Source organism: Haemaphysalis longicornis, unplaced genomic scaffold (genome assembly GCF_048455015.1).
Source record: "Haemaphysalis longicornis isolate Haplotype H1 unplaced genomic scaffold, Haemaphysalis longicornis Haplotype H1 scaffold_2, whole genome shotgun sequence".
In the NCBI taxonomy this organism is placed as follows: Eukaryota; Metazoa; Arthropoda; class Arachnida; order Ixodida; family Ixodidae; genus Haemaphysalis; species Haemaphysalis longicornis.
The window spans coordinates 91,933,891-92,005,979 of NW_027526295.1; the positions used below are offsets into that span (position 1 = coordinate 91,933,891).

At 47.5% G+C, this 72,089-nt stretch overlaps 1 protein-coding gene and 1 non-coding gene across 2 annotated transcripts; one reads left to right on the top strand and one right to left on the bottom strand.

The window, feature by feature from the left end:
* The first annotated feature begins 19,987 nt into the window (after positions 1–19,987).
* Trnat-ggu (transfer RNA threonine (anticodon GGU)) lies at positions 19,988–20,060 on the top strand. Its single transcript has one exon. It is a non-coding gene; the product is annotated as a tRNA-Thr (tRNA).
* A 19,129-nt stretch (positions 20,061–39,189) lies between these two features.
* LOC144168158 (uncharacterized) lies at positions 39,190–40,074 on the bottom strand. Its single transcript, XM_077697200.1, has one exon. The coding sequence runs from the start codon at positions 40,072–40,074 to the stop codon at positions 39,190–39,192; it is 885 nt and encodes a 294-aa protein (XP_077553326.1).
* Between the last annotated feature and the right edge of the window lie 32,015 nt (positions 40,075–72,089).

Genomic DNA, 72,089 nt, shown 5'->3' on the forward strand with positions numbered 1-72,089 from the left:
CACCCCCTCATCCTTCCTCTCCAAAAATTCCCGGAATATCAACCCCCGGCTGACTTCCCTGTTACCTACTTCGCGGCTCAAAATATACAATCTTCTTTCCCCCTAATTACCTGCCCCGACATACTCCCTGTTGGAAAAATCAGAAAGAAAGAAGAGGTGGCCATTAGCAGCTGCCTGCTGATAGTGCTATCATCATTAATACAGATCGAGTTCCATCCGCCATTAAAGATTCACCCACGTCCCGCGGTCCTCGCCTCGGTTCTTCAACAAAATGGTGCCGTGACCAGGATGAGAAGATATACACAGTTGAAGAACGGAGTGTGCGGACCGCCATCAACGATGACGTGAGTGACACGGCTGCGAGGGAACTACGGCTCCTGACCATCGACCGCAAGCGTCTGCGAAGAAAACCCAAGGAATTGAGGACGCACCAAACGTGTACCGGATACCACGCCCTCAACAACTTTTACCGATTCTTCGCGGACGCCTCGCGAACACTGAAAGTCAACGACAGCGGCTTCGACCTTCCACCGACCGTGATCCTTCCTGACGACCACGCAGACATAAACGACGTCGAGAATGGACCTGGAAGCCCTTTGCCAAAGACGGAGCCTCGTCCGAAAGAAGGTAACCACACTGATTGACGACATCAAAACTGAGATGAGCGCCGAGTCACCATCAATCTCTAAGCTCATTTTCTTAAAGAAACGCCTACTCGAAACACATGATATTCTAAAGAAGTTTGACAGCAGTATTGAAGAACTTGTTGATTTGGATCATTAACCCGAGGAATATGAAATCGCATTAGAATTCGAAGATTCCATCCTGTTAACCAAACTTAGAATGAACAGATTGTTTCCCGAGTTGGAAAACCATTCCGATGACGACATTGTAGCAACAGCACCGGAAAAACATCCAGGTATCTCCAACGACTCCATAGTGCAGAGTAATGACTCCCTCAACAGGAAGAGTGATTTGGGGATACTTTTTAATGAACGTGAAGAGCCACAGGTCACTCAGCCAGCTGCTTCCTTTAAACGAAGACTGGATGCAATAAAAGAAAAAGAGGAGACAACTGCTACCACTCTGTGCTCAGACGAAGAATTGGAAACGGCTTCCCCCATAGTGCACTCTCTGAACGATAAAATGGCTTTGGTCTCTCCAGTAAAGATGAGTTGTGGTCAGAGCTACGGCAACGCGGTGGAGACACCTAAACAGTCATCGGATTCGCGTGGGTTTCATGGCACAAAAACACTTTCTGTGCTCAACGAACAACTTCATAGAGTCCAACAAGCACGACCACAGGTGAACAAACGATTCCTCCAGAACAATCGACAGCTTGGCCGAACCTCACACTCATGGACGGAGCCGCTAGACACATGCTGCCATCGCGAAACGTCGGGTTTGGAGATGATTGGGTTGGTTAATGCAAAATGTGACGATTTCAAGTTCCCGAAGTCGAAACGAAGAGGGAGAAAACAGAAAATTCAGTCAGCCCTACGATCAGCACCTACAATCACCCTAAACAAGTCTCCACCGAAACGCATCATCAAGTGCGGACTCATCGAAAAAACAAGGAGAAAAAAGGTATCTCTAAGAAAGAAGATCGTTACACACACAAAACGACGCAGCCGGATTGTTACTTCTTCCACTATACAATCGATCCGCCGCACATGCCGCAAGAAGCTTGCACGAGCACTACTATGTCTTTATCTAGTGCCGAAGATGGTCCAGATTCCCCGTTTAAACTGGCCTGAATGCTCAGGGCGAATGGGGCACAGACGCTTTAAGCATCGATGGAAGCAGAAGACCGGACTATCACGGTGGGGCCAAACACGACGGACATGACATGGATTATGACCACAATGAACTGATTACGTGACCTTGGACAAAAGTGTCAAAAGACGAATGCTTGATGACCGCTGGAAACTGCAATCCTTCACGTCATGCCCATTCTCCTCCGCCATTTATCGCGTTGCCGGGAGGATGTTGGAAAAATCAGAAAGAAAGAAGAGGTGGCCATTAGCAGCTGCCTGCTGATAGTGCTATCATCATTAATACAGATCGATTTCCATCCGCCATTAAAGATTCACCCACGTCCCGCGGTCCTCGCCTCGGTTCTTCACCACTCCCAAACCACTCCGCTTTCTCAGTTTCACTGCCTTCTTTCCTTCTCTCCTCTCACCTGGGGACCTACCCCTATATAAAGCGTGCCAGCCAGGCGAGAGGTTGTCCTGACGAAAGCTAGTCTCTTTGCTGATTGGCAACAATCGTGCTTTTAACTTGTTTCGTTTCTGATATATGTATTTATATAAATAAATATACACAGATATATATATATATATATATATATATATATATATATATATATATATATATATATATATATATATATATATATATATATATATATATATATATATATATATATATATATATATACATATACGGGACGAGGGACTCAGTGAGGACACATATCAAGGTTGCAGTCGTCAGTGCCAGTGCTATTCTGCTGTTTCCGAGATATTTATAGTGCCGAATGACATGTATTTGTCATGCTTCTTTAATACAGTGCTAAATAGGCGAAAATATAAGTCGAGAAAAAATCCGCTGTTTCTCCGGGAGCGGGAGTCGAACCCACATCTCCGCATAACGCGTTCGGTGCGTTAACCAATTACGTTACCCCGCAGCGGCTCCCCTCTCGACTTTTACCGGGGGGTTTATATTTGCAAGTGCTCTGAGGCCGGTCAACTAGCGCCACCCCTCGACTACCGCGGGAGACGTGGAACATCTTTTTTCCCAGCGGCCGCCACGTAAGACGTGGTCGGAGGTCGGGGTTAGCAATTGGCATATCCGAACTGCTGGAGCCAGAGTCCTCGTAATGCATGTAGCAGAACAGAAAGATACGGGACGAAGGACTCAGTGAGGACACATATCAAGGTTGCAGTCGTCATTGCCAGTGCTATTCTGCTGTTTCAGAGATATTTATAGTGCCGAATGACGTGTGTTTCTCATGCTTCTTTAATACAGTGCTAAATAGGCGATAATATAAGTCGAGAAAAAAAATCCGCCGTTTCTCCGGGAGTGGGAGTCGAACCCACATCTCCGCATAACGCGTGCGGTGCGTTAACCAATTACGCTACCCCGCAGCGGCTCCCCTCTCGACTTTTACCGGGGGGGGTTTATATTTACAAGTGCTCTGAGGCCGGTCAACTAGCGCCACCCCTCGACTACCGCGGGAGACGTGGAACGTCTTTTTTCCCAGCGGCCGCCACGTAAGATGTTCGGAGGTCGGGGTTAGCAATTGGCATATCCAAACTGCTGGAGCCAGAGTCCTCGTAATGCATGTAGCAGAACAGAAAGATACGGGACGAGGGACTCAGTGAGGACATATATCAAGGTTGCAGTCGTCATTGCCAGTGCTATGCTTCTGTTTTCGAGATATTTAATAGTGCCGAATGACGTGTGTTTGTCATGCTTCTTTAATACAGTGCTAAATAGGCGAAAATATAAGTCGAGAAAAAATCCGCCGTTTCTCCGGGAGCGGGAGTCGAACCCACATCTCCGCATAACGCGTGCGGTGCGTTAACCAATTACGCTACCCCGCAGCGGCTCCCCTGTCGACGTTTACCGGGGGGCTTTATATTTACAAGTGCTCTGAGGCCGGTCAACTAGCGCCACCCCTCGACTACCGCGGGAGACGTGGAACGTCGTTTTTCCTAGCGGCCGCCACGTAAGACGTGGTCGGAGGTCGGGGTTAGCAATTGGCATATCCGAACTGCTGGAGCCAGAGTCCTCGTAATGCATGTAGCAGAACAGAAGGATACGGGACGAGGGACTCGGTGAGGACACATATCAAGGTTGCAGTCGTCATTGCCAGTGCTATTCTGCTGTTTCCGAGATATTTATAGTGCCGAATGACGTGTGTTTGTCATGCTTCTTTAATACAGTGCTAAATAGGCGAAAATATAAGTCCAGAAAAAATCCGCCGTTTCTCCGGGAGCGGGAGTCGAACCCACATCTCCGCATAACGCGTTCGGTGCGTTAACCAATTACGCTACCCCGCAGCGGCTCCCCTCTCGACGTTTACCGGGGGGGTTTATATTTACAAGTGCTCTGAGGCCAGTCAACTAGCGCCACCCCTCGACTACCGCGGGAGACGTGGAACGTCTTTTTTCCCAGCGGCCGCCACGTAAGACGTGGTCGGAGGTCGGGGTTAGCAATTGGCATATCCGAACTGCTGGAGCCAGAGTCCTCGTAATGCATGTAGCAGAACAGAAAGATACGGGACGAGGGACTCAGTGAGGACACATATCAAGGTTGCAGTCGTCATTGCCAGTGCTATTCTGCTGTTTCCGAGATATTTAATAGTGCCGAATGACGTGTGTTTGTCATGCTTCTTTAATACAGTGTTAAATAGGCGAAAATAAAGTCGAGAACAAATCCGCCGTTTCTCCGGGAGCGGGAGTCGAACCCACATCTCCGCATAACGCGTGCGGTGCGTTAACCAATTACGCTACCCCGCAGCGGCTCCCCTCTCGACTTTTACCGGGGGGGTTTATATTTACAAGTGCTCTGAGGCCGGTCAACTAGCGCCACCCCTCGACTACCGCGGGAGACGTGGAACGTCTTTTTTCCCAGCGGCCGCCACGTAAGACGTGGTCGGAGGTCGGGGTTAGCAATTGGCATATCCGAACTGCTGGAGCCAGAGTCCTCGTAATGCATGTAGCCGAACAGAAAGATACGGGACGAGGACTCAGTGAGGACACATATCAAGGTTGCAGTCGTCATTGCCAGTGCTATTCTGCTGTTTCCGAGATATTTATAGTGCCGAATGACGTGTGTTTGTCATGCTTCTTTAATACAGTGCTAAATAGGCGAAAATATAAGTCGAGAAAAAATCCGCCGTTTCTCCGGGAGCGGGAGTCGAACCCACATCTCCGCATAACGCGTGTGGTGCGTTAACCAATTACGTTACCCCGCAGCGGCTACCATCTCGACTTTTACCAGGGGGGTTTATATTTTCAAGTGCTCTGAGGCCGGTCAACTAGCGCCACCCCGCGACTACCGCGGGAGACGTGGAACGTCTTTTTTCCCAGCGGCTGCCACGTAAGACGTGGTCGGAGGTCGGGGTTAGCAATTGGCATATCCGAACTGCTGGAGCCAGAGTCCTCGTAATGCATGTAGCAGAACAGAAAGATACGGGACGAGGGACTCAGTGAGGACACATATCAAGGTTGCAGTCGTCAATGCCAGTGTTATTCTGCTGTTTCCCAGATATTTAATAGTGCCGAATGACGTGTGTTTGTCATGCTTCTTTAATACAGTGCTAAATAGGCAAAAATATAAGTCGAGAAAAAATCCGCCGTTTCTCTGGGAGCGGGAGTCGAACCCACATCTCCGCATAACGCGTGCGGTGTGTTAACCAATTACGCTACCCCGCAGCGGCTCCCCTCTCGACTTTTACCGGGGGGGTTTATATTTACAAGTGCTCTGAGGCCGGTCAACTAGCGCCACCCCTCGACTACCGCGGGAGACGTCGAACGTCTTTTTTTCCAGCGGCCGCCACGTAAGACGTGGTCGGAGGTCGGGGTTAGCAATTGGCATATCCGAACTGCTGGAGCCAGAGTCCTCGTAATGCATGTAGCAGAACAGAAAGATACGGGACGAGGGACTCAGTGAGGACACATATCAAGGTTGCAGTCGTCATTGCCAGTGCTATTCTGCTGTTTCCGAGATATTTAATAGTGCCGAATGACGTGTGTTTGTCATGCTTCTTTAATACAGTGCTAAATAGGCGAAAATAAAGTCGAGAAAAAATCCGCCGTTTCTCCTGAGCGGGAGTCGAACCCACATCTCCGCATACCGCGTGCGGTGCGTTAACCAATTACGCTACCCCGCAGCGGCTCCCCTCTCGACTTTTACCGGGGGTGTTTATATTTACAAGTGCTCTGAGGCCGGTCAACTAGCGCCACCCCTTGACTACCGCGGGAGACGCGTCTTTTTTCCCAGCGGCCGCCACGTAAAACGTGCTCGGAGGTCGGGGTTAGCAATTGGCATATCCGAAGTGCTGGAGCCAGAGTCCTCGTAATGCATGTAGCAGAACAGAAAGATACGGGACGAGGGACTCAGTGAGGACACATATCAAGGTTGCAGTCGTCATTGCCAGTGCTTTTCTGCTGTTTCCGAGATATTTAATAGTGCCGAATGACGTGTGTTTGTCATGCTTCTTTAATACAATGCTAAATAGGCGAAAATAAAGTCGAGAAAAAATCCGCCGTTTCTCCGGGAGCGGGAGTCGAACCCACATCTCCGCATAACGCGTGCGGTGCGTTAACCAATTACGCTACCCCGCAGCGGCTCCCCTCTCGACTTTTACCGGGGGGGTTTATATTTACAAGTGCTCTGAGGCCGGTCAACTAGCGCCACCCCTCGACTACCGCGGGAGACGTGGAACGTCTTTTTTCCCAGCGGCCGCCACGTAAGACGTGGTCGGAGGTCGGGGTTAGCAATTGGCATATCCGAACTGCTGGAGCCAGAGTCCTCGTAATGCATGTAGCAGAACAGAAAGATACGGGACGAGGACTCAGTGAGGACACATATCAAGGTTGCAGTCGTCATTGCCAGTGCTATTCTGCTGTTTCTGAGATATTTTATAGTGCCGAAAGTCGTGTGTTTGTCATGCTTCTTTAATACAGTGCTAAATAGGCGAAAATATAAGTCGAGAAAAAATCCGCCGTTTCTCCGGGAGCGGGAGTCGAACCCACATCTCCGCATAACGCGTGCGGTGCGTTAACCAATTACGCTACCCCGCAGCGGCTCCCCTCTCCACTTTACCGGGGGGGTTTAAATTTACAAGTGCTCTGAGGCCGGTCAACTAGCGGCACCCCTCGACTACCGCGGGAGACGTGGAACGTCTTTTTTCCCAGCGGCCGCCACGTAAGACGTGGTCGGAGGTCGGGGTTAGCAATTGGCATATCCGAACTGCTTGAGCCAGAGTCCTCGTAATGCATGTAGCAGAACAGAAAGATACGGGACGAGGGACTCACTGAGGACACATATCAAGGTTGCAGTCGTCATTGCCAGTGCTATTCTGCTGTTTCCGAGATATTTAATAGTGCCGAATGTCGTGTGTTTGTCATGCTTCTTTAATACAGTGCTAAATAGGCGAAAATATAAGTCGAGAAAAAATCCGCCGTTTCTCTGGGAGCGGGAGTCGAACCCACATCTCCGCATAACGCGTGCGGTGTGTTAACAAATTACGCTACCCCGCAGCGGCTCCCCTCTCGACTTTTACCGGGGGGGTTTATATTTACAAGTGCTCTGAGGCCGGTCAACTAGCGCCACACCTCGACTACCGCGGGAGACGTGGAACGTCTTTTTTCCCAGCGGCCGCCACGTAAGACGTGGTCGGAGGTCGGGGTTAGCAATTGGCATATCCGAACTGCTGGAGCCAGAGTCCTCGTAATGCATGTAGCAGAACAGAAAGATACGGGAGGAGGGACTCAGTGAGGACACATATCAAGGTTGCAGTCGTCATTGCCAGTGCTATTCTGCTGTTTCCGAGATATTTTATAGTGCCGAATGTCGTGTGTTTGTCATGCTTCTTTAATACAGTGCTAAATAGGCGAAAATATAAGTCGAGAAAAAATCCGCCGTTTCTCTGGGAGCGGGAGTCGAACCCACATCTCCACATAACGCGTGCGGTGTGTTAACCAATTACGCTACCCCGCAGCGGCTCCCCTCTCGACTTTTACCGGGGGGGTTTATATTTACAAGTGCTCTGAGGCCGGTCAACTAGCGCCACCCCTCGACTACCACGGGAGACGTGGAACGTCTTTTTTCCCAGCGGCCGCCACGTAAGACGTGGTCGGAGGTCGGGGTTAGCAATTGGCATATCCGAACTGCTGGAGCCAGAGTCCTCGTAATGCATGTAGCAGAACAGAAAGATACGGGACGAGGGACTCAGTGAGGACACATATCAAGGTTGCAGTCGTCATTGCCAGTGCTATTCTGCTGTTTCCGAGATATTTAATAGTGCCGAATGACGTGTGTTTGTCATGCTTCTTTAATACAGTGCTAAATAGGCGAAAATAAAGTCGAGAAAAAATCCGCCGTTTCTCCGGGAGCGGGAGTCGAACCCACATCTCCGCATAACACTTGCGGTGCGTTAACCAATTACGCTACCCCGCAGCGGCTCCCCTCTCGACTTTTACCGGGGGGGTTTATATTTACAAGTGCTCTGAGGCCGGTCAACTAGCGATCTTCTTATTTTGTAGTGTCTCTAAGTGGCCAGGTTGGCTCTTTTCGCCGCGGGGGGTGATTATAACGAGGAAGACTAGCCACCATCGACGTAACGCTACCAGCGCAGCTACACAGCGGTGAAGTTCGAAGAACAGCCAGCGGAGCGCATTACCTCATGCGACCTGCATCATCATCATTGCAAGACTCAAGATCATCATCACCACTGTGTTGGCACGAGAGCTGAGCGCGCACGGCAGAACCCCTTCAAACTCAGCTGAGTCTCTCCGCGTTTCAACGCTCTGCTGCTGTCCTGCCAATAAACCTCGCCATAATTTATGTATATATATATATATATATATATATATATATATATATATATATATATATATATATTGTGAGAAGCTGTAAAGGTTATATTTTAGCACGTGGACAATCGCCCTTTCCGGGCTGTGCACCCTATTATCATCGCATCATCTTCATCTCGGCGGCGACAGTGTCATCGACATCGCCTTTCTTGCTGAGCCTTCCTAGCGCTGTGACCGCACGAATAAAGTCTCTCTCCTGGCGACTCCCAGAGCCTCTCAAGTGGTTGAAGGTGCTTTGATCTCGCAGTCTACCTCTCACTTCCGCACCACTGGAGCTACGATCAGGTGGTTGATTACAAACTGCCCACCACCACCATGCAGCAGGAGAGCAGCCACTCGGGCAGCAACGCTGCAGCCCCGATCCAGCCTACCTTTACTATCACCAGCCTCCAGTGCGATCCCCCATCTTTCGCTGGCCTCCGCGGTGGCGACGTCGAAGAGTGGCTCGACTCCTACAACCGCGTGAGTTCCTTCAATCAATAGGATGACTCTTACAAGCTAGCGTAGGTGCCCTCCCGTCTGACCAAGGTGGCTGAAACTTGGTTTTTTAATCATCAAGAAGATTTCACCGATTGGGACAAATTTACCACTGACTTGCGTCGAATTTTCGGCGCATCCTCTACGCGGGCTGAAGCTGCCAAGAAAAAACGCAATGAGCGCGTGCAACATCCTATGGAGACGTTTATGTTCTACATCGAGGATGTCTCGTCCCTGTGTCGACAAGTGGACGGCAGCATGTCGGAAGAAGACCGGGTTCGGCATATTCTGAAGGGAATTGCCCCGTTTGGTTTTCAGGCACATGCCTTGCAGAAACATTCACGCGTGCAAGACGTTATAGCCGCATGCAAACGACTCGAAGACGTGCAATTTATGAGGGTGGAGCCAGCCATGTTGGGCGAAGGCTTCTCGAAGGACTTCGACTTGTGCTCCATGATTCGGCTGATCATTCGCGAGGAGCTTGAAGAACACGTCTCGCACAATCTCTCAGACAACCGCCACCAGCCTCCGAGTACTACAGTGTTCGCACCTCCACAAGAAATCTTGGTTCCCGGCCTGCATGATCTCATCAAGGATGAGCTGGCCGCTAATAAATCCGATCCTCCATACAAGGCTGAGCACTTCTGCACATGTCCTGCGGCTTCTGCTTCCACACTGCCACCGGTCATGCAAACGTTAATGGTGCTAACGCACGTGGGGCAATCCTACGCGCACGTGGCTCCCATTTCTACTGTCTCTTCTACTCCGCAGTCTTATTCCGTCTGGCACCCTTCACGGCCAGTTTGTTACTACTGTGGCATCCGCGGCCATTTCAGGTAGCACAGGACTGTTCGGCCTTACTCAAGCCGGGGTACTTCGGCCGGTGATTTTCTGTGCGGCCGTTTTCCAGCAGCCGGGTTTGGCCCGTGTCCAAATGTGGGCCTTTTGGCCGTACACGGTAGTACTCCCATGGCTGAGCAACGGCCAGTGTCTGTCGGCCAGTCGACCGGCTTACGTTCATACGACCAGATTCCAGCCGCAGGGCACCGGCCATTTCAAAGCCACCCGTGAGTGGCCAAAGCACTTCAACCGGAGGACAACCGAGCTGCGGTCGTCGGACTCCAGGCGGAGTAAAGCTGCCGGAAGATCGGCCATGCTACGGGCATTGGAGTTCCGCCACAGTACGTTAATTTTACTGAGGCCGGTGGATGACCACTGCATGCAGCGGAAGCAGATGATTCCGTCGCGCTTGGCAACAGCACAAACCCACCATTTTGAGTCCACTGCACCGACATCAAAGTGAGCCTCCAGCCGTCCATCCTTCAACGCGGCCTTGCTTAATTATCAGCATTAGTTTACAGCAAAATTCATTTATTTTCAACATTCAAAATTTAATAAACAGTGCTGACAAATTGTCGTTCCTTTAATTAGCATGCAAAAATATTCATTTCTTTGCGGAGCTGGAAGCGATATATTGTCCAGGTCCTGATATCTTCTCTGGGGTGGCTTACCCGTAATAAATGGGGAAGGAAGTGGCCGGGGGGCGGGGGGGCAGGCGGAAGGCGCATACTTTAATAGGTTGAATTTCACAAAGATGAAAGTGCCTCTTTAAGCCAATTTCTTTTAAGACAATCTTCCTGAACGCTTTGATGCTCTGACTAAATGAACTATTCTTACAACAGTTGCGTGACCACTATTGTTGTATATAAAACCGGCGCGAATGCCTTTAAGTTTGGTACTCCACAAAACACTCAGCAACATTCAGTATAATTTCCTTCACAGAAGAAGTATGTTCAGTTTTGCCTCAATTTTCTTGCAAAAAAAATTCTTTACGATCAACATTTTTGATGATCTTTCGGATGGGTTATCCTGGGAGATATCGAACAAGTACTTTCATTTTCAATCTATTTTTTATGTTGTTTTCATGAGTTATGTGCAAACCCCTTAATAGACCAAAAGAACTTAGTTTTCGTCTAATGTCGTACTACTTCAAAAAAAATTCTAAACGCGTTGCGAATGACGCCCTGCTTCATGTGGCTGCGGTGGTATCAATCAATGTTCGCGCAAGGAAAGGCCTAAGAAGAGTTTCATAATTTGTTTCAAACCAATAACATAGCAGTGGTAGTATTGGTACAGCAAACCTTGCATACTGCAATGAATAAGACCATAAATATTTCATTAGTGCAGTTTGGTTTGAATGTATAAGGTTCTGAACCCGTCGGAGGCGAACTTGCTGCTTCGGAAGATTATTTATTTATTTATTTATTTATTTATTATTCATTTGTTTATTTGATACCTGCTTCGCCTTTCCTTGTATTACAGCAGGGAAATACCTAAACTGAACCATCAAATTTGAGGTCAAGTAAGAGAATAATTGTACAAAGCGCGGTAAAAATCGTCATTTTTACGTGGGAAATAATTACGTGGAAGATAATTACACTCTCGTATTGACCTAAGATAAAATGATGCGCGCAAGGCGTCACCTTTAAAGGAAATTTTATAACTTGCTTTAAGCTAGCGGTACCACTTCGGGATATGTAGAATGGCGCTTGGATATCCTTCTCGCCTTGTTTTCCAATTTCCGAATGATAGATATTACGAAAAAATTTCAACCCAAGATTTCGTCTGTGCTCTTTCACGTCTTAGCATTAAAGTTTGCATTTATTTTCCGTCATGGTAAGTTGACAGTGCCAATTACCTAATACGAATCGCAATGCCCTATTCTGTATGTTTTCGAGCGTATCAAACAGCTCTTTGGTGTAGGGATTCCAGAAAACACAAGCGTACTCCAACATCGAGCACACATGAGCGAAATACAGTTGATCTTTAATTCTAGACGGAGGTTCGCTGAACTTTGTCTCACAATGCCAAAAACACCTTCAGCCATAGCTTTGAAGTTGTGAAGGTGCCTATTTAACCTGTACCCACTCGTTAAATAAACTCCTACTTATTTATATACCCCGGCCATTCTTAAAGCAGCGTAATTTACGGTATACGTATTCAGTTTCACTGAAGGTTTTCTTGTAAAGGTTACGTTACACACCTTTTAACATTCAACAACTTTTCTGAATCACCACACCCGGATGTTATTATATTTTAATCATGCTGCAAGTGTTCAGAATCACGGTCATTCGCTGTAGTCCTTTAAACTACACAGCCATTCCCGAACATTTCTAACAAGGATCAGGTGCCAATAGTAATATAAATCCCAAGAAAAAATGATGGCCCGCAACTCAGCCTTGGGGAATTCCTGAGGTCATGGGAACCTATCCGGACGAACAACCATTGAGAGTGACCGACTGCTATCTTAGAGAGAGATACTGGGCTATCCATGCAATAACGGATTCACTCAGTTTATAGCCCACAATGTACCAATAAGAAGGGGATATGAAACACCGCCAAATGCTTTTTTGCAGTCCAAGAAACAGTCAACTGCTTTAAGCTTATCTATGGCTAGAGCCAAATTGTGCGTGAACTCAACAAGCTGCGTTGAGCAAGCAAAACCTAGAAAATCCGTTTTTGCTAGGATGCTGGAGATTATGTTTAACCAAATGAGTCAGATCCCAAGTGTAGGTAAGCTCAACTTCAATTACCGCAAGTAAATTAACATCGAGGCTTCGTCATTGACAAGGCTCTGTTGTTATAGCAAATTTAACATAACACGTTTTTCAAATTGGCAGTCATAAAATCCCATTAAGTAACATAGTGCAGGGCACGAAGTTGAGCCTACCAATGCACGAGCTTAGCCACTTTGATGTTCTTCACCAACAAAATAGAGCAACATTGTTTTTCACAGTATTATAGTAAGAAGAATAGCCGCAAAGTTGCGCTTTTGCGCGCCCTTGCCTTTCTTTGGTAGGGAGGCCTTAACATGGTGCCGGTTGAGCTCCTGTGTGGTCGCCGCTTGCTCGACGCCCTTTAAGGCCAGTTATTGTGGTGAACCACCGCTATCTCGGGTCGGGCATCTCTGCCGGGTCGATGTCTCCAATTCTCTCCATTTCTTGAGGGGTCGAAGAGCCTCGAGCTGATGCGTCAACGAAGCCGGCGGGCGAAGCATGGTAGCGGCGATGAGTGGCGAGGATTTGGTCACTCGTCGGTGTGGCACAGTCTTCTTTTGCAATAAATGGCATTCCGATGGCCTAAAAGGTTCTCTGGTAATTTTCAGTGAGTCCTTGCAACTTGCCCGTTCACCTAGAACACTTATTACTGTTTGACAAACGAAGTTTGTTCATTTAAAACGTAGAAACACCGAGCGTATGAAAAACACGTCTGCGTCGTTCGGCTGCTTAACGGCTTTTTCTTCACCCAGGAAAAACCAGTCCTACACCGGCCGTTCTCTTTAAAACACGTCTGTGCATGAATTCTCGGCGCCCAGGTGCGTGCCGTTGTTCGGCTGTACATCGCTTACCGAAAGAATGACGCGTAACCTGACGCCTTACGTAGGCTTGTATCCGCTTTAACACCGGTTGCCAAATATTCTGCGGCCGTTCGCTTGCCGTAATTCTGCCGAAGACCGCTACCCGAAAGAAAAACGTACATTCTGGGCCATACATCGGCCGGTCTCCTTTATAACACCGGCTTCCCGAAGAACACGAATATTCTGCCGCCGGACGCGTGGTTCGCATATGAAAACGCGATTGCACGGCAGCCGCGCTCCGGCCTGTCTCCTTTCGAACACCAACTGCCTCAACAGTACGGATATTCTGTGGCCGGTCGCTCGCCGTGCGTCGGTTGAACCTCGCTTCCCGAAGGAAAAACGGATGTCCTAAGGCCGTACTTCGGCTGTTATCTTACTCAACATCGGAAACCGAAAGTGGACTGAATATCTGGAAGCCGGGTAGCTGCCGTCGTGGGTCTGAACACGGGCGGCCGGAGAAATACCGAAGTGCTGGTTGTCGAATGTTGGTCGTTCAAGGTACGATCAGTGGCTGCCAGAACCTGGATGCTGGCCGGACATGCCAGAAAGCGGCCATAGACGGTCCGGTCTTGGGACACACTTTCTGTGCAACCTGGGATTTCAGTTATTGTCGAAGGCGCCAGCAGGACGAGTGATACAGTCACCCTATGAACGCACGCCGTGATTATAGCCCACGCCGTTATGGACAACCCTTGTTTCCACCAGCTACCCGTCGCTATTCGCCCCCTCCTGACTCCTATAACCCGCCTCGCACGCAACGTTTTCCCCGACGTCAGTCACCTTCGCCTTACAGCCGGTCGTTGTCTCCTCCCCGCCCTGGCTCTCACGTTGCCGACCGTCTCTCGGAAAACTGAAAGGAGCAGTTTTCTGTGGGAAACTGCGTCACGGAAAAAATCTTCAAGGCCCCCTAAGCATCCATAAAATACATTGGCTGTTCTCATACAAGAAGTTTAAGTCGAAGCTTTAGTCGATACAGGTGCCAGTGTTTCCGTGATTCATGCAAATCTGTGCTGTAGGTTACGCAAGGTTACAATGCCCTATGACGGTCCGACTCTTCTTGGAGCCAACGGTGTTATGATTCGACCCTCCGCATTCTGCACAGCTCGTGTGTTCATCGATTCCACACGTCATCACATACAGTTTGCAGTGTTCGGAAACACTGGCAATGGAGGTATCGGCGATATCGTTGGTGGGTTGGCGACAGGTGATGACCGCTGAGGCCGACGACATAAAATCGCACATCAACTCATTTTGTGTTGGGATTTTCTGTCGTCGGCATCAGCGGTCATCACCTGTCACCAACCCACCATTCATATCGCCGATACCTCCATTACCAGTGTTTCCCAAAGACCGAAGCAACGCCGCTTACAAGCGAGGACCAATTCCATTCTGTGCCCAGTAGAAGAAACAGTTTTGTTCGTCTCCTCGACCACAGTCACTGATGGTGATGTGTTGATTGAAGCAGCTTGGAATTTTATTTTGAATCGCGTAGTCATACCTTCCTGCCTTGTTCATTTTTTGTCTGGTTCAGCTCTCCTTGCTGCAGATACGCCTACCGAAACAATTTTGCTAGCGTGCCACGGTCGCTTCAGTTTGTGGCGATGAGGCAGTGTCTGTGCTCCCAATGTATACACTTTCGACAGATCAGCACGCCTCCAAGTCGCCAACCCAAGCCTCTGCTTTCGACTTAGCAATAAGTTCTGATCTTACACCAGACGAAAGCAAGCATTACAAGTCTTGCAATCGAAACACCAGCATTCCTTCGACATTTTTTCGTCTGTTATGGGAAAGACATCTGCTGCCGAGCATCGCATCGATACATATGCGTCGTCTATTGTTCGCCGCCGCCCATACCGCGTTTCTCCATCCGAGCGGAGGGTTATACAAGATAACGTCGTCGACATGCACAATCGGAATATCATTCGTTCTTCATCGAGTCCGTAGTCTTTGCCGGTTGTGTTAGTGCAAAAAAGGACGGTTCCGTACGCTTTTGCGTCGACTATCGGGCGGTGAACAAAATAACTCGTAAAGACGTCTACCAGATGCCCCGCATCGATGATGCCCTGGACACTTTGCAAGGTGCCGAGTACTTTACGAGCCTTGATCTTCGCTCTGGATACTGGCAGGTTCCCATGCACGAAGCCGATAAAGAGAAAACTGCTTTCGCCACCCCCGATGCTCTTTACAACTTCAACGTGATGCCATTCGGGCTGTGCAACGCACCGGCCACATTTTAGCGAATGATTGACACCGTCCTTCGTGGCCTTAAATGGAGAACCTGCCTATGCTATCTAGACGACATTGTTGTTTTTTCCGCTACTTTTGCTGACCACCTACACCGCCTAGATGAAGTCCTTACATGCATTGCCAACGCCGGGCCTTTAGTGAACACAAAAAATGCCGATTCGCGAGCAAATCCATCAAGGTGCTCGGACACGTAGTGAGCAAAGATAGAATTCGCCCGGACCCCGACAAAATTAACGCCATACAACACTTTCCCCGGCCGACCCGTCTGAAAGACCTCCGCAGTTTCCTTGGCTTAGCGTTTTCCGGCTTTTAATACGAAACATCGCTTCGCTTGCTTCGCCCCTCCACAAACTTCTCGCATCTGGCACCTCTTACACATGCGCTGATGACTGCGAAGCAGCGTTTGAAAATCAAAAGCACGCTCTCACTTCTGCGCAGGTGGTCCACCATTATGACCAAACGGCGGCGACTATCCTACACACAGACGGTTGTGGGCATAACCTGAGTGCCGTGTTGTTGCAGCGCACCGCATCTACAGTAAAAAACGCTGTAGCCTGCGCAAGTAATGCCCTGACACCTGCCGAACGAAATGATACAATCACGGAACAAGAATGTCTCGCAGTTGTCTGGGCAGCACAAAAATTTCGCCCATACCTGTACGGACGGTGGTCACTGATCACCATGTTTTCTGTTGGCTCTCGTCGCTCAAGAACCTGAACGGACGGTTTGGCCACTCGGTCTTGCGGCTGCAAGAGTAAGATTTCACTGTGACCTACAAATCTGGGAAAAAGCATATGGATGCGGACGCCGTTGCCCTGTCTCGGCACAAAGTGAATCATTAGCTCCTGTGGCTCAAGTCACCCTGCTGATTGCGCCTTTTGGCGTCGTGAAGCTCGACTGTCCCGAAGACTTCGTTGCACTCCAGCGGGCAGACCGTTATTGTCGGAAACTCATGGATGAAGTGAACGGTTTGGCAGAGCCGTCGAACAGCCGCTTACGTCGTCAGCTGCAGAAGTTCCGTCTCTAATGGTATCCTGCATCGTTATAATTACGACCCTACCGGTGACAATTGGGTTCACATCGTTTCGCGTGCTCTTCAACAGCAGGTAGTGCGCGTTTTTCAGGACGACGCTACGGCCGGACATTGAGGCTTTCACAAGACCCACCACCGAATCAAAAGTCGTTTCTTCTGGCGTAGGCTTTCTACCAGTGTTTCAAAATATGTCGCTTCCTGAGCGCCCTGCCAGCACCGTAAACGGCCAACCACACCAACTGCCGGACCGCTGCAACCACAACCTTGTCCGTCAGCACCATTCGATGTTGTGGGCATCGACGTCTACGGCCCGTTGCCCGTTGCCCCAGCTGGTCATCGGTGGGTAGTAACTGCGGTTGACCACCTTACCCGCTATGCTGAAACCGCCCCTCTCCGAACAGGTTGCGCCGTAGAGGTCGCCGAGTTTTTCTTACACTCCCTATTTTTGCACCACGGTCCACCAGGTGCTCTTCTAAGCGACCATGGGAAGACGTTCCTGTAAGCTGTCATCGCGGAAGTTCTTCGTGCCGCCAATTCCGTCCATAAAACGACCTCGAGTTATCACCCTCAAACAAACGGGCGTACTGAGCGCTTCCATCGGACACTTTCTCATTCGCTTTCTGCCTATATCCGACCATATCACACCAATTGCGACACTATTCTGCCTTCTGTGACATACGCGTATAATTCTGCAGTTCAACACCTGTTGACTGCAATTTGCACCTGTTGACTGCACGGCGAATGTCCACGCACCATTCGTTGCCCGCGTCGCTTACTGCCGCCAATTGGCCCGGGCGAATACTGAAGCCAGTCAGTATATCCGCAAGCTCACTACGATGAGACTCACCGCAGTGTCTCTTTTCAGCCAGGGGACCAAGTTTTGCTCTGTACACCCGTACGCCAAACTGGTGTGTCAGAAAAGCTGCTTTCGCGATTCATCGGTCCTTATACCGTGCTTCAGAAAACGTCCCCGGTGAATTATCGCGTGGCTCCGAACAACGCTGTCGCCGATCGTCGCTGCCGCGGGACCGAAATTGTTCACGTTCCTCGGTTTGAAGCCGTACGTTTATCGTTCCGACACGCCCTACCCTGCCGCCAGATGACCGCTTTTTCTGAAGGGGGAGGATAATTGTGAGAAGCTGTACACGTTATATTTTAGCATGTGGATAATCACCCTTTCCTGTGTGTGCACCCTATTATCATCGCATCATCTTCATCTCGGTGGCGACAGTGTCATCGACACCGCCTTTCTTGCTGAGCCTTCCAAGCGCTGTGACCGCACGAATAAAGTCTCCCGCAGGGCGACTCCCAGGGCCTCTCAATATATACATATATAGTTAAGAGAAAAGGTTCGTGGCTTTGAGGTTATCTGTACGATATAGAAGTCAAATTGAAAAACATAACAATGTTTATTCTAACGTTTGGACCGGGGGCCAGTTTTTTTCAAAGATAGAAATAGTGCAGATCAATTGTGTTTAAATATAATTTAGTTGTGGGTGGGGCAAAAAGATGTATCAAGCAAAACGTAGGCTCTACGCGACAAAGACGCATACGAAGCCCCAAAACGAAGGGGGGGGGCGTAGGCGTTGGTGTGGTGCGGGGGAACCGAGGGGAAAGGGGACGTAATCAAGGCAGGCGAGGCTATAGGATAACCGGAAGGTGTTCCATGGCACCGAAGTCACCATGATAAAGCAAGAAAGTGTGGTACTAAGGAGGGGCTCGTTTCCTGCTCGTTGCTTGACTGGAAATGGTTAGGAGAAAAAGGTGGGAGAGCGGAGAGTCAATTCCGGACGCCTAGTGCAAGCATTAACACACCAAAAAAAGGAAGAGGGGGATTGAAACAAGAGACGGTCTTTTTAGCGGGAGGTGCGCGGTAACCGCAGCGGGGGAATTCGGGGATGAAAGAGGTTCGGAGAAAGCCCCAAAACGGCACGTGGTTTCGCATGCGCTGAAGGCGCGGAAGCGTTTTCCCCCATAAAAACGTGACAGCCGTCCACGAGGCGAAAGCAGAAAGACAAGGCTATTGAATGCAAGGACAATACAATGCAAAGTAACGTTATTTTAAGCTACATCACATAAATAACAACAAATAAGTGGACCTAATGCTAAATAACACATATCAAAAAGGCAGATATACAGTGACACATGAGGTTATCGAAGAGCATTCATGCAAGAATATATTAATAAAAAATTCTTCAGTGCAAAAGGGCACAAAATAAAAAAAAACAAAAATAAAATAAAGCATGTTGTAGCCAGGTGAAATTTATGTACATTCGTGCCTATACGGTACGACAACAATACACAATCAGAACACTGACACAGTACAAAGTACATTGTATTCTACAATATTACGTACACAGTACACTCTACAAAGATTTGAAAGAAAGAGAGAAAAGAAAAACTAAAAACGCTTCTTGTTCAGAACGAAGTTTCTGAGTGTCTCGCTGCTGCATCAACCTTCTCTGGTGCCTGATTAGGCAAGCAAGACAATCGGCATGTGCTTCCATTTATGCCTCTCAAGACAGTGTTAAACTTATAAATAAGGTACGATTCACAGGCTTCATGGTAATATAGTGTTTTTAAATTGGACTGAAGCACCGGCCCCCGGTCGAAACGTTAGAATATTGTTATGTTTTGCAATTTGACTTCTCTAGCGTATATATGTATATATATAGGAAGACCTGTCTCAGGTCGAAACCTGGGAAATAAATTTTCCGAAGAGCGTACTTCTACTATGTGCGTATTCCTGCAGCAAAAAAGGACCCTACTTCACGCCTATATATGTATATATAAATACATAGAAATATATATATATATATATATATAGAAAATAAGGGTTGGCAGTCAAGAACACCTTCGAAAGCAAAGGGGATGTTGTGGTGGGTCATAGAAAGAGATGAAGAATTTTTTGAGTCGAAAAGAAAGTGGTGAAAAAATGCCCGCCGGGTGGGATCCGAACCCACGACCTCCAGAATACCGGTCTGGTGCGATAACCACTACGCTACTGGCGGGGCTGTTTCCCCAGCACTTTCTCGGGTATTTATGTTAAGGTATTTTTGTTTCCTGCACTTGGGGGTGGTAGCCAGCGCCACTAGGAATACTCGGGGTGAAGATGACTTCCTAGTGGCGCAGTCTACCACCTCCAAGTGCAGGAAACAAAAATACCTTAACATAAATACCCGAGAAAGTGCTGGGGAAACAGCCCCGCCGGTAGCGTAGTGGTTATCGCACCAGACCGGTATTCTGGAGGTCGTGGGTTCGGATCCCACCCGGCGGGCATTTTTTCACCACTTTCTTCGCGACTCAACAAATTCTTCATCTCTTTCTATGGCCCACCACAACCTCCCCTTTGCTTTCCGGGGTTTTCTTGACTGCCAACCCTTATATATATATATACATATATATATATATATATATATATATATATATATATATATATATATATATATATATAAATATATATGACACAAATAAGGGTTGGCAGTCAAGAAAACCTCGTAAAACAAAGGGCAGCATATGGTAGGTCATTGAAACAGATAAAGAATTCGGAAAGAAAGAAAGTGAAGAAATAATCACCGCCAGGTGGGATCCAAACCCACGACCTCCAAAATACCGGTATGGTGCGATAACCACTAGGCTACCGGCGGGCTATTTTTCCCCTTCACTTTCTGGGGTATTTATGTCAATGAATTTTTTTCCTGTGCTTGGGGATGGTAGCCAGCGCCACACCGACTTCTCGGGGTGAAGGGGACCTTTTTAACCATCGGGCCGTGACTCGAGTGTCTACGACATGTCGAGAGTGGTTGACGAGCCTTCAACCCTCTTAAGCTCTCTATGGCACCAAGACTGCCAGAACAGAGGCCCTCGCTATGCATGTAGCCAATCACAATAGGAAATGAGGGGCTCGTTGAAAATAAGACAGAAATAAGGGTTGGCAGTGAAGAAAACCTCGGAAAACAAAGGGGAGGATAAGACAGGTCATTGAAACAGATAAAGAATTTGGAAAGAAAGTGAAAAAAAAAATGCCCGCCAGGTGGGATCCGAACACACGACCTCCAAAATACCGGTATGGTGCGATAACCACTAGGCTACCGGCGAGGCTGTTTTTCCCCTTCACTTTCTGGGGCATTTATGTCAGTGTAATGTTTTCCTGTGCTTGGGGGTGGTAGCCAGCGCCACACAGACTTCTCGGGGTGAAGAGGACCTTTTTAACCATCGGGCCGTGACTCGAGTGTCTACGATATGTCGAGAGTAACTGACAAGCCTTGAACCCTCTTAAGCTCTCTATGGCACCAAGACTGCCAGAACAGTGTCCCTCGCTGTGCATGTAGCCGATCACAATACGGAATGAGGGGCTCGCTGAAAATAATACAGAAATAAGGGTTGGCAGTCAAGAAAACATCGGACAACAGAGGGGAGGATATGGCAGGTCATTGAAACAGATAAAGAATTTGGAAAGAAAGTGAAGAAAAAATGCTCGCCGGGTGGGATCCGAACCTTTGACCTCCAGAATACCGGTCTGGTGCGATAACCACTACGCTACCGGCAGGGCTGTTTCCCCAGCACTTTCTAGGGTATTTATGTAAAGGTATTTTTGTTTCCTGCCCTTGGGGGTGGTAGCCAGCGCCACTCGGAATACTCGGGGTGAAGGGGACCTTCTTTTTTAACCAGGAAACAGAAATACCTTAACATAAATACCCGAGAAAGTGCTGTGGAAACAGCCCCGCTGGTAGCGTAGTGGTTATCGCACCTCACCAGTATTCTGGAGGTCGTGGGTTCGCATCCCACCCGGGGGGCAATTTTCACCACTTTCTTTTCGACGAAAAAAATTCTTCATCTCTTTCTATGACCCACCACAACCTCCCCTTTGCTTTCCGAGGTTTTCTTGACTGCCAACCCTTATTTTCTGTCTTATTTCACGCAGCCCCTCATTTCCATCTATATATACATACATATATATATATATATATATATATATATATATATATATATATATATATATATATATATATATATATATATGACAGAAGTAAGGGTTGGCAGTCAAGAAAACCTCGGATAACAAAGGGGAGCATATGGTAGGTCATTGAAACAGATAAAGAATTCGGAAAGAAAGAAACTGAAGAAAAAATGCCCGCCAGGTGGGATACGAACCCACGACCTCCAAAATACCGGTATGGTGCGATAACCACTAGGCTACCGGCGGGGCTATTTTTCCCCTTCACTTTCTGGGGTATTTATGTCAATGAAATTTTTTCCTGTGCTTGGGGGTGGTAGCCAGCGCCACACCGACTTCTCGGGGTGAAGGGAACCTTTTTAACCATCGGGCCGTAACTCGAGTGTCTACGACATGTCGAGAGTGGTTGACGAGCCTTGTACCTTCTTAAGCTCTCTATTACACCAAGACTGCCAGAACAGAGGCCCTCGCTATGCATGTAGCCAATCACAATAGGAAATGAGGGGCTCGTTGAAAATAAGACAGAAACAAGGGTTGGCAGCCAAGAAAACCTCGGAGAACAAAGGGGAGGATATGGCAGGTCACTGAAACAGAAAAATAATTTGGAAAGAAAGAAAGTGAAGAAAAAATGCCCGCCAGGTGGGATCCGAACCCACAACCTCCTGAATAACGGTCTGGTGCGATTACAACTATACTACCGGCGGGCGGGGCTGTTTTTTCCCTTCACTTTCTGCGGTATCTATGTCAATGTAATTTTTTCCGGTGGTTGGGGGTGGTAGCCAGGGCCACTCCGACTTCTCGGGGTAATAGGACCTTCTTTTTACCCCCGGGCCGTGACGCGAGTGTCTACGACATGTCGAGAGAGGTCGATGAGCCTTGAACCCTCTGAAGCTCCCTATGGCCCCAAGACTGCCAGAACAGCGGTCCTTGCTATGCATGTAACGAATCAGAATAGGAAATGAGGTCTCGTTGAAAATAAGACAGAAAGAAGGGTTTGCATTCAAGAAAACCTCAAAAAACAAAGTATTGGATATGGTAGGTCATTGAAGACGATAAAGAATTTGGAAAGAAAGTGAAGAAAAAATGGCCGCCAGGTGGGATCCAAACCCACGACCTCCAGAATACCTGTTTGGTGCGATAACCATTACGCTACTGGCGGGGCTATTTTTCCTTTTCACTTTCTGGGGTATTTATGTCAACGAAATTGTTTCCTGTCTTTGGGGCTGGTAGCCAGCGCCACTCCGACTTCTCGGGGTGAGGGGGACCTTCTTTTTACCCCCGCGCCGTGACTCGATTGTCTGCGACATGTCCACAGTGGTTGACGAGCCTTCAACCCTCTTAGGCTCCCTATGGCACCAAGACTTCCAGAACAGAGGCCCTCGCTATGCATGTAGCGAATCAGAATAGGAAATGAGGGGCTCGTTGAAAATGAGACAGAAGTAAGGGTTGGCAGTCAAGAAAACCTCGGAAAACAAAGTGGAGGATATAGTAGGTCATTGGAACAGATAAAGAATTTTGAAAGAAACAAATTGAAGAAACTTTGCCCGCCTGGTGGGATCCGAACCTTTGACCTCCAGAATACCTGTCTGGTGCGATAACCACTACGCTACTGGCGGGGCTATTTTTCCCCTTCACTTTCTGGGGTATTTATGTTAGTGTAATTTTTTCCTGTGCTTGGGGGTGGTAGGCAGCGCCACTCCGACTTCTCGGAGACCTTCTTTTGAAGCCCCGGGCCGTGACTCGAGTGTCTACGACATGTCGAGAGTGCTCGACGAGCCTTGAACCCTCAGGCTCCCTATGGCACAAAGACTGCCCGAATAGAGGCCCTCGCTATGCATGTAGCGAATCAGAATACGAAAGGATGGGCTCGCTGAAAATAAGACAGAAATAAGGGGTGGCAGTCAAGAAAACCTCAGAAAACGAAGGGGAGGATGCGGTAGGTCATTGAAACAGATAAAGAATTTGGAAGAAAGAAAGTGAAGAAAAAATGCCCGCCAGGTGGGATCCGAACCAACGATCTCCAGAAGGTCGTGGCTTCGTGGGTTCGGTTCCCGCCTGGCGGGCATTTGTTCTCCTGTTTCTTAGTAGTTTCAAGGACCTACCATTACCTCACCTTTCCTTTCCGAGGTTTTCTTGACTGCCAACCCGTATTTCTGTGTTTTATTTATGTATATATATATATATATATACATATATATATATATACACATATATATATATATAGACTGAAAAGATAAAAACTCACACAGAGCGCGAAAAAAATAAGGTTAGTAGAGACAGAGACAAACGAGAAAGACGTAGAAAATAAAAATAAGTTTACTGACGTTTCAGGGAGAGGACTCCCTTTCTTCAGATATATATATATATATATATATATATATATATATATATATATATATATATACATATACCTCTTTGTAAAGCTCACTGAAGTTACTTGTAAACAGTGCGGGATTACTTCCTAAATTGTAGTCGGAAGTCTCGCGGCCATGTTTCCACCACTCTCGCTCGGTTTGCGCGACTACATTTGTTTAGCAAAATGACAAAATGATTGAACTCTAAATTGCTGTCCTCTTCTCTGAATCCTCATTGCCGATTTCATATGACGTTTTGTGCGATGACTAATTGAGATTACTTGGCTTGAATGCCCTAATGCACGTCTCGTCGCGCGTGCGACAGATTCAGTCGGTGCGGCGTTTTTCGGCCTGCCGCCTGCGGGTCGTCGCAATTCGTTCGCCAACTTAAAACTAAGCAACGACATATTTATGCCCGGAAAAATGCACCTTCAGCTTGTTAGTTTGTAAGGCTGTATTAATGTATAGGTCCAGAGAGCTCCACATGAGCCCACAAGCACACAAGCCGCGCTTCGCTGAACGCTACGGTAGTAAAAAACTCTGAGACCAATGAACCGGGAGTAGAGGCAGCGACGCTATTGTGGGTACTAAGGAATAAAAATCTACCAAAACTGTTACTGTACAGCGTAAAAAAACGTTTGGAAAGCACTTTTTGCGCGGGGTCAGCAGAAGGACTACATATTGGCGTTCGTTTTTCTGCATGTGTAACACATTCGCTAGAGAGGAGATATTTGTGAAAATTTGAGGAACTCTTCCCGCAGCAGCGGTATTAAAAAAAATTCATTGAAGCTGCTTGGAAATATACAACTAAGTAAGAGCAAAGGGCCTTGCGCCTCTCGCTAATGGCAAAGCTCCTCGTGTTTGAGCGTCTCCTGTGACGTATAGCGAATTATACCACTGTACGCCTCGGCTAGTGATCATTAGGATTCCATGCTCTGCTCGAAGTCTTATATGACGGATTTTACAGCAGCAAAAGTGGCAGATGCCCGGTATGCCATTTCCTTAGATATCAAGAATGCCCAGCCAATAATGACGTCGCATGCAAAGTATGTTGTCTCACAGAACCGAAACGGAAACTGACCCGCCCCAGAGGCTCAGTGACTAAGGCTTTGCTCTGCTGAGCACGAAGTCATGGGTTCGATTCCCGGCCGTGGCCCGTGCTTTCCTGACGGGGGCGAAAAGTGAAAACGCCCGTCTGTACGAGATTTCGGCGCTCGTTAAAGATCCCCAGGTGGTCGAAATTAATCCAAAACCCTCCACTACAGCGCACCTGATCGCATGCGTTGCGTCAGCGCGTTAAATCCCACAATCAGTCGATCGAAAGGGAAACTTGTATGTATTCTAATCTTGGACATCGCCCAATCAACATCGCATCCCTTAAGCGCGTCACGGTTGTTAGTTGGCGCGGCCGCTGCAATTATCGCATGGTGTAAGTTCTTTTTTAAGGTTTTATAAATTAAATACTGCTTTATCGAGCAAATCAGCTGTAAAAAGTGAATCAATTGAGCCCATTCATGCAACAAAAAAACAAAACGTTGGCAAATTCATTTCAGGGTCGGTTGAAAGACCCCCTAAGGGACACCACTTTCGGATTGTCCACTACTACTGTAAACTCAATTCATCCTTTAGCTGTTGATGATGACAATGTTGATGACAGATGTTTACAAGTGTGGCTGATGCACAAGTACTATGCGTTATATGAACCGCACACCTTACTTACTGTGACTATTTTCCGGCAGTCTTATGAGGAGACAAGAAGGGCGGGTCAATAAAACGGTGTAGTTTATAGGATTGCCTGAAAAAGAAAACAGAATAAAATAATATAATTTCTTCTCGAATGTAAACATATCTCAACTTGTGGCACGTGAAGACGTAATACTTCATGTTAACAACTGTGATAAGGGAAAGAAATGTGTGTTGTTAGAATACGGAGTAACAAATGTTGGGCGGCGTCTTAGCCAGCACAAGAGAATCGCCTTCTCCCTGCCAGCGTTTCAAGTTTGCTGTGGGCACTCCGTATGCGCGGATTTTTTAAATATACAGCTAAATGAGATAAAGAAGAGGGCTGAAACCCGTTTCATGAATTATTAAGGATATCACCGGCCCATTCAGAGATTGTGGTAGTTTTTTGTGATATAATTTGCCAATTAAAATGTATTGCAGCTGCTTTGCGGTGTTCCGAATATCTAACAAGACTTGCAGTAAACAACGTGTCTTTACTGATTTATAGATACGGTTTTGTCGCGTTGATATACCCGAGTTATATTCACTTGAAAACCTAACCCGCAGAAATCACCTCACCCTAATAGCACCTGCAAGAACTTGTACTTATATTTTTGTCCTATCAATTGCCACTGTTCAATTATAGATAGACAGCTAAGGTATTTGTAATATATAAAGGCGGAGATAAAAACAAATCATGTCTAGTTATAGACTGATTCCTTGATGAGACAGTTTTTTCCGAAGATCGACAGAATTATTGATATATGTTAGTTAATTTTGCAATGGCTGTAACTCATTATCCTCATCCCAACATTGGTTATTGCGATGTAAATTTACGAAAAATCTGCTTCGTTATCTGAACAAATTATTCTTAGCTCTATTCAAAACAAAAAATATCTTTTGGAATATTCCTATATTTCTTGAATGCTTTCGCTCACCTTAACCATAACACCTTCAATAAAAATTTCGAACTCTGTGGAAAAAAGCCGTCACAGGGACCCGTGGTGTTGAAGCGTTTCTCATGGGCTGCTGCGTTTTTCGAGCATTATCCCGATTTTTTGCCTCTAGTCAACAAGACAGCGATTGCAACCACCAAGCGAAACGGTACCGGTGCACATCGGATTCTGACTGGTACGTGTACTGTATACAACAGTTATAGGCCAGCAAGCGGGACGAAGCGGGTTAAGCCTGATCAAGAGAACACCCGGCCACCGCTCATCGGTTCACGCGGCGCGTGGCATTCTCACGCTCTTGTCACGCGGCTCAGCGCTTGCCGGTGGCCAGCGTAGAGTGTGATGAGCTCCGAGGGTGACTAGACGAGCAAAAAAGGCCAGAGTACACAAGTGAGGGAGCAGAAGCCAGGGGTGCCTAAATACGCTTATAAGAAAGCAGCGGCAGGACGGTGCATCAAACGATGTGGCTTACTGAACTCCACAGAAGAGGGGCTGCTAGGAAGAAGGAAGAGAAGCCAATGTTAGTCATGCATGGTGCAGCAAGTAAACAAGAGTTGGAAGGAGACACTGCTTCAGGCAAGAAAGAAAATCCAGCAAACTGGTGGAAGAAATGTACTGCCAGTAAGTGGCCGCCTTTGACGGAGATGCACTACTAGATTGTGTACCAACTACCGTCCAGTCTCCAACTCGCAAAGTGGAAGGACTCAGACGCCGCTATCGCCATGGCGCAGGGCGATGAATATGCCATTCAAGGCCTTTGTGAACTAGGAAAAAACTCAGGTACAGTGGACGGAAAACCTACTTCTCGCCAGCACCCGCACGAGGAGCTTGTGGGTCGACTGGCTGGCATTGCCCACCTACTGGTAGGATCTAATGTATAAAAGTTTGCTTCATACCTTAAGCCTTTACCGAACACAAGCCCAGGAATGGTGGTTTGAATCACCGCCTGGCTGAGGAACGATAACATCATGAGTGGATTACCGCACCGCGGCATAAAATAATATCCGCCAGACGGCTTCTACGTTAAAATATTAGGGGCAATAACCTGATGCTGTTCATACCGCAAGTCCATTCAGTTTTGTAGGGCATGCGGGAACATTGGTCACCGACCGGACGTATGCCCGTCCCCCAAGCGAGACCTATGCGCTAGATGTTGCAAACAAACAGCCGAAGCTAATCACAAGAGAGAAGTGTGCGCCTACGGCCAGCACCCCCTCCTGTACATGTCAGACAGGCCAGGCTCCAGAGAGGTGGCATGGCATCCTCGGGGACGGACTGTGGCACGGTCGAGCCGGAACGCAGCACAAGCTCTACATCATTTTTGATGGCAATTTGAGAAGCTCTTCATCTGGATGCAGGTCTAGGTCACGTTCCAAGTCGAAGGTCAGAGGAAAATCAATGCCGAGATCGAGGTCGATAACGCGATGTCCTTCAACAGCATGGAATCGGAATTGCGGAGAACATAACAGAGTAATGTTCTCAAATGACCATTTTCCACCTTTGGTTGCGGCCCCTACAGATAACAATAACAACCGTAACGGCACCCCAAACTGGGTTACTCCCTTCAAAGCCCTAGAACGCAAGGTCGAAAAAAACACGCCCATGATCAAGAAATTTGCGAAACAAAACTCAAGCTTGATGCAGGAAATATTGCATATCAGACAACAACAAGCTATGCAAGATAAAAAAACCCTCAAATCAAGCAGGATCTGGCCCAAATTAAACACGGTCACGCACAATTTCAGCGCACTCTGCTAGGACTATTTGAACAGATTCAAGAACAGATGCAGCACATTTACATGACGCAGCAGCAAATTCAAAAAGAAATATGACCATACTGAATGAAATGAAATACCTCGACAAAAGTACTGCGGTTCTAGAGCAAAAGAACAAGGCTCGCAAGAAAGCCAAGAATTATCCTGGGAGAGAATATCGAATGAAGGAAATGCTAGAATATGATCAATAGCCCCTCATGTACCACGAAACCCGCATTTCGAACAGTTCCCAATTACAAAATTTGGAAATGCAACTGCAGTACCGTTAGATCTAATAAGGAAAAATTGCTACTATGTCTCTGAATGGTTCTGCAGGATACTCAAGCTGAAGGCATTGGCTTAACAGGCTACGATACGCATATAGCCGAGGGAATGACGCGAACTGCCATCTTTACCCTAAACAGTTGACCACACAGTTGCACTCCATCTAACACAGGATAGAGCACACCCTGGTGGAGATCATACCCGACAGGAAAACGTTGGCGAGCCCGTTCATATTGAACATCTATAGTCAGCGCACCGAAAACTTGGGGGATTTCGACAGATTTTTTCGTAGGGTCTTCAAATTGACCGCGGGCCCAAGATGGTGGTGCTAGGAGACTTTAATGCACCCCACGTGGCATGGGGTGTAAATGGTCAAAAAATAAAGAAGAAAATATCCACAATATGGCTCAACAACACCGCCTTACGCTGTAGAATGATCTCCAATACCCCAACTAAATGGGCAACAGTGTGTCGAGAGACACAACTCCTGACCTCACTTTCACGATCGGTATCGCCCATGCTGAATGGCAGAGACTAGACGAGAATCTCTGTAGTAACCACTACATTGACCATAGGCGAACACCGGCAAAAAATAGGAAATGCAAGAATTAGAGACTGGAAAGCCTTCCGAGAAGAAAATGACCAACAATCTATAAATCTAGACATGGACTTCAAAGAATGGACCACGAAACGGGTTCAGAAAGCCACCACATAAACAAAACAGATCCAATTACATCTCAAAATCCACAAGTAGACCCTAAACTCTTACACATTTCGGAGGCTCGCCAAAGCCCTACACGGAGGTGGCGAAAACAAATTTGTAACAAGAAGCTACAGAAACGTATTACTCTAACAACAAAGCAAGCAGAGGAGCACGCTAGCCAGCTGGGAAGGCAGAACTCGAACCAGTTATGTGACCGTTTATAGGGGAGACTCAATACCAAAAGAATGTGTAATATCCGGAAGTCACTCATCCTAAACACTGGATCCAAACACACGACTGGAAAACAAATAGGGCGCCTCACCCACAATTTCCGTGGTACTAAAGAGGGTATTCTAGGGGTGGAAAAAAGAAACTCATTGGTGAGCAAGACCAAATTATACCCGTTTCCAAACCTGATTATGTCGGGGTACCGAACCTCGACATTGAGACCCCATTCACTAGTTCCGAAATGGATGTGGCACTAACCAAGCTAACAAGTAACACTGCGCCCGGGGCGGACAAGATTACCAAAAGAATACTCCGCAACATCCCAAAAAAAATCAAGGAGGATCTCCTCAAAAGAATGAACGAGGTACGTAAGAGTGGAAGAGTACCAGCGCCGTGAAAGCATGTCAACGTGACCATGATTGCAAAGCCCAACAAGCCTAGCAGATTGTATACCCTTAGGCCAATTTCATTGACATTGTGCGTAGGGAACCTCATGGAGCACATGGTTCTGGATTGCCTAATACCTCACATGGAGCAAAAATACAAAATAAGGATCTCCGACTCCTTGCACGGTTTCCCGCCATACGTATCGACGCAAGATACTTTGCGACAGATCAAAGAAGAGGTTATTGACAACCTCAGTACGTCACAAAAAAGCGCTATGCTGGCGGTTGACGTAGAATGCTTGTTAGATAATTTATTGCACGGGGCCACACTGAACAACTTAGAAGATTTGCAATGTGACGTGGGGGCCTATAACTACGTTCGGGATTTTTTTTCGTCTCGGACGGCTACAGTGGCCCTCAGAAAGCTTCGAAGTGACAAATTCCATGTCCCAGCAAAGGGCCCAGTGCTCAGTGATCTCGCCGTTACTTTTCAATATCGTGATGATCACCCTACCCGACAAGCTAAATGTAATCTCTGGTCTTAGACATGCCATATACGCTAGATGACCTCACATTCTGGACGGCCAGAGGGTCAACGAGAAACCAACAGGATTCCGTGATCGAAGCAGCAGACCGCACCGAGGTATACGCAAGCAGTGTGGACCTTCCGTCGGCTTAGAAAAATTTGAACTTCTGCTACTAAGGAAGAGGACGAGAGGCAGACCCCCGCCGGAAGCACGGAACCCGGAAGTGAAGCTTCAGAGCATCTCTATCCGTAATGTCGACACACTGCGAGTGTTAGGCCTGACTGTTAAAAACGACGGAACAGGAGCTGCTAGACTCCACAAGCTCAAAAGCACCATCAGCGAGGTAACCTACCTGGTCAAGAGGGTTGCGAACAAAAAGCATGGACTCAAGGAAGAAGATTCAATTCGAATAATACAAGCAATATTTTCAGCATAATTACAAATGGTAGCCCATATTTGGGGCTAAAGAACGCCGTAAAAAACTCAACATCCTCACCAGTGATTTGGAGGGGGCGTGCGCCCAATAAAAACTACCAAACCGCACTCCAGGCCGACTTCGGTGGAAAGTGCTAGAGCCACTCTAGAAAACGCTGGGCTAAGGAACTATGGCGCGGAATAAGATAAACAACCTTGTTGTTTGACCGTAGAAGTTTCGGGCTTCCAGCTCAAAAGGGGTAACCTAGACCAATCTGTTAAAACCAAAAATCGAGATTATACGCCAGACGTTATCTGTCTCCAGGAGACGGGTGGCCCAGCAACATTATCAGGCTATAAGTGCTACTGTGTGCTGAAGAATGACGCCTCGGATGATTAACCAAAAAAGAAATGGATTGTAGCGAACATAACTTGCCGGCCACACGTTGCGACATTGATGAAGGCACAACGTCGGCGGATCATACCAGAGAGGAAACGCAAGGTGGGCAGTATCTTCATACTTAATGTATACAGCTCCATTCGTAAAAACCACAGATTGGCTACGCTGTTCTTCAAAACTGTATAAATTGCCAAAGGAAACACATTGGTAATTGTAGGAGACTTCAATGCCATCATCCTGAGTGGAGATACAAGCGGGAAACGATCAAGAGAAGGAAACTCTGGCTTGAAGGGCAGCAGGAGGTCCCTACTCTGATGAGAGACCCTGCGCACCCTACGCAGAAAGGAAACATTGTAAGTGGATACACATCACCAGACCTCACGTTCACGAAAAACACGCGAACAGAAGCGACGTGTCTAAATCCACAAGAAAAGCGACCACTTCACAATTGCGACAAATTTCGGGGTGGGGTTCGAAAACACAAAGGGGGGAGACTGCACAAAATTATAGATGGGAATACTTTCAGTCAGATTAGAACAGCCAACTTGAGTCAAGCGATAACGCACACACCCAACAGCAGGATATTGAAGATATCGAGGAATGGACAGCCCAGCTACGTAGTATCGTAGACCAGGTGCCTAAAGACATAACGGAAGAGGCAAACCTCAGTCAGGCATATTCTAGGATACTGCATATATGGGAGGCCAAGCAAAGCCTACAAAGGCGACTACAAAGACCAAAGTTGAATCGTAATTTCCGCAGACGTCTGGCAGCCCTGAACTGGGAGATTGATGACTATGCAAACCAGCTTTCGCAGCAAAATTGGTACAGCACATCCGACAGCATGGAACTTCAAATTTGCCTCCCAAAAACTTGGAGCATTCTTCGCTTCATAGTTGTCCGCAAAATAGCAAAACCATTTAAAAGCACAACCTGAGCAATTTACTGCACCGATTGGAAGGGTTGGACAATGACCTATTAGGAGCACTTCGTAATAGATATATTGCACGACTCGGGCACGGGAGACTTGAAGGACGCGTTTAATGACGACGCAACCTCACCAAGAGGCCGTTGCAGAAAGCGATGGTGAAGAAGGCGCGAGGATGAAAGATGAAGATGGTGTGGTGCTCGCGTATGCCATACTGATGATGAGTTGCTAGGTGGGATTGGCCATTCGATTAACAGTTATGAAAGAATCATGACGCCTGTGCTCACAATATCCCCCCCTCCACCAGCGGAAGCAGCCCCTGCGGGCGCTAAAGAGACGAGGGGCGCCGATGAAATGGCTTGATGCGCGAGACATGGACAATTTCAGTTTCGCGACGCGGACGGTCGGACGTGGGGCGAGTAGGAGCCGCTCGATAGTTAACTGGAGAAGTTTGCTCCAGAACGCTGTAAGGACCGATGAAACGTGGAAAGAACTTTTCACATAACCTGACTGCACGCATGGGAGTCGCAAGTAACACTTCATCACCTGGTTGAAAGGACACAGTCCGATGCGTCGCATCATGACGAGACATGCGGTCTTTTTGACAGGCCTGGGTCTTCAACTTTGCGAGACGGCGGCAGTGTTCAAAGCGAGAGACAAACTCTCCTGGGACATCCTCTTGCGGAGAGGCAGGTGCAGAAAAGAAAACAGCATCGAGGACGGAAGATGGAGGGCGGCGGTAAACGAGAAAAAAGGGCGAAAAGCCAGTAGTTCGTTGTGTTGCGGTGTTGTACACTTAAGTGACGAAGGGGTAAACGGTGCCCAATTCGTGTGGTCAGGGCTTATATAAAACGAAAGCATATCAGAGAGGTTGTGGTTAAATCGCTCACTCAGCCTATTTGTTTGGGGATGGTAGCTCGATGTGGTTTTGTGGACGGTACCAGCAGCGCTAAGAACTTCATTCAGCAGTGTTGAGAGGAAGGTTTTTCCGCGGCAGCTGAGAAGAATGCGGGGAGGGCCTTGTCGCAAGAATATGTCCTTTAGAAAGAAATGAGCCACCTCTGCAGCGCAGCCGGTACGAAGCAGGGCAGTTTCGGCGTATCTGGTTAAATGGTCCACGGCAGTGACGATCGAACGGTTACCTGCTGTCGCAATGGCAGGGGCCAGTACAAGTCAATTCCTACCACGTGGAAAGGAGCGGATGGACATGGCATGGGTTGTAATATTTCTTCAGGTACCGTGGTTTTATATTTTCGGAGCTGGAAAGCAGTACAAGATACATGGCGACACTGGTGGCGAGACCAGGCCAGAAGAACCGGCTCTTGACGCGATCGTAGGTTTTCCGAAACGCCAGATGGCCAGCTGTGGCGGCATCGTGGAAAACTTCTAGAATCTCCTTTCGAATCGAATGGCGGATCACAGGAACCCATCTGTCAACAGTAGGGTTGTAATTGTAGTGGTACAGAGCGCCATTCAAAAGTCGAAATTGGTCCAGCTGGCGAGGCGAGCAGCTGTTACAAGGCTGCGCCAAGCCACCGAGGCGATTGATGAGGTCTCGGCAGAACGTGTCGGCCCGCTGCAGAGAAATTAGGTTATCAGGTAAGTTGTAGGCATCGTAATGTGCAGGTGCAATCGGCAAAATAAGGGAGTTAACACCAGGACGCTCATCATTTGACTGAGGCGACAACGGGCAGCGGGAAAGAGAGTCCGGATCCATGTGTTTCTAGCCTGACCTATAGGTCACTGTAAAATCATATTCCTGTAAACGGAGAATCCAACGACCGAGGCGGCCCGACCTATTTTTCAGAGACGCCAACCAGCAAAGCGCGTGATGGTCAGTCACAACCGAGAAATGACACCCGTACAAGTACAGTCCAAATTTTTGGACGGGCCAAACAACGGCAAGGCATTCCTTATCCATTGTAGTGTAGTTTTGTTCCGCAGGTCTTAAAGTCTGGCTCGCATAGGCAACAACTTGCTCTACTGATGATAGGTTGCGTTGTAGGAGGACCGCGCCGATTTCGTGTCCACTGGCGTCCGTGTGGAGTACAGTGGGAGCATAATCATCAATGTGGCAGAGAACCGCTCCAGAAGTTAAGACATGCTTGAGTGTCTGGAATTCCGCTTCGCAGTCACCAGACCAGGTAAATAGGGTCGCAGATGCTAGTAGTTTATTGAGTGGCGTCGCTATTTGGGCAAAATTACGGACGAACCGGCGGAAGTAGGATGCCGCGTATAGCAGGACCAACATAAGGAGTTCTGACTTTCCGCAACCGCGAACACAAGTCCGCATTAATAATGGAAATGCTCGCGCCAGTGTCCACTAAAGCTTCGACGGGAATTCCTTCGACAACAACTTCCAAAATATAGCATGGCCGGTCAGGAGGACTTGTCTTTTTTCCGCGTGACGCAGTTCTACCTGCCTGAACTGCGGCTTCTAGTTTTCCGCGGGGCGATCGACATTCTGAGAGGCTGGTCGGAGGGGAGACGAAAATCGACGGAAAGGGGAAGGGAATCGGCGGCGGTAAGACCTGCTGGTGACACAATGATCAACGGAGTCAGGAGGAGAAGGTGAGCGGCGGCTAGAATAGGTAAATGCCTGCGGTCGGTAGTCGTACGTGTACCGGGAATCACCCCGTGGCCGAGTAGAAAAGACCTGACGTTCATCCCGCTGGCGCCATCGGCAGAACATGGAAATATGGCCCTAGATGCCGCAGTAGTAGCATGTTGGGCGAGACAGCCGCCATGGTGGGTAGTATGGTGCATGGTAAGTGGCCGGTTGTTATACAGTGGAGACGGGGGTGAGGTGAACATGGGGAGCCTCAGGAACGGAGGGCGGGGACGGGATGTGTGGCATCGCAACCACATCAGAGTGCGCAGGCCCAGCGCGAAAGTCGCGCTTCGGAGGTGACTAGCACGGGACTCCGGACAATTTTTCCTTTATAATTTCCCGCAGACTGGAGCAGAATGTCTGGGGCTGCACCACCGGAAAGCTCGATGACGTCTGCCCATGCATCTATTCGCGAATTTATGCTCTTATTATGGCGCGCAGGTTGCCTTGATCAAATACAAGTGTGTCGGAAGATGATGGCTGCAGGCGCAAGGCCGGGAGGTCAGTTAGGGGCTGAGAAATTGTCACGATATTACCCACGGTGTTCGGCCTTTGCACGGCGAGCGCGTTGAATGCAAAGGAAGAAATAGCCTTTAGGATGCGCTTCACTCTATCAGACTCAGCCATTTCTCGGTTCACTCGCTTACATAATGCCACAGCGTCTTCAATGTACGACGTGTACAATTCGGCGGGGTGCTGATAGCGTTCAGCAAGCTTCTTCTTGGCCGCGTCTGAGCGCAACGTGGACGTGCCAAATATTCGACGTATTTCTGCGGTGAACCGCGACCAGTCAGTTACGTCCTCCTTGTTATTCAGGTACCATGTCTTAGCGACTTCTCTTAGATGAAAACTGACGCAGCGCGCTTGAGCTTGTAGGGCGCTATGTCGGGCGAGAGGAAGGAGCCTCAGGCAGGACGACCGTTCGTCGCAAGGCAAAACCAGATTCTATTTTGTCAGCACCAGTGCGACCCCCGTGTCCTCGTGCGCTCGCGCGGCCACGCAGCCTGTGTCCATGTCCATCGGGCTGCTGCGCGAGGAGCGGCGCTCGATCCAGCGATGTCGCTGGAGCTGCCGCTACAGGGCTCCCCCCCAAGAGAGGAGCGGGAGTGACGAGCGAAAAAGTCATGCATGTTTCCAGTGGACACGCCGAGGTCGTCTTGTTAAAGGGGGCAGAGCAGGTTCCAACGAAGTAACTTCGGGCGGCTCGAAGTACGCGGGCTTCAGGCGTTCGATTGCCACGGTGTCTGGAGAGCCGTTGATGTCCAGTACGAAAGTAGTCGAGTGACGTTGCACGACTGGATAGGGGCCGATGTAATGTGGGCGCAGTGGTCCTCGGACGGGTCCGTAGCGCACGAACACATGCGTGGCAGTTTTGAGGTCAGGGTGCGTGTAAGTCGTCGAGTTCTTTGCAAGGCGTGTTGGCTGAGGCCGAAGGTGTCGAAAAACCTCTCGTAGGTTATGAATGTATTCACTTGCAGGGACAAGTTGCGGAGACTCGTCGAACAAATCCGCTGGCAAACGCAGAGGTGTACCGTAGACGAGCTCAGCAGACGTGCACGAGAGGTCCACTTTGTACGCGCTCCGGATTCCGAGGAGCGTCAGTGGTAGCCGTTGGACCCACTCGGTGGGGCAGCCGTGTGCAGTGAGTGAAGCCTTGAGGTGTCGATGAAAGCGCTCCACAAGGCCGTTCGACTGCAGGTGGTACGCAGCTGTTCGCAGACGAGTCGTTCCGAGAAAACGCAGTAGTTCGGTGAACAGGGATGACTCGAACTGCCGGCCGCGATCGGTGACAACGATGGAAGGGCATCCGTAGCGGGACACCCAGGTAGACACAAAGGTTGAAGCTACTGTGGAGGCCGTGATGTCGGGAAGAGGGCAGGCTTCGGGCCAACGTGTGAACCGGTCAACACAGGCTAGAATGTACCGGTAACCTTGGCAAGGGGGTAGGGGGCCAACGATGTCAACGTGAACGACAGAAAAACGTTCATCGGGCCTGAGGAATGGCTTGGCAGGGGGAACGGAATGGCGTTGGACTTTTGAACGCTGGCACGGCGTGCAGGCTCGTACCCAGTCTCGAATGTCAGCGTTCATACGGGGCCAAACGTAGCGGGACGCAATGAGCTTTTGAGATGCCCGAATGCCGGGGTGGGCCATGTTGTGTATGGCGTCGAACATGCGGCGACGATGTGAGGCAGGTAGGAAGGGTCGAGGAACACCTGTGGACGTGTCGCAGACGATGGTCACACCACGAAACGGTACATCTTCAAGGTTGAGTGCGGTAGGTGCTCCACGTAGACGGGAGAGCTCGTTGTCGTTGGCTTGCGTCGTAGCCAGTTCTTGTACGTCAAGCGGGTCGGTAACTGCTTCCAGCGTTCCTGGTGAAATAGCATTTACATCGTCCATGCGACTCAGTGTGTCTGCAGGGGAATTGGCCACACCACTGACGTGCTGGATGTCGGACGTGAACTCCGAGAGGTATGCTAGTTGACGCACCTCTCGTGGAGTGTAGAGGGTGTCAGGGCGGTTCAAGGCGAACGTGAGCGGCTTGTGATCAGTGAAGATCGTGAACGTGCGTCCTTCGAGGTGATGTTTGAAGTGACAAACAGCGAGGTACATGGCTAGCAGTTCGCGGCCGAAAACGCTATATCGTGTCTGAGCCGGAGTCATGCGCTTGGAGAAAAACGCTAGCGGTTCCCATGCACCTTTAACTTGCTGCTGCAGGACAGCTCCGACGGCAGAACTTGAAGCGTCGGTCATGAGTGCCAACGGAAAGTTCGGATTTGGATGAGCCAGCAGTGCAGCGTCGGCGAGAGCGCGTTTGATGGCCGTAAATGCCCTTTCAGCAGCATCGTCCCAATCAAGTGAAGTGGATGACCGTTTGGTGGAAAGCAGCCTGTCGAGAGGTTCGAGCAGCGTGGCACAGTTCCTAATGAAGCGGCGGTAGAAATTTACCAGCCCTAGGAACTGGCGGAGCTTTGTCACTGACGCTGGCTTGGGAAAGTCGATGATTGCGTGAACCTTGGCGGGGAGTGGACATATGCCAGTGGCGTCCAAACGATGACCAAGGAAATCGAGGGCAGTGGCACCAAACTCGCTCTTCGAGACGTTGATGACGATGCCGTGAACAGCGAGACGCTCGAAGAGAAGGCGAAGATGCTTCAGATGCTCTTCCAGGGATGTGCTGGCCACCAGAATGTCGTCAACGTAGGCGTAGACGAACGGTAGCCCTCGTGTGACGGCATCAATGAAACGCTGGAATGTTTGTGCAGCGTTGCGGAGTCCAAATGGCATGCGCAGAAATTCGAACAGGCCGAATGGGGTTGTGATGGCAGTTTTGGGGATGTCTTCTTCTGCCACGGGAATCTGGTGGTAAGCACGAACCAAGTCTATCTTAGAGAATATCGTGGCCCCGTGGAGAGTGGCGGTGAAGTCTTGGAGGTTGGGTAACGGATAGCGGTCAGGAACGGTCTTGGTGTTCAAGGACCGGTAATCTCCGCAGGGGCGCCAGTCACCAGTTATCTTGGGCACTATGTGCAGTGGTGATGCATGGTTACTGGATGATGGACGGATGATGCCCAGTTCCATCATGTGCTCGAATTCCGCTCGGGCGACTTTGAACTTGTCAGGCGCAAGCTGCCGTGGTCGAAAGAAAACGGGAGGGCCAGTGGTGATGATGTGATGACGGACGTCATGACGAACAGGCTGAGTCCAGTCAGGTGGTGCTGTCACGGTTGGGAAGTCCCTCAGCAAGGTGGCGAACGGTTCATCGGCAACTGTAGCACAGGATGGTGCTAGATTAGCGGCTGCCTCCGCTGACACACCTTGCACTGAGAGGAGTGTGGTAGCATCAAGTAGACGCTGTCGCTTTAGGTCGATGAGAAGGCCATGTTTTGCGAGGAAGTCGGCACCGAGGATGGCGGTGCGAACGTCGGCGACGAGAAAAACCCACCGGAAAACTCGGCGGAGCCCCAGGTTTAGAGTGAGTGAGCGTTGCTTGTAGACGGGTATGCGCGTGCCGTTCACTGCTTGTAAATGCGAGGTGGCACGAGAAGCACGATCCGAGCGTGTAGCGGGCAAAACGCTAACCTGGGCACCGGTATCCACGAGAAACCTCTGTCCGGTGGTGCGGTCGGTGACGTAAAAGAGGCGACATTCCTGTGTTGGGCCGAGATCGCTTGTCGCCGTTAGCGGTCGGCCAGGCCGTTTCCCGTCCAGGTGCAGGGCAGACGGCAGTGGCGGGCATCAGCGCCGAAACGCCGGTGGTAGTAGCAAATGCCCGGGTTAGGCGATTCACTACGTGGGCGCTCTGGGCGCCGTCGCTGCGACGACGAGCGACGGCGTTGACGGGAACGTTGCGGCGAGACATCGCGGCGTGTTGCGGCAACGATGATCTTCTCTAGACGATCGCAAAGGCTGTCGAGTCTAGATGAAGCGGCGGACTCACTGGACGCTGAAGCGGGGTTCCTGGGCCAGGGAGGAGACGGAGGCTTAGCCGATGCAACCGCGGCCACTTGAGAAAAGGGGGTGGCGACCTCCATGACTTTGTCTGCCAGCGCGGCGAGTGCCTGCAGGTCCATGGCTGCGGCAGTGGCGAGGACCATTTGGACGTTGGAAGGTAGGCGCTGAAGGAAGAGCTCACGCAGCAGTGTGTCATCCATGGCGTGAGAATGCGTGCCAAGGAGTTGCTTCATGTGCCGTAGCAGTTGGCTTGGCCTGCGGTCGCCGAGCTCCTCGGAGGAGAGAAGCTGCTGGATGCGCGTGCGTTCCGAAGCAGCTGTGCGCTCCAGGAGTGCAGCCTTGAGCTGGTCGTAAGGCGCTGCGGGGCGGGTGTGGTTGAACGAAGTGAGGATGTCGGAGATCTCCTCTGCGGCTGTCGGCGGAAGGGCTCCGACGACGTGGAGAAATTTGGTTTCTTGAGAGGTGATCCGAGCTACCTGGAATTGCGCCTCTGCTTGCAGAAACCAGGTCGTCGGGTGGCGCTCCAAGAATTGCGGAAGCCGAACGGTCAAGGCTGAGACTGCTTCGCCGGCTTCTCGCGAACGGGTTGAGTCCTGGTTGTCGAGGGACATGGCTCTACATTAACCTCGGTGGCGTGTTCGGTAGGGTCACCAATTGTAGGGCGCTATGTCGGGCGAGAGGAAGGAGCCTCAGGCAGGACGACCGTTCGTCGCAAGGCAAAACCAGATTCTATTTTGTCAGCACCAGTGCGACCCCCGTGTCCTCGTGCGCTCGCGCGGCCACGCAGCCTGTGTCCATGTCCATCGGGCTGCTGCGCGAGGAGCGGCGCTCGATCCAGCGATGTCGCTGGAGCTGCCGCTACAAGCTTATCATCCCGCCTATTGAAGGCGCTCGCCTGGTTATACTCGTCGAGCCAATCCTCTACGTCGTCTTAGCGTCTCTCAGCGGGGTGGTGATCATCCACGCTGGGGCAAGCGGGCTTGCGGGTGCTGGGCCATTGGCAGGGTTGGTCGGATTGCCTTCCGGCATGCTGTGTGTGGGAAGATGGACATGCCGACCTGAGCAAACCTCCAGGGAGAATCCGGGGAGATCGTACGTGGATCAAGGTGCACATCCAGGACGTGCCACACTCGCACACGGGAGACTTGAAGGACGTGTTCAATGACGACGCCACCTCGCCGAGAGGCCATTGCAGACAGCGATGGTGAAGAAGGCGCGTGGATTAAATATGAAGAAGATGGTGTAGTTCTCGCGTGCGCGACACCGCTGATGAGTTGCTAGGTGGGATCGGCCATTCGAGTAACAGTTCTGAAAGAACGATGACGCCTGTGCTCACAATATAGCGACGAACCCCAAAGAGGAGCCTAAATCATACACGGGCAAGGAGAATAACCTCATGGACCATCCAATCACGGCAGCGGACGTACGAGGTGCCATTCCGAACCTCCTGACCAGATCTTCCCCGGGCCCAGACAGCATAACGAGCAAGATGCTGCGCAACCCGGACGACGGCTCTGTCGAGGCCTTGACCCGGTACATGAGCGTGTGCTGGAAGCGAGGTCAAATTCCAGGGCAGTGGAAAACAGCGAAGGTTGTGGTGATCCCGAAGCCCGTTAAAAAGTTGCAGATAGAGAATGTAAGAGCAATATCACTTACGTCCACCTACGTAAACTAATTACGTCATTCCTAAGTACACTTACGTCATGCCTATGTAAACTAATGGAACACGTGATAATGAAGACCTAATGGATACGCAGAAGAGGAAGGACTCTTTCCGAAAACGATGATAGGTTTTTGCCCAAAATTGTGGACGCAAGACGTGATGCTCAGGCTTAAGCACAATCTCATTGACAGGGAGAACTGCTCCCCTTTAGATAGTAGAGCAATTCTTGGGCTTGACCTAACAAATGCTGTAGACAACGTAAAACACTCGGCTGTCTTAGAGAACTTCGGCAAACTTGGAATCGACCACACTACGTATGAATATGTAAGGAACTTCCTTACGGATCGAACGGCTACACTTGCCGTAGGGGGGCTGCAATCGGCCACGTTACAGCTCGGAAGACGAAGTACACCTCAGGGGTCTGTCCTCTCGCCCTTCCTTTTCAACGTGGCGATGATGGGCCTTCCGGAAATCCTAAACAACATTGATGAACTACATCACAGCCTGTACGCCCATGATGTCGCGCTCTGAGTGGCTGGGGGTAGCGAGGGGCATGTGCAGGACACTCTACAATTGGCGATCGAGACTGTAGAGCGTTACGTGAGACCGAGAGGCTTGAGTTGCTCCCCGGAAAAATCGGAGCTGCTATTATTATGTCCGACCAGCAGAAGGTACAAAACCAACTCTACCACTCCAAACATTCCCCTTTTTGCAGGTGGTACGCAGCGTATCCCGACAGTTCAGAGTATACTCTAACCTGGGCCTAAGAATTCAGGCCAATGGGCACAACATAGAAACCTAATGCGCGCTGGAAAAAAGCGTCCATCACACAATTCGGTTCATCTCGTGCATCGTAAATAGGCCCCACGGAATGAAAGGGGATAACCTAATATATTGGTACAGGCATTTGTTTTAGGTAGGTTCGTATACGTTACCCCTTACCTGAACCTAAAGCGGGATGAGGAGAACAAAATAAGCGCTATAAGGAGAGCGCACGAACAAGCCCTGTGTATACTTGTAACTGCATATAAAAACGCTTCGAAGAGCTCGGCCTTCATAACACTCTCAGTGAGCTCATAGAAGCCCAGCTAACCGCCCAAAAAGAACGGCTTTCTTAGAGTCACAGAGGGAGACAAATACTTGCTTCTCTAAACATAAACCACAGAGGTGCACAAGACGTTAAAGTCAAAATACCAGCGGAGATAGGCACCCACCCGGTACATAACCAAGAGCGCCGACATGGTAGAGCCGGGGCTCTGTATAAAAGATACGCTAAATCTGAGGACGTGATGTACGTAGACGCCGCAGAATATACCAGCCGTGACGCTATGACCTTAGCAGTAGTGAATAGACACGGCGATTTCATCGCCTCCGGCTCGGACCGGACGATGGACCCGAAGGTTGCCAAGGAGGTGGCCATTGCCCTGGCAATGGTCGCGTCCTCCAAGACCAAAGTTATAATAAGCGACTCCAAATCAGCCATTCTGAGCCACGCGAGGGGATACATCTCAAACGAGGCGTTCCAAATTCTAAAATCCGACTTGATGATGGAGTTAGGCGGCAAAATAGAGCTGATACGGGCACCGGCTTACTATGGCCTCGCCGGGAATGAGTGTGCGCATGACGCGGCTCGATGTTTTGTTGAGCGATCCGATGTCGAAACTCGTGACACATATGCTCACTCGATACGACGGTAAGGCAGGGACAGGCTAGTGTACTACAGAGGTATAGTTGACCACTAGAGACTAGAAAAGGCACAATACCCAGCTCCAGACAAGACACTGAGCAAATGGCAATCAATAGCGTGGCGACGGCTGCAGACAGATTGTTTCCCCAATCCAGCGGCGCACAGCCGATGTTACCCAAGGCTCTATTCAGATAAACGCAAAGCATGCGTTGACAGGGCTGGCCTACATTACATGGTATGGCCTTGCCCTCTCTTAAGAAACTACCCGCAAAGCAGTAAGACAGGACAGCCTGCACTCAACACAAGTTTGAAGGAGCAGTGAAAAGGCACTGAAAATATCTTGTGGTAATGATAGCAGAACGAGGTACGTCAACAACGCAAGATATTGAAGCGCAAGCCACGCAGCACACGCGATACCATGACCAACAGCGAAGGAAAAGAACTGAGCTCGGCAACTATCCCGACTGAAAACATTGACTCCGCAGAAGAAGCAGCGATTGCTCTTGCTACTACAACCATCACGTAAAGCCAAGCTTTCATGATTATAATCATTGACTCCAAAACAGCCTGCGGAAATTTTCAGAAGGGTGTAATCTCCACAGTCGCCCTTAAAATACTCCTGAAGGTAAAGGATAAAAAACAAGAAGATATACCGGACATATACATCGTGTGCAAACCGGGGCACAAGTTCCTGAAGGGTAATATGGCGTCCGATGCCACTCTTCGAGCACATTCCGACCGGGCAACCACAGCTACCCCCAACCCCATCACAGAAGCTCAAGCCACTCCCCCGTCGATGTTCCCACCTATCCCAAGATGCACCAGGGACATATAGAAACATCACTGATTGAAAAGACAAAAATATCCACCTCCGCATCTACAAATCACCAAATAAAAAACAACGCAGTTAGGAAGACTCAACAGTAACTCTTTCCCGCACGCCTCACAGTTGCACAGGATTAATCCCAGTCTGCACAGTTATGACCGTCTATTCTGCGGCACCCCCAACACTCTCTACCACATGTTGTGAGAGTGCAAGGGTGTCAAGGAACTCCCAGAGGTCCTTGCGTCATCGACGGAACGTTGGGAGGCCCTGCTGTCTAGCGAGGTCCTAGATGACCAGCGCGGTCTGGTGATCCGGGCCAGACAAGCGGCTGATGGCCATGGCATTCTGGGCGAGGGACGGTCAACGCTACTGCACTGAAGATCATCCAGAGCTCAATTGTCTTGTTATAGGGATAATTAACTGTTCCACCTCCTCTTCTCCTGTGGCGTACGAGCGCTGAACTCCGAACACTGAACTCTGAACTCTGAACATTTTGAAGTCTGGGGCACCGCACTTGAACTCCTGAAACCTTACTATCGTCAGCGGCTACATTGCGATGAAATAGGTCAACCCGCCCCGTCATTACCAGGTTTTACAGCTTGTGTGCCTAGGGTAGTCTTTTAGGGCTACTAAGTTTTATTTCATATATAAAGTCTCGAGTTTTACTTCATGGCAACCGAATATTTGTAATAATGCAGACGGTGGAAGCTTGTCTTTCACAGATAGCTGCACCCAATCTCTGGCAAGTGTCATAAGCAACATTCCTAGTGTTTATAGGTATACAGAAAAATCCAACTCATTCGTTATGACTGGAAAAAGACCAACACTCGTCCTTTCAGTACAAAACAGTTTACCACTCAACCCGATGTGTGTAAATGCATTGGTAGTTCACCAGTAGAGTTTAGACATGGGGTCACGATCGTATTAGTATTTTAATGAAACCTTATTTGAGAAAACTCAGGTCCAGTAATTGCTAGGTAATTTGCCAAGTGCACAAGAATTCTCAAAATGTCGGTATTTTCTGCAAGAGCATATAAAATTATTAGTTATTTTGCACTTTTGTTTCGTATCGCACATAATTTGCTCATTCTTCGTTGGGGTACCACCATAAAAATAACTATTAACCATCTGTAAATGGTTTAGAGGAAACATGTAAGCTATATTGCAAACAAAACTCTAGTTTGCTGGAACTGAAGAACCCTTTACACGTTACTAACAGCAACGATTGTTGCCAGGTACGAACGTTACTTAGCGTTAAAATGTAAGCGATGTATTCCACAGAATCGTATTATTTTCTTAAAACCGGTCTCAGACAAAAATTTCTCAGAATGTTCTCTCGCAAAAAAAAGAAAATTCGTAGGGTTCGTTTTTCTCGTTCAATTTTCGGACAACAAATGCTCCTACACACCATGCCAATTGCTATGAATACATTCTGGTCAAAAGGTGTAACTCCCGAAATGTGTTCGCTCATTAGCCTTAAAACTTCAATATCTGCCTAATCTTTTATTTTGAATGTTGTGTTTACATTTTTATCCCTGTTGCTTATGCTCGCCGTAAGGTATTTTTATCCATGTTATTGAAAGCGGAGTTTTCTTCCTTCCGATTACGTTCTTTGTTCGTAAATTGTTCGTAAATATCCAGGAAAATATCGTCAACATGTACGCACTGTGCGTTCTCTCTGTATATCTTGCACATGGGGGTCCTCCTTGTCACTCAAGTGGTTTTTTTCAGTTTTTGCCATTGCCTACCCAAGTCGTTGTATTTGACGATGTAAATAAAACTTAACGTTTCGCCCAGGCGTACCCGCATTGTTTTTTTAGGCATGTACTTATGACTCACTTTGTCTTTTGCTTTGGCTTGACCCTTGAAGCATAAGCTTTCCGCCGTACCTGTCACGTACCTACAGCTCCTTTTCTCGCCCTCCCACCGCTCAAGCTTTTTTTACTCTCATCTAGCAATGACCATTATTAATGAAATGTCTTTAATCAATTCAGTTAAATTATCGCGCGTTCGCACTGCTATCGTGACATCTTTCGATACACCATACAACTGCCTAGGTTTCTCATTAACTTATCGTGTTTAGTTCATTTTTAAAGATCCAAAAAAATGTATTTTGTATCAAAACGTTGACTAGCATTTGACGTTCATGTGCCAAACTAAGACTATTGTTATTATAATTGTCGCCAAGTCACGGTGTCAACGCGGCTCCACGCCGAAGGGACTGAGTACATGGCCGCAAACATGTTGCGCGGTGAATCCCATCCACAGTGAAAGATTGTTCAATCCAATATAATTTTCCGACTTTTGTATACGCCTCCTTCCATTTCTTGCAATAGCACCCGGTGCTTTTGAAAAACACGTGACCCATAAGGGGATTTTATATGTTTTAGAACTGATGCTAATAGTTATAAATTCGCTGCGGAGAATAGGCATTGGGATGGCCCTTACGCCGTCTGTGACTGCCTCTTGGCCATCGAAGTACCGCGGTCTATACGACTCTACCTGCCCATTCTATCACTCGCTGTACAGTGTGTGAATGCGCAGTATCTGCTGTGTAATTGCCCTGGACTGCATCAGATCCTATTACGGCTCCTTCGTGCAACCGGCCTCAACCCTGGCCGCTGCACACGGCCGTGCACGCTGCACACGGCCGTGCATATGATCCGTTTTATAAATCCTGCCCTATGAGCTATAAGGTGTCGGCAATAGAACGGCACAATCACATCGTTGTGAGGTAGTGATCGCGATACGGTCAGTTTCGATTTTAGCACACGCTTTCGTGATTTATAGCTCTCCTTTTTTATTTACACTTTTTCATTTTGTGGTGGTTGCGATGACTCGACACATTACCAAGATGCAATTGCGAAGAAACAATCGCATTTAGTAACGTTCGTCCTATTTCCTCTCCTACTCGAATAATGGCTACATACAGGATTATATTTTTAAATGGTTCCTTTAGGTCACAGCATACGTCACATATACACCTTGCTCTGTCGAATTTCACAACACATTTCTTAGGTTCCTCTTTATTTTAAAAATGTATGGAAGCTGTGGTTGTATTGCACGCTCTTCCCAATTTCCGTTGGCCCCAGTTCAACTTTCGGCAAGACGCAAGTTTCCCTATTCGTCGTTAAAACCCGAGTTTTTCTATTGTAGTTTTCGACGATTTTTGTACATCTGCTGCCGACCTGTTTCTACCTCGTGCGGACTAAGCATGCCGGCTTTTCAACAAGCCAGTTTAATGATGCTTTCACTATAGCCAAAATGTTGCCCGACCCGTACACCTCTGCACAACTTTCGGTGCATACACCCTCAACAAAGTATCTAAAATCCCCCTTTTTCCTAAGTTCACCAGGCAACCACCGATAACCGGAAAAACAGCTCACGTACTTCTAGCTCTGCTCCGAACGTTTGCTGCTTCTGAGGGCACGGGAACCAAAAACAGAAGGTAAATGTCCTGCGATGCCACATGCCAACGATCGCAGGAAATCTAACACTTTAAGGGGAATGCTTCTTGCTTGCGTTCAAAGCTTGCAGACATTTGCTATCTGGCGAAAATTTACCCCTGCTTTTCATTGGTAGCTCAGAGTCTCGAATGAGTGAGGAATTTTTTGAATGGCTTTAAATACGGCATTCGCGGTGGTTTAGTGGGCTAAGCAGACAATTTGTCTCTTTTGTCTACAATCATACTACGTGACACAAACAAGTATGTCGGCAGCACTACCGTTATTTGCGAACCTCCTTTCACTCCACTTTGAAGGCTCTACTTTCGATGCTTCCGTAGATGTCATACGGAGTCGTCACGCTCCCTAGAGATTGTGGGTATTTTATTTCCCATCACGTTATATGGGGCAGCACGCACACGAAGCCACGAGGGAAGAGACTCTCGGATCTGCCAATTAGCGAAGATGTGAAGCGATTGAATGGCGGCAGGTAACTTTCCTTAAGTCCGCGAATGTGACATGTTGCACTTAAACTGTCGTTTGTCTCAGCCCAGTCTGCTAGACGATTTACATGAATCACGAACATAGAAACAAGAGGAACTGGCAAGTACCAAATGTTCATAGCCGCCATGAACGCGTTCCTGACATCGCGTCGTGAGAAAGTAGAATTTACGAACTGAATGGCCTTCACCAGCGCTACAATTAGGAGTTTAAAAGCTCGGACAGGTGACGCCAAGATCATCAATGCGAATACATCTTGGTTGCGAGAAACAACGTGCAGGATAACCCAACACCGCCATATGCCAAAACACCATCTGGATTACCAAAGGCTATGCGCAATAGGAAGTCAAGTGGAGCGAACGGCCTTACCAACCATGAGCATGGACAATATGCGAGCTTCACGGCGAGCGCCAGGTGTGTCAGGCGTAACCTCGACAGGAAACACCAGGAAACATTGAGGAGCTTTTGTATTACAGTGAATGCGAGGACACCTCTGACATGTATAGGGTGTTGTTAATCGAATACGCAAATTATGTCAGCAGCTACAACCGTTCACTGTCCTGTCGCTCGCTGTATGAGTGAGGAGGTTTGAAATAAGTTTCTGAGGAATATTGACAGCGTATTTCATCGCTCTCAGTGCTTCCACCACAAACTTAGGTACCTCTACCTCGATGAGCTCGAAAGCGCCAGAGCCAGCTCTTTATCTTCCTTTTACGATGACTGAAAGAAATCTCACACTAACGCGCAAGACGTGCAGGTAGCGAAGCTCTACGACACCTTCGATTGCAGCCGATTTCTTTCTTCGCTGCCGAAACAACCTTTACTAGATCTTTGTGGATATAAGTGTGAGCTTCTTTCAGTTCATTGGAAGTGATAGTCACTAGACCTCGTTTTAGAGAGGCGTACGCTAGACGTGTCTTTCTCGTTCCGAGCAAGCATTGCCACAATTACGGCAAATGATGGCGTCTTTCCCATTCCGAGGAAGCCTTGCCACTGTTACGGCGAACGTGAAGTATTGCTTGGTCATTTTTTTCCAATCTCTCTGCTGGGTATGCTTGGCTCCAAAAGGTGCGCCGGGGACGCAGTGCGGACCCTACGAGGCACCCACAGAGGAGCGCTCGTTATTTTCCTGCTTCTTTACCTGCCGGGTGGTCGCCGGAATCTCGGCCAATCTCCCTTGGTGGGTTGTTGCGTTGACAATCTTGCGACGGGGACGCTGGGAGGTTCTCGCGAGATACGCACACACGAGCGCTCTCCATTTTTGGTTTTTTAATTACCGAGCGGTCGCTTGGAGGCCCGCGCCCACATGTGCGCGCTTGGCAACTTGTTGGTACTTTTAACTGCGGAAACAAAAAATTTAAAATTACTAACTTGCTTCGCTGTAAATAGAAGGTCTTTCCTGGGTCATCTTCGACATAAACATGTCTGGGGATAGTATTTTTAAGATGAAGAATTGTTCCGAGGATTTCGGCGGGCGTTGCCGGATACAAGCAGAAAGCATGCGAAGCGCGTGCAATGGTATTGATAATGTGCGGTGATCAACCTAATCTCGTATAAACCTGTGAGGGAGATTTATTCAACTACGCGCGGGAGAACCTTTCTGATTCGCCTTGTCCACCTCTAGAAAACCATTTAATTGTTCAAATAAAATTGTGAATAATATTAGTACTTCCCGCTTCTTTCTTCTCTCACCAAAAAACCAGCGTTCGGTGACAGTATCACGGCAGTTAAAATAGGCGGCAGCCACTGCCGGGAACGTCGTCAAGGGTATCGTTGAAGATCGGCGCAGGCGGCTTCATTCGTATCATTCGCAGTCTTTGGGCTGCCGCGCAGACGCAGGCGGGTAAGGCTCTAGTTACCGAAAGCAACAAAGTGTCGCACTAAACAACACCAAGGTGTGGTTTAGTGAAGCTTTGTAAATTACTCCCACATGTCTGCCGCTACTCACAAAATATGCGAAGTAAACTTGGTTCCGTAGCCCCCATTTTGCCTTATATTTTCTTTTTTATGAAACATGAACGCATTGAGAAAAGTCATAAGAGTTATTGCAATGAAGGTTGTCTACGTTCAGCTTAGGGACCCTGAAGTTGTGACTGATTCGCTAAAAAATTGTTGGCCATATCTTCCACTACTGATCTGACAAGAACAGCGCGGAATCAGGGCGGCTCGCGTGTATCGGGAGCTCTGATAGCCAGCATTACCCGCCTGGCCTGTCGTGCCCGCCTCCAGTTCTCGTTCTTTGAGAGTCTATTTCGGCAGCACGGGGCACAAGAGACCTGCCTAATGAACTTTTCAGCGGCGTCCATAATGTTCGCTGTGACGAGTTCAGTGTGCTCTTTAGCGTGTCGTTGTTTTATGAATTTGTGGTGAAGTTTACGAGTTTCATGAAATGCTTTATAGTTCGACCTTGCCACAGTGAACATTTGCTGAGAAGCCGAAAAGTTTGTACCTCTGCCTATGCTTGTAATGGGTTCGATAATGGTCACTACTAAATAGGTTCTTGTGTATCTATTGCAAAGCAAATATTCAAGTCAACATATGAATAATGTCGTGTACGTATACTGGTATTTAGGCTATTTTTAATGCGTAGCATTCGTTGCCGGGTACCCCAACACCCCCTGTGACGCCTGTATTTTTTAAAAATTGCAGCTTTCGCAAAAGTTGTGCATTTAATCATTATAACAGTGTAAATAATGATGATTGGTCAAAAATAATTCCGAGAAACAAGAAGAAAGTTTAAAAAAAGATGGATTTTATCAAAAATTAATTGTAAAAATATAACAATGGTTCTCATACATCTCCCGCAAAACCTGAAGGACAAACCAAAAAGTCGATTAATTGAAGGGTTTAACGCGCTTACGCAGCGCAGGCGATGAGGCGCGCCGTAGAAGAGCGCTCGAGATTAATTTTGACAACTCGGGGACCTTTGACGTGCCCCTAAAGCGCCAAGAAGTACACAAAAGACACCAAATTAAAATAAAAAATTGCGAAATTGCCAAACATGTTTCCCCCGCAGTCCCACATATACGCAGATTTGCCGCAAGTTCCACCTTTAGTCGTTTGAATATCGTAAATGGAAAGATTTGGTAGGGCATAACTAAAAATAAAAAGCTTTAAATACGAAAAATAGAAAATAATAACGTTAGAAGAGTACCTTGACAAAATCAAAAACATACCCTGTATGCACCCCCCCCCAAAAAAAAAACTTTAGAGGAAACAAAAAAAGATACAGGAAAACCCTCACCGTACTGGCGCGAACCATGTATACGTTTGTTTCTTTATTTATTGTTTGTTATTTCTGCCCGGCCAGGCCCGGTTCTGTTATCTGTGTCAAGCCAAACGCGTCTTGCATTCTTTATTTTTATACCGCACGGGCTATATCATTCAGATAAGCAGACTGTTTCGTCTTAACGTCACTAGCCCAGAATATTCTTCTCTCATCTGCAATGTTCTGGATGTGAATCGACGGTTCCAGACACACTCGCGCCGAAAGATAAAAGCCTGCAGAGCAGACGCCAGAGCAGTCCGATCGTCGACGCTCGCCTGCACGCGTCACTTTGTTGACTGCTGCTTCGCCACCTGTGTAATCTTTGAGTTTTTAGGGGGGCACAACTTCGCTCCCAAAAACGCATTTTCCATCAAGACAACTGCATCATCTCTGGCTTCGTGACAATACGAAACACAGTATGGCTTACTTGCAAACCATCTAACGCCCTGAATATCCTCAAAAATGTAGATTTGGCAGGGCTTGCACCTTTAATCGTTATAATAGCCAAAAATGTAAACAATTGTACCTAAGCAATTTTCAGAAGCCAGAAATAAGGAGACAAAAAATTATCAGTTTACAAACATGACCAGACAAAATCAAAAAGATACATCCTATACGTGTCCCGCCAAAGCCTAAAAATAAACGAAATAATGTTGAAAGTACTAAATAAAACTAGCGAAAGGTGCAAAAAATAGTGTGATAGAACTGCATTTCCGCAAGAATGCTTAGTTGGCGGATGTTTTACCTCTGGTTTTTATAATCGCGTAAATTGAGATAATTCGTTCTATTGAATTTTGAAATACACAAACAAATAGAAGGCAATAAAGTATTAACAAAAATGATCGCATAAAATCAAAATTAGGTACCTTATATACAGTACAACCCTCTGTTACGTTCCTCAGAGCGACGTTTTTCTGGCTGCTGCGTTGTTTTTTTCTAGTCCCAGCGCAGCTCACATACAGTCGCATGTACTGAAATCCTCAATGTTATATCGTGGCTCAGAGTACGTTCACAGATCACTCGTAGACTGCGAAGCCGAGCGGGCAACATGCGCGGGCCACGATTTTGACGTTTGACGAGCCTTGCCCAGGCTTGGCTGCGGAACAGACTGCATGAAGGCGCACGTTGGTGCGATTCGTCACCACTACATGGCCGTACGTTACTCTATGCTATCACCATCATCGCTACGGTTAACACGGAAGTTTCTCTTCATAATGCCGGAAGTGCGAGTTTGCCCTAAATCACTATCGCAAGAATTGCACGCGTTCACGTCTTCATCTTGCGCTTCACGCTTCAAGAAGACCGCTGAAATTGCAACCGCAAATTTGGTCCTGCCTTGATGGCAGCAAGAAAACTGAAGGCGCTTTTCTGTTAGGAAAAGCTTTCCGTACTAAACGCAGTAGAGAGCCAGCATACGCGACCGATAGCCGACATCGCTAGGGACCGTGCACTGCACGCGTGGTGTTTTTCAGCGATCGCAAAAAGCGACAATCCCACATTCCTAAGTGTTTTTTTAAGGTTCCAAAGCCAATGTTGCTTCCAACGTGGTTGCAAGTCAAATCTACAATGTTTTTGTTCATTTTCGAAGGTGTCCTCACTGCAGCGTTTTCCTCGTTGTTACATTTTGTTTTCCCGGCCGGTGAAACACGTATGAATGATGTTCCACGGTATCTCGTCCTAGAACTGAACAATAAACGAATAGAGAGAGCAAAAAGTTTCGAAATACCTAATAAAAAACAAAAACACATGAAGAAAACAGCATATCGAACGTGTATTTGCATACAAATGCAGCTTCAGCACATATCCACCTTCAATCTTTACATAAACGGAAAAGGAGATAAGTGGCTAGACACGATTTAGAAAAACCAGACCACAAAAAAGAGAAAAATACGAGTTTAACAAAAATAATCTGGCACAATCAGATATGAATTTCATACATTCCTCCCCCAACGGAAGAAGAAATAAAAAATACACAAAAGAACATTGAAATTACGAACTATAAAATGGAGAAAAAGGCTGAAAACTCTATAGACCCACGACTTTAGGCAAAAAGGCAGATTTAGCGGAAGTACCTCCTTTAATTGTTATAATACGAGAGGCAGAGAAAATCTGTTCTACATGATTTTGAAATAAATACCAAAGAATAAAATTAGAAAATAAAGTGGTCACAAAACTGATCAGAAAAAAATAAAAAAATTCCATTTTCCACCTTCCCAAAATTTGAAGAATACACGAATACACCAGTGGCCACGGCGGGCATGAAAGCGGCATGTTGTAAACAAGCCATTCTTCAGCCTTGTGCAGGGGCTCTTCTGCGCAGGTTGAGCTATGCAGTGCTGTAACTTTCCAAACTCGACCTCGCCGACGTATGAACAACCAGTTTATGCGGCCATAAAGTTTCTTAGTAAGTATACTAAAGGGGAAACTGCTTCTTGTAAGCCATGTCGTCGTGGGGGTTCATGGGAAGACCCCCCTTTTTCGCTTGGGCTTCGCATGACAATTTGATGCTTAAGCGGTTTTGGGGATTTGCTTTCTTCACTATGCATTACACGTTTACGAGCTACAAGGAAGCCGAAATCCTCTCTGTTCTGTGGTAGTCGTGTTTGGTGAAACAGTCGGCAGTGCGTGATCGCACCTGACGTTGCTCATGCCGCAGTGGGAGGACGCATGACTGAGCGGGCAATATGCCGCCGTGAAATGTGTAGCCCACGAAAAGAAGAAACAAACGTACTTCTACGAAGACAAGATACCACCACGGGGATACGAAAGATGTAGGCGCTTGTATGCATCCTTTCTTGACATCGTGCACGCCTGTTTAACGCCATGTTTTCCTTTTTCTTGTTACACGAGTTGGCGGTCAGTGCACCGGTTCACCACGAAGGCAACGCTTTAATAGGCGCGCTCAAAATACTTTCCAAACTCTTCAGCAACATATTATTTGCAATAATGGTAAAGTAATAAGATCAGAGTCTCTAATGAGCCTCCCCCCCCCCCCGCCCAAATATTAAGGTTGTTCGTGACTGCAGGCTTGGCCTGCGGAATAGCAGGGACAGCCGCTCCGGCAAGTATAGCTTTACTTACATTTTCCTTAGTTTTGAAACAGCCTGTTTTTTATTTTCTACTTACATAATTGCGCACTATTCTTCCCGTTTTTGTGGCACTTTGTTTAAATTTGCGGTCACTCAAGCGTTTCAATCCAAGCCAATGATGAAACTAAGGCGAGATCAATGTATGATGGCAGCCCATGACGACACAGACGGCCTTGATGTGAGCCGCATAGACGCTAGCGCGAGATTCCTCTCTAGTCTATATTGCAAGAAACTCTTTGTATGCGGCAACAATTTGCTGCAGCATGACGCAGCTACGAGCGATACCCCTTTTCGTCCTTTCTCAGCTATAACCGTCCAAGCCCTGACGTCAGTAGACCAAGCGCCTATATATGAACCGCTCCTCAACATCAACTTTAGTGGGCACGGCCGCCATGTTAGCTTAATGTCGCTAACCAAGCCGTGCTTCTGCCTTGTGCAGGGGATGTTCTGCGCAGGTGCTGCCACTTTCCAAACTTGACATCGCCGACGTTTTAACAACCAGCCTATGCGGCAACGCAATTGCTGCAGCACGACGCAACAACGAGCGACATCCCCTTTCATCCTTCCTCAGCTATCACTGTCCAACCCGTGACGTCAGCAGATACAGCGCCTATATATATGAACCGCTCCTGAACTTCAACTTCAAAGGGCACGGCGGGCGTGGCAGCGGCATGTCGCTAACCAAGCTATTCTTGTGCCTTGTGCAGGTTGGTCATTGTTTCGGTTTCTTTAGGAGCAATTCGCGCTTTCCTATTGTCCTGCCGTGCCCTCACCAGTGCTCTGTGATTGCTTGCGAATGCTTTTGTTCAATGCGGCTGTTATTGTGCGGAGACATTGAATCTAATCCCAGACCTACTGTCGAAGAATTACTTCTTAAGGCTTCAGAAGGTCAAAAAGAATTTCGCAATAAATATCTGTGGCCTTAAAGATATGTTTGCAGGTACCAAGGTGGGGTACGATGCTATTGAAAAACATATCACTGAACGTAAGAACAAATCATCCAAACAAGACGAACTGGACAATCCTGTTACAATATACCAAAAATAAGTTAGCTTTCAGACATAAACTAACTGACCTCGACGATATAAGTAGGCGCTCAAATTTAGTGGTTTTTGGTATTTCAGAAAGCCCCAAAGAGACTGAAGCGGTATTGAAACAGAAAGTAATTGACGCGACGTTCAAAAATAAGCTTAATGTCGCGTTGAATTGGGTAGGGGGTATTCATAGAATAGGGAAACCCGGTACAAAAAGACCAGTTATCTTGTTCTTTCAAGACTTCAACGAAAAATAGCCCGTACTAAAGAATGCCAAAAAACTCAAGGGAACTAAACTATTAGTTCAGAACGAGGACTCCAAGCAAACCTTAAAAAACGAAAACTGCTTTTGGACAGTGCAAAAGATGAAACATCAGAAGGGAAAAACGTTTATCTAGTTCAAGATAATTTCATGTTGACAAAGAAGTTTTTGTTTGGAACGAAACGGCGAACAAACGTAGAAAAGTCAATCGAAATAAACAGCATGCGCATGCAGTGAACGCCGAAAGCGTTGTGAGCAATGATCATGAAGGTAGTGATAATGAAAGCGCATGACATGTGACCAACCAACGTGTAAGACTTCTATATATAAACGCTCGTGGTATTGCAAACATAACTGAGCATCTTGAAGGTATACTTCTGGCACACGATCCTCACCTAGTTGTCTTTACCAAGACCTGGCTTCACGCTTTCGTCAGTGATGATAACGTGGTTCCCCCGGGTTTCAAAATTGTTTGAAAGGATAGTGCAACTAGGGGGATGGGGTGGCCTGGCGGTTATTCTGAGAGACTGTATTAGAGCTACGTTGCTATCTCATGTGCCCGATCTTGAGTGCTTGTGTTTAAACGTGACACTTTCGGCCAGAATTTCGTGTTGTACGCAGCGTACCGGGCTTCTGATTCAACAAGCGATTATCTGACAAAATTGCATGCGCACATGCTACAAATAAACTATCGCAAAGTAACATTAGCAGGAGATTTTAATCTTCCTGGTATTGACAGGGAATGATTAGAAGCCGGCTCTGACTCTGTGAATATTTCTTCTATGTTTGCTATTATGATTGACCACAATATTGTGCAAGTTGTGGTTGATCCTACACGTATTACACAGTCAACATCTTCATTGCTCGATCTGGTATTTTTACATCATCAGTTGTCTAGTACGACGTCTCCGTGATCACTGACATATCAGACCTCAGTTTGGATAGTGTTTTGTTCCCCTTGCACGTAAACCGTTCGGAGTATACGCATGCCACAACATCTGTTCAAAATTTTGCGCACGCTCCAGATTCGAGCATTTTTTAGTTTTTGGATGGTCATGCGCCTGAGCTTTGTGTGACAATGTGCAACACCTTTGGAAAACTTCAAGAGCATCTGTATGTTTTGTTAAGATACATTCATTCACGATGAACTAAACAAACGCACTATTTCACTCCGTGGGTCACGAGTCATATACTGCAGTTAAAACGAAAGGGTAAACATTTAAGGAAAAACAGGGCAGCTTCCCACCGTTTAAGTGAAGTTTGGTTTACTTTAGACGAAGCGATTCAACGCGAGAAAAGCTATTATTTCAATACTACACTGGGTTATTTTATTTAGGATGACCGGCAGGATTTTTGGGCCTACATTAGCGCTCGCAAAAAGAACTATCCCTTAACTGTTCTCTGATATCGGATGCGAAAGCAATTGCTAATCATTGTAACTCCTTTTTATAGTATTTGCTGTCAGCCTTCTCAGCCTGTAGCCTTTGTACACGATCAAAATATTCCACCAGGCAATTTAATTTCCTATGAAGGAGCTTTAAATATGATTCTTCGAATAAAAGTAAAATCTTCCGCTGGGCCAGAGTGAATACCGAATGATTTTTTCCGACGGTACGCCGAGCCTATGTCCAAATGCCTTATTACAATTTTTGAGGCTTTAATCCCTACTGGAACGTTACCTAAACAATTGAAAATGGCTCGTGTCAACCTAATTGCCAAAAAGGGAGAGTTTCTTCTTGTCTCCAATTATCGGCCAATTTCAAATATATCGTCTTGTAGCAAAATGTTAGAACACCTTGTCAACACATTCATACCAAAACATCCACATGAGCACAGCCTTTTACTTGCATACCAGCATGGTTTCCGAAAAGGGTTCTCCAAAACAACTCAGTTATGTACAGTAATTCATTCTCTTGCAGCTGTGATTGATAAGGCGGCGAACTCGACGTCATATTCTTAGATTTCTGCAAAGCTTTTGACTGCAACCTCATGATAAACTTATTTAATTGCAGGTTATTGGACTTCCCAATTTTCTATTAGCTTGGATTTCTAACTACTTGTCTGATCGCTCCCAGTTTCTGTACATAATTGATAAAAATTCAATTCTTCTGCCTGTTGCTTCAGGTGTTCCACAGGGTAGTGTACTCGGTCTCATAATATTTTTGGTATATCTTAATGATGTAGCAAAACTGAAGTGGTGGTGTAAATGTAGAGCACCTGTCTCGCGTGTAGAAGGACCGTGGTTTGAATCCCGGGGCTGAACAGTTCCCACGGGATATTAAAAAAATTACGCCCATTTTCAGCGAGGGAACCCTGGTATGATGCGACGCATCGGGGTGTTCAATTGGTGTTTCCGTTGGATTGATTCTCTAAATCGGGTGAAACTTGTTGTGAATGCATATGATGCATTTCCATCACATGCGAGTGTTCTCATACGCGGGAAGATGGGCGTAATTTTACTTTTCATGCACACGCATACGCGAAATTAAAGTGTACACGTGTTTTACCGGCACTGGCCACCACCGAGTCGAACGAGAGCGGGCGCTTGACTGAACCACCGCAGCGCCATATCCGCTTTATATTCACAGCGCTTGAAGGAGAGGAGAAAACGGGGGAGAGACGCGCATGCGCGCACTTGCACACACCGCGCGTCGAAGCGCGACGGGAGCGGAGCGAAGCGAGCGAAGCGCGCGCACGCAGCTGTTGTTTATGATAATGAGACGGAGTGAGAGTGTTGCGCACAGCTGTTGGGCCCAACTGTCCGAGTAAAGAACGGAGGAGGAATGCGGACGGACGGCGCGACAACGACGACGCAGCAGGGACATGCCTCAGAGCAAGAGATGCGTCGCATCTAAAAATCTGCATATTGGTGGGATCGCAGAATGGTGCTTGGGGTGCGGCCTGACTCCGGCCACCATTGCCGGTAACGCACTCCCTCACCAGAGCAGGATTGGCCATCCTGGTGTAGTAACGGCCACAACCTCCCATGAATATGCCAATTAACCCACGTCCCTCAGTATCCAGTGGGAGCCAGACCTGTGACGCAGCAGAGGGTGTTAAAAATCCTGAACCCGCACAGGCCGCCATTGGAATTGTAACCTGGCAATGTTCAACACCAGAACCTCATCTAGTGAAGCGAGTCTAGATGTGTTGTTCCAGGAATTAAAGGGCATTAAATGGGATGTCATAAGGCTTAGTGAGGTGAGGAGGACAGGAGAAGCTTTTACGGAGCTGAGAAATGGACACGTCCAATGTGACCGTGGTCTAGTCAACAGAAGACAACTGGGAGTGAGACTTCTAGTCAATAAAAGCACAGCTGGAAACATAGGATACTATTGCATTAACAAAAGGGCAGCAGGTCCTGTAATTAGGCTCAATAAGAGGTACAAGCTCAAGGTGGTACAGGGCTATGCGCCCACATACAGCCACGACGACCAGGTATTGGAACGCTTTTATGAAGATGTGGAATCGGCAATTTCTCAAGTAAAAACACAGCATACCATAGTTACAGGGGACTTCAATTCTAAAGTAGGCAAGAATCATCCTGGATACAAGGCAGTTGGGAACTATGGTCTGGGCTGTAGAAAGAGCAGAGGGACCTAATTGTTGACTTTGCATAACAAAATAACCTACGCATAATGAATACTTTCTTCTGTAAACAGGAGAGCCGGAAGTGGACGTGGAGGAGGCCGAATGGGGACCACAAAAATGAAATATACTTCATATTATACGGTAACCCTGGCCTCGTGGAGGATGTGGAAGTGGTCGGAAGGGTAAGGTGTAGTAACTACCGTAGGTAAGATTTCGAATTAGGCTAGATTTGAGGAGGGACCGTAACAAGCTAGTACAAATGAAGCGGATTAATGAGCCCAACAGTAAGACGTAAAGTACAATTCAGGCTTGCGCTGCAGAACCGATATTCAGCTCTTACCAATGAAGCCGTGCTTACGACACTGGAAGCCAGCGACAACATTACACGCAATATCACGGCGTGTGCAGCAGAAGTCGGGGGCATGATGGCTAGACCGGGTACTGGTAAACTTTCCCAGGGGACGACCGATCTAATTAGAAAGCGGCAAACCATGACAATCTCCACCCCAGCTGACAGAATAGATCTAGTGGAGCTTTCGAAGTTAATCGATAAGCATTACACTGCTGACATACAGAAGTATAATATGAAGATCGAATACGCTCTTAAGAACGGCGTTAGCCTAAAAGCAGTGAAGTGGCGTCTTTGCGTGGGAAAAAGCAGATGTATGCACTTAAAGATAAGCAAGGCAATGTCATCACAAATAGGCATAAAATAGTCACAGTGACTGAGGAGCTCTAAATGGATCTGTAGAGTAGCCGCGACAACCAGGATAATGCCGAACGAGAAAGTAGTTCAGAGGAGATAGACATCCCACCAGTAACGACCGAAGAAGTAAGGAAGACCTTAAAACAGATGAAAGGAGGCAAAGCACCTGGTGAGGATAAGATAACAGCAGGCCTCTTAAAGGATGGTGGAGAAATTGTATTTGAAAAACTGTCAAATCTGTATCCGCAAAGCCTAATGACCGTTAGTGTACCAGATTCTTGGAAGACCGAGAACATCATCCCAATCCACAAGAAAGGTGACATGAAGGACTTGAAAAATTACAGGCCGATCAGCTTACTGTCACTCGTCTACAAGGCACTTACCAAGGTAATCGCTAACAGAACTTCGGAAACCGTAGATTTCAGCCAAGCTAAAGAACAAGCAGGGTTTCCTAAAGGTTATTCGACAATCGACCATATTCACACGATCAATCAGATGATAGAGAATTCCGCTGAGTATGCTAAACCCCTATATATAGCCTTCCTAGATTATGAGATAGCATTCGATTGATCGAAACCCTAGCAGTCATTCAGGCATTGCGGAACCAGGGGGTTGATGAGCAATATGTAAGAATACTATAGGATATCGACAATGGGTCCTCAGCTACCATCACCCTCCATAAGGAGAGCGGTAAAATACCTCTAAGAAAGGGCGTCAGACACGGAGACACAATCTGTCATATGGTATTCACAGCATGTTTACAAGAAGTACTCAGTACGTTGGATTGGGAACAGGTGGGAGTAAGGGTTAATGGAGAATACCTCAGTAACCTCAGATTTGCTGATGACATTGTCGGGCTAAGTAACTCGGGGGACGAATTGCAAAGCATGCTTTCCCCACTGGACGAACAGACTAGAACCGTGGGCCTGAAAATTATATGAAGAAAGCAAAAGAAAACGCTTCTCAGTAAACTTCCTTTATAACCATTTACTTTTTAAGAATAAACTTCAACTTCAATTTCAAAAAAAGTAATGATCAATAACCTCGGGACAGCACAGCAGTTTGGGATACGTGGCGAGGTAGTAGAAATACCAAGCGAATATATCTATTTAGGCCAAGTTGTGAGCCCGGATCGCAACCACGAGGCAGAGACTATTAGAAGGATCACAATGGGTTGGAGTGCATACGGCGGACATTCTCAGATAATGAATGGCAGCCTACCATTGTGCCTCAAGAAGAAAGTGTGTGGCAGCTGCATCTTACCACTCTCACCTATGCGGCAGAAACTTGGAGGCTCACTCAGAGGATTCAACTTAAATTGAGAACGACTCAGCGGGCGATAGAGCAGAAAATGATAGGTGTAACATTAAGGGACAAGAGGGGAGCGGAGTGAGTCAGGGAACAAAGGCGTGTTAAGGTCATATTAGTAGCAATTAAGAAGAAATGGACGTGCACAGGGCATATAATGCGATGGCAAGATAACCGTTGGTCATTAAGGGTAAAAACGTGGATCCCTAGAGAAGGCAAGCGTTGCATGGGTGGCAGAAAGTTAGATGAACAGATGAGATGAGGGAGTGTGCGTGGATAAATTGGTCAAAGTTAGCGCAGGACCGGGGTAGTTGAAGAATAATGGGAAAGGCCTTTGCCCTGCAGTAGGTAGGCGTAAATAGGCTGGTGGTGATGATGATGGTAAATCATGTATAAATTGTTTAAACCCAGCTGTTAATATTCGGCTTTTTGCGGATGATTGTTCTGTTTAATTCGATAGTTAAGCCTGATGACCAAGCAGCTCTCCAGCCCACTCTCAACAACATATGTCTATGGTGCAACCAATGGGGGATGAAACTAAACTTGGATAAATAGGTTCTGCACCATGTCACTAACAAAAAAAGTCAGTACTAACTGAATACGCGCTCTCTAACCAACCTCTTCATGAAGTTAAGGAATACAAGTATCTTGGTGTCATTCTAACAAATAATTTAAGTTGGAATTCCCGCATGAAACAAGTTTCTTCCACACCTTTCCGCAAATTATGCATGGTAAGACACAAACTTAGGGATTCTCCCACGCAAGTGAAATACTTAGCTTACCAATCCTTGATACTCGCGATATTAGAATATAATTGCGTTGCCTGGTATTCTTACACTAAAACTAACATTGTTGCATTAGAAAAAGTACAGGGGAAGGCAGTTCGTTTCATTTATTCTCTCTACAAGTCTCGTAGTTCTGTCACTAATGGTATGCTTTCAAATGGTATCCCATCTTTGCCCTCAAGACGCAGATTCTTGCACGTAAAATGTTTCTACCTTCTTTCAAACCGCAAGCTTGCTCTGAACCCTGGCCATCTACCTCACACCACTAAGAACATGTCGGATCCGGCCTTCACAAGCCCTTTCTTTAACACCATATTTTCCTGGTACTAACTTGTTCAAATTTTCTTTTTCCTCGTATCATTGAAGAGTGGGACGGTTTGCCTGCAAGCAGTTTACACTATCATTAGCCCATTTACGCCGAAATTCAAAATTGTTTTTTCTATCTATTGTTACTGTTCCGCGTTTCCCTCTCCACTGTCACCTTTCATTGATTTTTTATAACAATGTTCGCTTCCCGCTTCTATTTTCTTCATTCTTTTGTTGATGTTGTATTGAAATGTTGTGAATAATACCTGTACTATCTTGCCCCTCCTGCTTTGTCCTCTGCCAGATGTATTTGCAAATAAATAAAATAAATAAAATAAAAATTCTCCAACACCATATTGAACATACAAAATAACTAGAACGAATGAGCCAAAAAGGGCAGCGCACCCTGCATTTCCACAAAAATGCAGAATTGGTGGAAACTCCACCCTTATTTTTATTATAGCGTCAATAGAAATGATTCATCGGAGAGAATATAAGAAACCCAAAAATATTTTAAAAAGTTAAAATAAAATTGTATGAAAAACTTGCTGATACAATTATAAGTCTGTTAGTTCTTTTCCACCAGAACCGAGGGATAAACAAAACTGGCCCGAAAGGAATGTTGCAAGAACGAATAAAAATAGCGTAAACGGACCGATGGTGTAATAGGCGTTGCTTCTTCTAAAATAAAACCACTGCCCAAGTGCAGGTTCATTGCTATTACGATATTGACGCGGACCTTGCAATGGGTTTGTTTATTTATGCTTCGTATGTTTTCTTTTTGCCGGCTGGCTGCGTCGAGGCAGAGTTGTCTGAGTTATCCGTGGGCTAAGTGAAGCGTGTATTCCATTGTTTATTTTTTATGCCGAACGTGTTGCCTGCTTCGATCGGTGGAGTGTTTCGAACAAACGTCACCAGCTTATAATTATATTTTTTCATCTACGTCGTCCTGAATGTAAATGTGTGGTTTGAGAAACGCTCGCGCCAAGTGACAAATGCCCGCTGAGCCAAAGCCGCCGTTTTGAATTCTCCGACATTCGCCTCCGCACGTCGCTTTGTTGACTGCTGCTTCGGTGCCTCTAAGTTGTTAGTGGGGCACTCGTTGGCTCCAGTACACTTGCTTTTCCTTAATAAAACTGCGTCATCTTTGGCTCGGTGACATCTGGTTAAGGTGCTTCGTACATGCACCATAAACCTTCTGCTAGTCGCCAAGCAAGCACCACTCGTACCAGCCGCCGACAGAAAGGCCTCTCACCTGAACTCGGTCTACTACCGTAGAAGGTCAAGGAGGAAGACGTCGCTACCAATACCATGGTCACCAAGGCCAATCCTTCCGGCGTTCTGCAGCAACCCAGGGAGCCCGCCTCATTCCGAGGATCTCCTGGGGAAGACCCCCAAGAGTGGCTGGAGAAGTTGGAGCGTGTCTGAAATTTCAAACGATGGGATGGCGAAGAACCTTGAGGCAAGTGTTTTTCTAACTCGAAGACTCAGATAGAGCCGGCTTTGAAAATCACGAGAGCTCGCTAGCACCATGGAGGATCTTCAAAACAGAAGTTTTGAAAACATTCACAACTGTGGTGCGTAATGAACGAGCTGAGCTATTGTTGCACACGCGATTACAACACCCAAAGGAAGGCGTTGCAGTGTTCGTTGGCGAGACGAAGCTGCTGTTCCGACGCACTGACCCAGAAACGGCACAAGAGAAGAACGTGCGCTTTCTGATGCGGAGTAAACAAGAGCTCTTCGCTGGAGTCACTCGCTACCCCCCAAAACCGCCACTGAGTTCACTACCGAGGCTTCCATGATCGAGAGCACCCTGGACATCCATTCGAAGAAGTCAGACCGACCTTTCAACGCGTTTTCGGCGAACCACGCCACTGCCCTATGTTTTGCCACGGAAAACAAACAGGAAATATTCCACGCCGTCGTTCGCGAAGAACTCAGTGAACGTTTCCTAGCAACGCTGCAACCACAAGTCGCCTCCCTGGCCGTAGTGACCCGAGAACTTCAACACGCACTGGGATGTTTTACGCCGTCGGAAACATCCCGTGAACAACAAGACATGGCCTACGACGAAGCTGTCCCTCCACCCCGTCGAGCTCCAACTCGCCGCCACGAGGCCCCGACGTACCACCGCCAAGTGTCGCGCGACCGACCCCCTCTAGTCCAGAACCAGATGCAGAGAAACACGGACGCAAGGCGAGCCCCGGATTATCGTCCTCTGTGCTACCATTGTGGAGAGACCGATCACATCTATAGTCGCTGGCCCTAAAAGAGGCTCGGATTGCTCGGTTTCTCTGCCTATATAACTCGCCCTCTCCTTGGCCGACGACCACGTGGGGTCGACGAGTATCTATTTCAAACCAGCACTGGTCCGGCCCGTTTCAACCCTACCCTTACCAGTCGCCCACCCGCCATAGCGATGCTTTCTTCGCACGTGGAAACTCACCACCCCACGCTGGGAAAACTAAAAGCAAGAATGTTTGGAGCTGAAGTTGTACAACGGCGTAAAAACGAAGGCTCTCCAACGACGGAAGGACGAACCGATATACCATGATTCATGACATGCCCTCAGCCGGACGACCCCGTCGAACCCTGATGTGAATCGCCAACACAACGACAGCCACACGGTGCGACGCGTACCCGACATAACCGAGATTGCTGGTGAGAAGACGACGATAACGACGTCGCATAGCTGCCGACTGTCAGTGTGGACAAGCCGAGATATGACGCCCCGACGCACTCGAAACTCGAGGAAGGCAGCGTCCGACATCGAGGTGTTCATCAACGGCTTTGATATAGTCGCCCTCATAGACACAGGAGCCGAGTACTCAGTAATTAGGGGATCATTTCCGTCTAAGCTGAAGAAAGTTACCACCAGATGGGACGGTCCACTCATATAAACTGCAGGACCCCATCTCGTAATTCCAAGTGGAACGTGCACATCACGCGTGACCATAGACGGCACCATGTTCCCTGCCGCGTACGTCATTTTACCTAACTCTTTCTGCGACCTAATTCTTTGAATGAAATTTTCATGAACAACGGTGCAATAATTCATCTAAAGAGAAAGTCGGTAAATGTTTTTCTCGGATCACTGCATGACGGCCAAACCGAACTCCGAACACTGTGGTGCTGTAGAGATCGCCGAATTCTATCACCGTGTCACCAGCGCAAGCTTGATGGTCAACGTCTACTATAAAAATGCTGCTCCTCATGTCAACGCTATCATACAGGGAGGTCAAAGGTTGCTTCTTGATTGCGGTGTCTCGGTTTAAAGAGACATTCTGCGATTTAGACAACGCCAATCTCACGTTTTGGTGAGGAATTTCACCGAAAAATACCAGCATTTAAACAAGCGCGCTGCATTTGCGTTCCTCGATGAAACGCAATGAGCATGTGACGTGATCACAGTCGCCGACTTTAAACGAGCACCTGAAGATACATTCAAGCGTCCACATCCCTTCGACGTGAATTGTGTGCTACCACAAGAATAACGGAACTAATTATTAGCTTTGCTGCGTCGCTACAGCGAGTGTTTTTCGTCGAACTGAAAATATATCAGACACCCCAAGCGAAGCACCGAATTATACCGAAGATGGTGCCAGACCTACCCGACAGTCACCGCACCCCGGGTCTTCACAGGAGCTGGAAGCCATCCGTACACAAGTGGAAGACTTGCTGAGCTACGACATCACGCAGCCATCGAAATCCCCAGGGCTGTGCTGGTCGTGCTCGTTGAGGAAACAGCGACACATTAGGGTTTTGCGTTGACTACCGGCGACTGAACAAAATAACCATTAAGTACGTGTTCCCAATGCCACGAATCGACGACACCCTTGACTTGACTAGCTCTGCCACGCGAAGTACTTCTCATCGATGGATCTAAAGACAGGCTACTGGCAAATTGAATTGGACAAAAGAGACCGAGTAAAGACTGCATTCTCAATGTCGGGCTTCTTTTACCAGTTCAAGGTGACACCTCTCGCGCTGTACACGGCACTAGCAACGTTGCAACGAGTCATGGACACCGCGCTACCGGCTGAAGTGGCACACCTTTCTCGTATACCTCGACGACGTTGTGCTAACCGCTTTAACGTTCGCCAAACACCTCGCATGGTTGGACTCTGTACTCGAAGCTATTTTCTCCGCGGTGCTAACGCTGAAGACGAAAATGTTCCGCTTCCGTGGGAGGAACTCAAATTTTCCGACAATGTCGGCAACTCCACGGGAGCCCTGCCTGACCCGAGAAAAATTAAGCCATAGCGAGCTAACGAAGCCCGAAAGACAAGAAGGGCGTGCGAAGATTTCTCGGACTGCGCGCATACTACCTGTGCTTCGTTACAAACTTCGGACGCATCGCAAAGCCATTCACGTGCTTGAGGAAAGATTGCACCACTCCAAGCTGGGAAAACTCCCGCGAAAAAGCTTTCTTCGAGCTACAACAATGCCTGCAAAATGCGCACGTGCCTGCTCATTTCGACGAAACCAGCGAAACGAAAATACACACGGGCGCAAGTGATATAGGCTTGGGTGCCGTCATCGTCCAAAGGCAACGCGGTAGAGAAAAGGTTATCGCCTTTGCCAGCCGGAGTCTGTCGAAGGAGGAGAAAAACTACTCATCCTCTGAGAAGGAGTGCCTCTCAATTAGATGGACAATTTAAAAATTTCGCCCACACGTGTATGGTAGACTATTCTGGGTTGTGATAGACCCCCATGCGCCGTGTTGGCTCGCCAATTTGAAGGACCTTTGTGGTCATCACTTGCGGTGGAGCTTGCGCCTGCAAAAGTTTGACGTTAAAATGGCCTGTCAATCCGGAATGAAACACTCCGACGCCGACTGCATGTCCTGCGCCCACGCTGACCCACCACTACTAGACTCCGATTAAACGGCGCGTTCTTGGGATTCGTGGCGGAGAGTGACCTTGCCGCCCAGCGACGCGCCGACCCCGAAATGCGCATCATCATAAACTACCTAAAAAGACGCGACGTCGCTGTGCCTAAGATGCTCAGACGGAACTTACAAGCATTCAGACTGAAACAATACGTGCTCCTAAACAAACATTTCAGCCACGGAACGTAAACAAATTAGCTGTTTGGTATCTCCGCAGACCTTCGTGACCCAATTTTGGAAGCGCGCCACGACGACCCATCTTCCGGAAATCTCGATACAGGTAATACTATTAGAAAATTTTAGGCGAAGTTATACTTTCCCCACCTTACATCCGACGTCACCCACTATGTCCGGAGGTGCAAAGACTGTTAGCGACAAAAATAGCCACCGATGAGATCCACCTATCTTCTGAAGACGATCGCGGTCCCATCGACGCCCTTCCAACTGATTTAAATGGACCTTATAGGCCCGTTACCTATGTTTTAATTCGAAAACAAGTCGATTTTTGCAGCGATAGGCTGCCTGACGCGCTATGCAGAGACCGCTGCTCTTCCGAGGGGGACTGCACAAGAAGTCTCTACGTTCTTCATAAAACAATCTGTGCGGCGAGGTGGACCCCGGAAGTCCTAATCACGGACCCCGGAATGGCATTCACGGCTGAGCTTATGCAAGAAATCTCGCACTTGAACAACACGGATCAGCGAACAACGACAGGCATCACCCAGAAACTAACGAACTAACCGAACGCCTGAACAAGACGATCGCGGATAGGCTGTCTATGTACGTCGCGTTGAACATAAGACTTGCGAACATAAGACTTGTTGAACATAAGACTTGCGAACATAAGTCCTTCCGCATGTCAGGTTTTCGCACAACACGGCTATCCCGGAAGCTGCGCAAACGACAGTGTCCGAGCTTGTATACGGAAGAGGGCCGACTACGATTCTTGATGCCATGCTTCCGCACGTAGAGGACAACGATCTCAACGCCGACGTCAAAGGACGTTCTATAATAAATAAATAAATAAATAAACAAATACCTTCACCCTCTGGAAGAGGCGCTCCAGCTTGGTCGCGTTGCACAACAGACCAGCAGCTTATGGACGCCGGAAGCTATTCGCCCCGAGATTAGAACTGGCTTAAGAGTAACGACAATTCGGCGGCGTGGTGGCCATCTTGGTCTCTACCCAGTTCCGCCGGGGTCGTGGAGCAGCCGGAGTTTCAGTTTCGGTTTTGCGGCGGCAGCAAAAGACCTTGACCGCCACCACCACAACCCCGTTTCAATGCAGTGGACTTGGTTGAGCCGGTTTTAAAGCTTTTATTTCTTAACGGGAACACTTAAATACCACCCCACGCCATGTAGGCTTGTTAGTTTAAATTTGAGCTTTTTAAACGGGGGTGAAGTCTTTGGCAGCACTTCAGTGTTTAATTAGCGCAACTGGGCGGAGGACATATCGTGCGTCTTAATTAACGATTAACCGTTTAAGAAATCACTCGCGAATACTTCAGCACAAACATTGGCCGTCCTACTTTTACACATGATGCATGTTTTTAACATGGTCTGGTGTCATTACAATATTATGCGGTTTTTCGTTTTTTAATTGCATTGAAAGAAATCTTTTACTGAAATGGTGCGACTATGCGGCTATAGAACGATTACACGAGCCCTACTGTAGCAAAAACGTGCTGCATGATCAGTTGCCCATTCGCAGTATACGAAAGAAACCACATCACTGTGCGTATGGCTATGAGAACAGTCAAAACAAATCAATGCTTTTAAGCGTGGCTTTAGTGTTTCCGAATGCGATGGTTCCATTTAGAGCCATAAATAAAACGCGTTCAGTGGCTCTAGTTTCATTTCCTTCCCAGCTATGCCTCATTACCTCAAACAATTCTGTTTTTCGTAAAAAGCTCCACAGGTTCACCTTTTTAAGAATCAACTGGAGAATCCAAGTAGTCATCACTAATAATAACTTTCAGCGAATACTGAATGAAAGTAGAAACATAGGAATGAAGGAGTACTTAAAGTGAAAATAAACATTTTATTAAACAATGCATTTTTTGTGGGAGACAGATAACAGGCGGCTCATTACAGCAGGCTTCCTTATGCAGTAACTGGAGAACTGCACTCGTGACGGGCTAGCTCGGCATATGACATACGCTTTTTGATTAGTAGCACATCACTGGCTGACACTGAGGGCAGTTCTCCAATTACTGCATCAGCAAACCTGTGGACATTCAGTGAACATGATGGCATAGCAAAAGTTCTTTTGCACGACAAACACAACGAAATGTTAAGACAGTTGTTTTAAACTGAGTTGACGCCATTGCAGAGAGATTACATTGCGAAAAGTGGAGCGTACAACCTGAAACCACTGGCATGCACAAAAAGAAACAGCATCTAAAACCATGTCGACTGGTTGTAATGTTTTCTGAAACTGAAACACAGGGCTTTCAAATCTATATACACTGAGATAAATGTGCACTATCAGTGAGTGGAAAGAAGCATAAGACATTGGAGAGGTTGAGTCAAACAGGCATTCGTACTGTAATTGTGGTGTGCACTACAAGTAAAACAGTTCCGTCACGCAGAAGTCAACATTTGGTACAGCAAGGCCGGCAATACCTGTCCTGTAGTAGTGCTCTGTGGCTACTAAGCGACTTAAACAAAACGTTACGCAGCCGAGCGGTATGTTTCCTTAAGGCTGAACTGCCAAATTCAATAGGCATAAAAGGCACTTGATATATTTAAAATATTAAATTAAAAAATATATATCTACACTTGTGTCAAATCTTACGAGATCAGTTAAGTATAGTATTCTTTTATTTTTTATATTTTTATTATTTAAATATTAATATAGGCAACCCTTGCAGGATGAGGGGCCATTACAGTAAGCACAATTACTCACAATAAAATGAAGCATTGAAACATCTTTCGAAAAGCAGCATAGGTAAAAAACACCAGTTAAAACATTCGATCAATCAATTCTATTATGTCATCAGAAGCTGCATTATTACATTTTAGCAACTGCAACTCTCAAACATTTTATTCTCTTAATTTCAATGAGTAGAATTTTGAAGAAAAGTTCTACCAGTGGTAGCAAAATGACGGTATGTTCATGTCGCAAAAATAAAAAAGCAATGACATAATGGTGGACTCCACCTCACTCTACTGATAATCACCGCTTACTTTTCCACTTATCCAGCACTCCTTTTTCTTCCTCCAAGTCTACACAGCCTCAAAGTTTGCCATTCCAGACTCTTTTCTGTTATGTTTTGCCGGTTGGGATTGTATCAAATGCCAATAAATAATAAAATGTGTTTGTCGAAACCCCGGGTGAATACACCACCACTACTGAGGTGGACGAGACAGGTGTGCCACTTTAACTCCTCAAAATGCGCAAGCACAACGATTGGGTGCTGAGGCGATTTTGCAGCTCGCAGAAAGAATTCTGCAGCGCTTCCTCCCTTCACACTCGTGTGAAAACACACGTTGAAACGACGGCGGTGTAGGCCGGGTTTCATTGTTGGTGGCCTTTCGGAGCGTCATCGGGGGTGTCTAAATTAAAGTTAGTCCACAAAAAACAGTAACGCCAGCAGGGACAGAGCTGTTACTATTTCGGCTTTTCTTAAAATAGCACCAAATTCACGTTAAAAAGGCTTGATTGGAGATATCAAATTCAGACTGCGAGATGGCGAGAGTGATCACATAATATGATTCGTAAATTTCTTGAGGCAACACTATGGATGTGCACTTGTTTGAGGTCTGATAGGCTTTGGTGAAATTCATGACCAAAAATTGTGATTGTCTTGCTTTAACAGCACAAGCCTCTTGTGATGGAGGCACTTTGGTAAAAAGCAAGCACTGTTCTTCCACCACGACAGCAACAGTATCAGGAACAGCATCCACAGTGTAGACAGCAATCACCAGGCTCGCTTGTTGAGGCAGCTTGACATGATTGTCAGCGAAAAGCAGTACGTTGTTTAGGGCTTTGGCATCATGGGGTGATTAGCGAAGAAACCTGCTGACTTTGCCAGCAGATCAAATAATACACTCTTGTTCATGACGCCATCAATGTATAAATGCCCACTGAACACAGTGCCCCGTAAGTTTGGTGTGTCGGGGCTTAGTATCACGACTGATTTGTATTCACAGGTGAAAGTACTGTGCGTCACCGCCTAGCTCATCGCTCTTGGTCGATTCAGATGTGCGGGGAAGTCTGTGGTCATCCTCGTGGTAGGACGTTCAATCAGGGCTACACTAAGGTTGTAGGTCCATTACAGGGCTTCTTGTGTTTTGCGTTGCTGCATTGTTCGACGGTTTGCGTTATTTTGACGTGAAGAAACTTCACTTGCAGAAGGTGGTGCTTTTAGTTTGCATTGCATGGCCTGGGAGACTTTCCATTCACGAAGTCAGTGGTATGGCGGGGGCTCAGCGATCCACATGAATTGGGCAACAGAGTACAATTGAAGCATACTAAGCATTGGCTTAGTATGGCATTGGCATTGGAAGAACGCGAACATCATCCTAATCCATAAGAAAGGCGACATGAAGGACTTGAAAAATTACAGGCCCTTCAGCTTACTGTCAGTCGTCTACAGGGTATTTACCAAGGTAATCGCTAACCGAATCTCTGCAACCTTAGATTTCAGTCAATCTAAAGAACAAGCAGGGTTCCATAAAGGTTATTCAACAATGGACCATATTCACACGATCAATCAGGTGATAGAGAAGTGCGCTGAGTATACTGAACCCCTATATATAGCCTTCATAGATTATGAGAAAGCATTTGACTCGGTCGAAACCCTAGCAGTCATTCAGGCATTACGGAGCCAGGGGGTAGATGAGCATTATGTAAGAATACTAGAGGATATCTACAATGGGTCTACAGCTACGATCATCCTCCTTAGGGAGAGCAGTAAAATACCTATAAAGAAGGGTGTCAGACAAGGAGACAAAATTTCTCTAATGTTATTCACAGCATGCTTACAAGACGTATTCAGAACGTTGGATTGGGAACAGGTGGGAGTAAGGGTTAATGGAGAATACCTCAGTAACCTCAGATTTGCTGATGATGTGGCCTTGCTAAGTAAGTCGGGGGACGAATTCCAAAGCATGCTTTCCGCACTGAGCGAACAGAGTAGAACTGTGGGCCTGAAAATAGTATGCAGAAAACTAAAGTAATCATCAATAACCTCGGGACAGCACAGCAGTTTGAGATAGGTGGCGAGGCTGTGGAAGTAGTAAGCGAATATATCTACTT

What these genes read in the sequence shown, in the direction of transcription:
- LOC144168158 (XM_077697200.1), bottom strand. Translation starts at nt 40,074, where the DNA reads ATGTCCCTCGACAACCAGGACTCAACCCGTTCGCGAGAAGCCGGCGAA.